The sequence below is a fragment of the Melopsittacus undulatus genome, chromosome 7 (assembly GCF_012275295.1).
Source record: "Melopsittacus undulatus isolate bMelUnd1 chromosome 7, bMelUnd1.mat.Z, whole genome shotgun sequence".
Taxonomy (NCBI): Eukaryota; Metazoa; Chordata; class Aves; order Psittaciformes; family Psittaculidae; genus Melopsittacus; species Melopsittacus undulatus.
Window position 1 is genome coordinate 53,774,956 of NC_047533.1, and position 62,295 is coordinate 53,837,250.

The following is a 62,295-nucleotide window of genomic DNA, read 5'->3' on the forward strand; positions in this document are numbered from 1 at the left end:
TACTAGCAGTGATTTACAGATGGGTTTCTTAAGGACTAACTTCTACAATACACAGTAGTGGATTCCTCAACACAAGGCACTTTTTGAGATGACACCGGACAGGGTGCTGCTAGGGTGCTAGTCTAGGTGATGCTTTGTTATACTTTGGACCATATGATCCATGAGGTCCCTTCCAAACTGATGTTCTATGATTCTATGATGCAATAGGTAGGGCAGTGCTTTTGAACTGTGATCCTTAGGGAGTAGTAATGGGAAAACTTGTCTCAGATTTATTTTTTTTTTGTACTGTCTTTTCATCTACTTGATCAGTTGCCAAAAAAATAGTGATGTTGATGGCACTAAAATCATTAGCTGGAGGCATAAAATTTATATAATCACTGGAATGCATCTAATTTCAAAATGGTGACACTTATTGTTGTTGGGTGGTGTTAAGCATTTAGTAAATGTATGCTGATGAAGAATCTCCTGTGAATTGATGTTCTGTGTACATTTGGCTGATCTCCTGTTTCTCCTTTGCAATAATTTATTCTTTCATAATTGGATGGAAAGAGTAAATCATTCTGGAGTTACTCCATTAGTTTCAAGGTAGGAGTATCAACTAGCACCTTCTTAGATATAATAAGGCTGCTGTGAGAACCAGTATACAGAATTTAGTGTTAGGCCTGTATAGTGGTGGGTTGCAAGATTACCCTGATTGATACCCTACTTGAAGAAAAAGTAACGAAGAACTGTGCAGGATTATACTTATGGGGAAGTATGGGACACTTAAGTATAAAATACCAATGTATGTTTTCGTCTGCCCTTAACACAGCTGTAATAGGGGCTACAAAGATATGTGAGCTCATTAGAACATGTGTGCTTATACAGTTCATTAGTTCTGAAACTACTTAAGCTGAGCACAGATACATGGTTCTTCCCTATCAGATTTCTGCATAGATGTCTGCTATGGCTTGACAAGCCATAAAAGCACAAGTAGGCTTTTTCTGTACTACTGTTTACTCTGTCTATAAACTGTAAAGTCAGCCTGAACTAGAAACTGCCATATGGTTCTTGCTTTCTCTTCTCCCCCTGCCAAACCTCATCTTGCAGCTTCAGTTCTGTCCCATGGCAGAACTAAGCAGGATTCTGGTGGTAGCTGCCTTTGAAAACTGCTTTGGTATCTCTTTGGAAATAGTCAGAATTTTAATGCACAGGCTGGCTGTGTGTGTTTATAGAATTACTGTTTCCAGTAATATCCCAGCTGATCTCATGAAAAGAGGAAAAAATAAACAGTAATGAAGAAGATGCTGGGTTTATTCCAGCTGAAAGCAACAGTACTTTTTTCCTCTCAAAACTTTTTTCCTCCCTCCCTTCTGTCTGCCTCCCTGGGAGGTGAGAATGTGATTTGTGTGTTAGTCTCACCATGGAATTTTGTACGTGTGTGAGAGTTTTATTTTTTCTCATAAAGTAACTAATTATTGTGCAAGTCTTAAGTTCTTTCTCTCATAATTCCTGTCTGAAAAGGACCTTGTGAAGTTAATCTAGTTTAGTGCTCAAAATAGGTGCTGCGAATTACAGGACCTCACAAATATACCACTTGCTCTCAAAAGTTTGTTGCTATGCAAGACTTTTAAACATTAGTTACCAAATTAGTTACAGACCATCTCCCGCAAGCTGCTTTTCACAGATGCACCTCTGAGGTCAACTGGAGCTTTGTGCCCAAGTTCTACACTTCAGCAGGTCATCTGTGAGGATGGGCTTGTGGGGTTGGATGTCAAGTCCAGCCTTGAACAGAGTAAGCTAGTGGACTGTTATTCTTTGCTCCCTCAAATGCAGTGGCTTCAAAGAATAATATTTAAAAACAGTGTTTAAGGTGACTGTTGAATCTAAATAATTTAGGAGAATGCCAGTAAATTTTCCCTTCTTTCATTTTAACCTTCTTTCATTTTTTTTTTCTTCATTAAAAAGGAGTGTCTCTATTTATCTTTTGGTATATGTGTGTTTACATGTAGATACTGGGGTTTTTTTTCCACTCTCTTCACTATTTCTACCATTGCACTGTCACTGTCAGCCATTATCTTCCCTGTATAGCATCCTCAAGTAAATCCCACATAACTTGCACGTAACTAAGTGTATGCAATTGAGTATGTGCATGGGTCTCTGCAATCAGTTAAAGGCAAACACCCTGCCCATGGACCCTCTGTTTTTTTTTTGTGGGTTTTTTTTTCATTACTTTTGAAGCATTATCTGGTTATAGGAATTGGGGGCAGGTGGTGAGGAGTGCTGTGAGATTCCAACAGACTCCTTTGATTCAGCACTCCAGGTGTGTGAGCTGCTCCTGCTGCTCCCAGAGCAGCAGGAGCAGCAATGCTCTGGCCGAGTTGTATATCTAGTTATAAAACGCTGTTGGTGTTAAGCCTGCAGGAGGGAAAACCTGACATCCTGTGTATACCGGCTGCCTGCCCGTCCAGTGTTGGATCGGGCAGAGCTTCCCCATCCCACAGACCTCTGAGAGTGCAGAAAATGTTTCCACCCTGTGCTGGAATAGAGCAGATTTACCCTTCCCTTCCCCCAAGCTTTTGTGGGCAGAAACAAAGTGTGAGCAACCGCAGCAGAATAGCCAATAGCGGGGCGAAGGGGGTTTTCCAGGGACGTGACAACCACCGGTCAGGCGCTGCCGTGCCGGCAGGGCCGTGACGCCGTGCGGGGGGACAGGTGCGGGCCGGCAGGGCCGGCTCCGAGCCTTCGCTCTGTGTGCGGGAGCACAGACACCCCCCCCCCCCCCCCCCCCCCCCCCCCCCCCCCCCCGCTGATCACGTGCTTGTTACGCTGGAAGACTCCCAACACAATCTGGTTGCTACGTGATGATGGGGAACTTCTAACTAGAGAGGGAGGAAAACCCTTCCCTTATACTCCCAAAGCCCGATGCAAACAGCAGAGGTTTCGGTGGCTAATCCTACATTTGAGGACAAGGCTCGGGAACTTCAATCCCCCTGCCAAACAGGGAAGCATTCCCATGCTCGGGGCTGGCTGCGGCCCCGGACACCTCCTCCGCTGCAGGAACGGTGTTTCTGACGCCGAGCTGGCCCTAGGAGGGCAGCTGTTATCTCTTCACCAGTGCTTTACGGGCGCAGTATTCGTGTCGGTATCCCGTTTGGCGAGCTGGCTTAACCCTTTCCCCGCGGCAGAGGGGACCAGCCGCCCCCAAGAGGCAAACATCTGTGGTTGAGGAGGAGGAGGGGGCGGCGGCTGTAGGCTCGGCAGAGGGGATCCGGGCAGGGAGGGGAGGCAGTGAAGGGGCACCAGCATCTCGGCATCTGCCAAGACCTCGCGTTCCCCGGAGGCGGTGCCGTTCCCGGCGCGGTTCGGGCTGCTCGGCAGCGCCGGGAGGAGGCTGGCGGTGGGCAGAGCGCGCGCGCAGAGCGGGCGGGCCCGCGCCTCGTCGGCAGCCGGCACCTCTCCCGTCGGGCGGGCGGGGCCTGGGTCCCGGTGCGGGCCCCGGCCCCGGTGCCGCCGGTTTCTCTAGCCCTGCCCGTGACTGGCAGCAGCGCCGGGGTGAGTCACGGCTTGGAAATGGAGTGGGCGGGTGCGCGTACAGGAGAATGAATGATGTCAGGGCGGAGAGCGGCTCGCGCCGCCAGCATGAGGCGGTAAACACGGCAGCGCCGAGCGAGCGGGGGCCCCCGCGACCCCCGCTCCGGAGCGCCGCTGTTGAGGGACACCTCTGCGGGGAGTGTCGCCGCCACTGACGCCCTTAACGCCAGTCCCCTTCGCCAGGAAGGAGAAGAGTCAGAGCCGAGCCAGCACAGGGCAGGGGAAGGTAGAGATTGTGGCAAACTTTCTAGCTGCTTCTGCGTGCTGCTACCTCAGCGGTGGGAGTGTCTGGCCATAAGGAACTGCAAAGCCCAAACCTAAGAGCCCCGAGGCTCCAGAAACGATTTCCAGCTGCCTTTAGAGGAGGAACTGCCAGCAGTACAAGTTTGTGTGTACAGCTGAGAAGGTAAGTTGGGAAGGGCACAGGTGGATTAAACGACACGGCGTACCACAGGTGCTTACGTAGAGAACCTCCTTCACAGAAGACCTCTACGTGAGAACCGGGCAGAGACTGGGAAGAGTAGTCCTACATTTGCGTTCTCTTCCGTTTCTGAAGTGTGTATGTTTTACCTGTGAAATAGTCTTAATTCTACTCCTGAAGAGCCCCCTTTAACTGAGGAGGGCACCTGCTGTTTTGATTTCCCTTGCAAATATGTAATGTATGGAATATACTTAGCTTACGTGTGATATTGTATGCTCGTGAAGTGGGCAGTGTGTGCATAGATAGCACTTAGAGCAATACAGCGTGCTTAGTTGAACAGGAGGGGACTTCAAAATGCCTTATTTTTAGCTTAGGAAGTTAAAGGGTTACTGTAAGGGTTATAATGGTGTGTAAAGGTGCGTTGCTATACGGTTTGTTTGGGGTTTATTTTGTTGCTGTATGTCTGCTCTGTTAAAGAAACTTTTAAACTTCCTGAAGTGCAGCTGAACTAAACTTACTGACTTAGTGACAGTGTTTTTCTATTAACATTTCATGGTTTCTGGTACAGTTTTAGCTCAAAATCCTTGTGAAAAGTAGTTAATGATTAATTTTCTGTCAAGATAATAAAACTCCTGGCATATAGTGTAGAGTATTTGTTGTTTAGTTTAATATATTTCTAATATTTTTATTTGATTTTTTTTCTTAAGGCCTTAGAAAATCAAATACCTATCTATCCTCTAACCACTTAACAGCTATTAATTTATACTCAGTTTATACAGGCAAATGGTCCCATAGTGGTATTAGCGAAACTTAAGCAGGTGCATGATATTTTCTGTGACAGTGGGCCTTACAAGAGTTTGGCAAGCTTCAGTTGCATTTATTAAATGGTTTGTTTAAAACCAAACTGCTTTAAAATTATATTTATTGTAGTTGTTTATATATATCTTTATTTGACAGGCCAGGTTTTTGGAGACTGTATAACCTTATATACTTCTTCCCTGTGAAAACAGTAACTTCCTTATTTTAACCTAACTTGAGTGACCTAGGATTTAATTTACTGGAAAGGTCAATGTGTTTACTTCCATTGTTATTTTTCGTTTTTCTTTTGGGTAGAATTTACAGTGCTTTTCAGTAAAAATTTATAATTAATGTCTGATTTTAGAGAAGCATACCCTTTTGTCCTTCAGGCAAATATTCAAGTGTACCCTATGTAGTAAGTGCAGTCACAAGGGGTGTTTGGACAAATCAAAATGGTGGTGGGGAAAGTTCAGGTAAAATTGTAAGATGATGACAATATTATGTTGATAAAGGCCCAAAAGAAGATTGATTTCTGAACTCTCCTTGAAGTGAACTTATATAATGGAGAAATGAGAACTTGAAGAGAGCAAAAGTGGTATTATTTATTTATTTATTTATTACTCTACTGTTAAGTTGGTTATCTGAATCTAGAATGACTTGTATGTGCCCCTAAATTTTAAATACTGAGTCATGGTTGACATGTTGGTTAGTGTCTGTTTTCCTGGATCATAAAAGCATCTTTTGAATCTAATACTGTAAGACACATAAATGCTAGGGCTTAACAGCCTTGTTTTAATGAAGTTGTTTTCTTCTGAACTCAAAACTTAATGTTCCATGTAGTTATCAAAAGTAGTATATCATGGAAGCAGTATTGTGAAAAACTTAATGTTTCCTTTTCAATAGAAAGGTAAAAACAAGTCCCCACCCTCATATACTTCCCTGTCTCTGGGAGAGCTGAATAAGAAACTTAGGTATTTTTTTATTCTGAAAATCAGAATTCTTTATTTACAATGTACTAGCGTACCAGATACGAATATGAAATCTGGAAAATGGTGTATTGATTTTTAAGGATTAACAAAATTAAAAAATAATATCAAAACAAGTGATGGATTTTAAAAAAATAGTTTTTCTTAAGGATCAAGGAATGTGAAAGAAGGTTTTTGAGGAAATGTCTCATCACATGTAAGTTTCTTAGTATAAAAATGAACTTTGAAGATGCAGATACTTGTAACAAAACAGCATACATCATCTTCTGTTTGATTTTTTTTTTTTTCTAATTTTGATGGGCTGTTGGCTTGCAATGCTCTTTGATACTATTTGTGGGGAGTGGACAATACAGATGCTGTTACGTTTTATTTGGTATGGATATGGTATTGCAGTAGTCTGAACAGATGCTGGGAACATTAATGTAACACTAGGTCCACTGTCTTCAGAGATCTCTGTCTGCTGGGAGAATTGTTTGTACCATGGACACCACTGTCCCCAAAGATGCTGTGGACACTAAGAATGTCAGGCATTCAGGCACAACTGTCCCAACAGATGCTGAAGACTTTAAGAGCTGCTGATGGGGAAAGTTTTATGGAACAGAGATAGCTCTGTCTTGTCCGTTCTGCACCAGTTTGAAAGATGTTTCTTAACTATACTGAATCTGATTGTGCTGGTGTGGCTGTAGAGCTTTAATAGCTGCAAGTGTCTTCTGTATGAGGAGACTTGCTTATCACTGTCTACTCAGAATAGCTCTTGCATGGAGATACGTCTATGTACAAAGTACTTCTTACAATATAATTCGTTATTAAACCGAAACTGTGTACTAGAATTATGCTTCAGGAAGACCTGTTACTTTAGCTAACGTATATGTAGTATCTGTAATAGAAGGGGCCTACTGTGCCTTGAGGTCATGCTTGTGGCTGCTGAGTACAACTTCTGCCTTGAAGTGTGTTAAGTCCTTTTCAAAATGTGTGGTGTCAAGTATGGGGGGTCTTGTTCTTTGTAGTCTGGCATTAGAAAATATTGAAGTCTAGTCTGTTAAATGAGTGGAGAAACTAAAATAGTTTGCCAGAGAATCTGAAGCTGTTAATTGTTGCAAGTAGAATGGTCCTTAACAAAACAATTTTCAGGTCAGAATCCTCAAAGAAAATAATTCTTGCACTCAGGAAAACTTCACTGCATTCACTCTGACAAGACAGTTTTATAGTAACAAGCACATATTCAATTCAGCTTTAATTTTCCAGATAAAATACTTTTTTCTCAGATGTGTAACCCTAGAAAAGGAGAACATCTTGTTCATTTGAAGGTACCTGACCAAAACAGCAGGTGTCTTGCTTTCACTTACCTTTTTCAGTTTATGTAGGTTAACTTGCAACTGCCATATTTAAGTTTCAAGGACATCACACTTGTGGGTTTTTTGTTTTGTTTTGTTTTTATAAGCTTCATAAACCAAAACAAACTTGCTGGTGTCAGTGGAGCTGTGAGGCTTTCAAAAGATAGGGCTTTGCTTCACAAAGCAGTATCTTCCTATACCTGGTTTTTAGAGCTAATGTATTGCTGCTCCCTTCTGTAGTCCTCTGTTTCTTTGTATATTCATATTTCCTTAGACTGAATTTTACTAGAATCCTTTGCAGTGCTGTAAGCTTCACGCTAAGATTTGCAGTGGTTTTGTGCATCTGGGGTTACTGATGGAAAGCAGACAAGGGTTGTACACCTGCTTTTTCTTCAGGAAAGATGCTGAGTCTTTCGGGTGCAGCGCTGAATGTTTTGGAAAGTTGCATGAGGTTAATCCGGGTGATTTAAGCTGAACTGGTGGAGAGCATTTATGGACACTTTTTGCTAACTTTAAAAGGTTAATTCAGGGTTATTTTTGATATAGCAGTAATCTGGAATCTTAAATTGAGTGTGTAGAGTTGTATTCAGTTTCTTAGATAAGATGTAGGCATGTCATGGCTCAAACTTAATAGTTCGGAGTACAAATAATGATTGATTGTCTGCAATTACAGTAATGTTACTTTAATGGTGAAAGACATGGGCATCCTGAAAGAAATTGAATAAACTGAACAAAACAAAGCAGCTAAATATATTTAAGCTGTTCATTCTGATTCCCCACCTGAGAGTTTACAAACTGCTTGCAGTGTTTTTTGATCACTGATTTTCAGAAGCTACTACTATGAAGTCAAATGGTCACAGATGAAGTTTTAGGTATTAAGATGGATTAAATCATACTAGTATTCAGTTTTTGTCTTCATGCAAGTTCTTATGGCAGAGTGTCACTGTGAACTAGCAAAAGTTACTGGATTTTACATTTCTAAAAGTGCAACAACATGGGGTGTTTTTGTTCTTGTTTAATCATAGATCTTTGGTGTTCATGCTTCTAATACTGGAACTTTAATTTGGTTAGTTTGTTTTTCTTTTTAAAATACTGGTTAACTGTAAAATAAGTGGGAGTCTGTAACTCTATCGGCGTGCAGGAATCTGTCCATCCTCAAAAGAACAAATCTCTGGCAGCACCTGTCTAGAATCTGGATCCTTTAAGACCTAGGTTAAAGCCTTAAGGGAGAGATAAAGGTTTTCTGTTCTTGAAGTGTTATTGCAAGTGTTTTGGCATATGTTATCTCCCCAGTATATCTCTAATAGAACACTTGTATCTGTCGTAGTCCTTTATTAAGAGGTCACTTGCTCTGATTTTTTTTCCTGATGAAATGTTTGCATTTCTTAATTTTTCCTTTTTTTTTTTTATTAGAGCTTTTATTGTGTATCACCTCCTAAGTTTTTTAAACTGTTGAGTGATGCCTGAATTCTCACAATTAGTTTATGTGAAATGTATGTGACACTGACAAAATGCTTACTTATGCATACATCCAAGTTCCTGCTTATGTTTGCTCTAGTGCTAGATGGCTAGTGGAGCAGCCTGAAATACGGAGGCAGTCTCCTTATTTAGGTGACATAATTTTCACAGGGAAACAGCAGTAGAGAAAGTCATGCCTCATAGTTGTTAATACTGTTCTTCATATGGAAGGCATGATGTAATCCTATAGCTTGAGAGCTCTAATACATTTCTACAGTAAATACAGCTCATCTCTTTTTATTTTTATTTTTTTTTTACTTCCCAACATCAACCAGTGGAACTTGCTATCTGTAGAAGCTTTATAAGGGTGCCAAATACCACTGCTCAGGTCTTGGTATGTAACTGAACACAGACTGTATTGAAGTGGACTAGTCCCAAGAAGACATTATATAAACTGCAATGCTGTGTTACTGTCTTAAGAGTGCTAAAACCACACTTAGTATAGAATTTGTTGTTTTATCTTCTGCCAGTTATTCCTGATCAAATTTGTGTATTACAATTTCAATATAAAACCAGAAGCATTTATCCTGAAATTTTGAAGGCAGTTTTTAATTTCATGTTTGTTTGCATAATGCTGGGAGAAATGAATTGCTTTATGAATATACTTTGGATTAGTTTGTACTTAACAGTTTCTCTGATGACTTGATTTCTGTGCTCTCCTGAAATAGTTATCAATATATTGTAGCTTAAAAAGTTAACTTACTTTACTTTAAGTTCCTTTGTATTAGGAGCCTGACAAAGTTCCTGATAAAGCTTGTGGTTTTCCCTTTTTTTATAATACTGCACTAATCTATGAGGATGTTACCTAAGAATTCCTCACTATGCAGTTCTCAGAAGCATGATCTTGTCTTTATCTGGTTTCATTCTGATTTTTATATACCATTTTGATTGTGTCACTTGACAAGCGTTCATTCCTTCTGGCATTCTGCCTTGGTCTTGTAGATGCCCATGAACACAAAACTTGGCTCTACTTAGTAAGTAACAAGGACAACTTAAGACACTTGTTCCTCTGCAGTTACAGAAATTCAGATGCTTAGTTTGCTGTTTTGGGGTAATTGTTTTCTTTAACTGCGTATGTGTATTTTGCACACAGCTATAGGGGGCTGTTTTGGAATTTTTTGAGAAAAACGAATGGTACTTGATCTGGAAAACATGTCTGAAAGCTAAAGGTAGTCCTCCAAAATGAAGTTGTATTTCTTTCCATTCTGTGAAAAAGAGGATTAACATACAGTTTAAATCTTCTATTGACTATTAAAAATTATCATGCATTAAAATAGAAAAACAGCTATTTTCAGTGGTTTTGTTTTCCTAGAAATATGTTAACTTGCATGATGGACTTAGTCTTGGGAGGAAGGGTTGTGGTATCCTGTTTGGCTCTGAAGCAAGAAGTATTAAATGCTTAGCTCCTTCTAAGGTGCCATAGCAAATTTGGAAGTTAATATGAACACAATTTTCTGAGGATTTGAGTGTTACAGATTTAAACTTCTGTCTGCTGCAGTGACTGTGTCCTGAATTTGCAGATACAATTTAAAACTCTTCATTTTAGTAGTATTTACCACCATGAAACTGAATCTGCGTGTGCTGTATAGCTAAATCATAAGCTCACTTCACCCTTCCACTGAGGATAGCTTAGGTGATTTTTCTTTTTTGTGGTAACCATGGTTATTAGCTTCCTCTGTGCAGTTCTTAAAATTGTCTAAGCTATTTTCATTTATACAAGCAGGCATGAGTATTACAGTGAGGAGTTATTTCTTCTGTCTAGAACAACTACTATATGTAAAATAGGGTGTAATAATGTGTATGCATGCTGTAGAAGTCAGTAGCTTGTACTGACTTTTAAAAGCTGAAAGATGGATGACATACATCTGGGCTGACTGACCATAGGGCAAGGCACAATGCCTGTTAAATATCAAAGTAGTTGAGCTAAAGAAATTTTCACCTCTAACAAAAATCTGAGTAACTGCACTTCTTGCTCTGAAAGTATTTTTATTTTATTACTTCATATCAATGAAAAGTGTTTTTCATTTATATGTAGAATAACTTTTTTTTGGAGAGCATATTTCTGCAGATTGCAGGCAGTTTACGCTTTCCTGCTTTCTAATCACTGGACAATCTGAATAAGATAAGTAGCTGCCTGGCTTAGTTCTAGTCTGCAGGATGAAGGATTAATGTTCTCATAAACATTTTCTGTTTGTGTTTTTGTGTGGATTTTTTTTTTTTTTACTGAGAGAAAGCTTAAAATAGCCTTTTAAATATCATAGGGTTTGAAGTGAACTATTTAGCTCTCTTACATTTGAGGAGCTCAGTGCTGAAGCTATAATGGAATGCAGTTCCCACTTAAAGGCCTGGAATGCAGAGAAGAGTTGCAGGAAGGAATCCGTCCTACTGTGATGCATAAAGTGCAAGCACTAGAACTATGTTCTTTTACCTTACCTACCTTAAGAGTGTGCATGCATATGTGTTTTCTTCGTATTCTCCCTTTGCATCCTGTTGTAGTAAAGTCAAACACAAAAATCAGAACACAAAATTTCCTAACACTGCGAGCCTCTCTAGAATGTGTGTTTAAGGCAGCACAGTTTAGTCAGATTTGACTGTGATGCATGTAATATGCAGAAGAGGTTGTTGTTTATCAAAGTCTGTGTTGCACTTACAAGGACAACTACAAGAGGATTACTGTACTTAGGTCTCACATAATTTGATCGAAGAACTGCTATACTGATAAATCTAGTGTAATACTTACTATTGTGAAAATACTCAAATTTTAATGCTTTGTTTTACTCAGCAGGTGTTAGACTGGTATTATATAGTGTATGATATGGTCACCCATAGCTGATAATGGAACATGAAAAATCTACTTGTACATTTTTAGCAATATTTTAGCTTTTTTTTTTTCAGTCAGAAACTAGTTACAAGTCTTTCTCTTTCTTCAAAAAGCTATTTACTGCAGGACACTTTATTTTTTGTTGTTGCGTACTTGTAACTGTGATTCAATGGAGTGAAAAAACATTCTTAGAAAATGTGTTGTTACTTGGGATTACTTTATTGACTTGTTATTGTGACTATTGAAGAAAAATGTTTCTATACCTCTCCTGCTCTCTTTTCATGAGTCCTCTAGGTCTAGGGCACTTCATAGATCGAGTTAAAGAGCAAAGACAGCCTCTGCTTCCTTTCTCTCTCCCCTTCTCAGTGCTGTGTCACTTCATAATTTCAGATATGTGAATTGGAAGTATGTGTACATCTAGAAAATGTCTTCACTTTCGTAGTTTAGAATTTCCTGGGCATTATTTGAACTATGAAGTGGCTGTCGCTTGTTTCTCTGCTAAATGTTGCCCTCTTTGACATAAACTCATTAAGAACAAAAGTGAGACTTGTTCTGAGGGAACAGTTTGAAATGCTTCACCTGAAGCAAGTCTTTTTGGGGTGTTGAAGGCATGTAGGCCAGAAGTACTCAAGAGCTGACATATACCTTAGCTCAACAGGAACTTATTCCTGAGGACATCTTAGGAACTATTGCAACTGGTTAATCCATTTTGGCCTAATGTTTAATGTACAGCCTGATATAATCTTAAGTCTAGCCTTGTCTAAGAAGACCTTTTTGTCTGTGTTTACCTCTTAGGCAGCACATATAGAGTGAATGCCCTTGAGGCATGTTACCACATAGATAAGCGGTATTTCAAATAGATCTTCACACTGGTACTTCAGACAACGTGCAGCCTCTTACCTAACAGTTACTACTTTAGAGAAAGTATGTAGGTGTGTGAGCACCCTTGTGCCTGGTGTTTTTCTGCCTCCTGTATGTGTGGTAAAAGTGGTTCATATAGTTAAACTGAATAGTAACTGTTACCTAGGTTTTTTTTTTTTTGCTTGTTTTGTTGTGGTTTTTGGTGGGTTTTTTTTGGTGGTTGCTTTTTTTTGGGGTGGGGGGGAAGGGTTGGTTTTTTTTTTTTTTGGTGGTGTGCTTTGATTTTTACTTTTTTTGTTTTGCTTTGTGGTTGGGTGTATTTTTGTACTTTGCCTGCTGCGAAGTCTGGACTTCATCTCAAATGCTGAGAGTTAGTGGAAACTTTCCCTTTCTGAAAGGTGGCTCTATGTGTGTGGGAATATTCAGTGTTCTGGTGTCTGAACATGCTTAAGAAATTTTGTGACAAATTCTAATCCTGGGCATGTCAGATGACTGCCCTGTTTCCTTGCAGAGGAAGAGATCACACCTTGTGCCATCACAGGTCTTGTACTGTTGCCCTGTAGAAGCAGAGTTTAATAGGTTTCAGTTCGTTTGAATAAGTTTCATAAATCTTGCTGTCGACTGGTGGAAGCTTTGGGAAGCTGAGAGCTTTCTCTGAATAGTCCTTTTAAGACTGGGGTAGTTAATTAATCTGGTGGAATTGTATCATTTTCAACTTTGAAATAGTTCAACTTTCTTAAGTATATGCTTTAGTATAGCTGTCATAGTAATGTAGGAAGAAGCATTTTTGGCCTTGGAAGATGTCTCTACTCAAAAGATGTGGCACTGGCTTATGACCCATATATTTGAGCATTCAGTGTATAAGGCAGTTTTATAATGTGCATTATCTTAAACAAAAGGAAATTGGGTTTGCTCAGAGGCTGGACGTGATTTTTGAGCTTGTTTCCCAGTCTCTGCTGAAACGCCAGCACTACTACTGTGTAGAAAACCTGTTTCTTGTGTGTTGTCTTGAGTGAGATTTTGAATGATGGGAAGTCTTAGGAAGGGATAATACATCTGCTGTAGGGCAATGATCCTGCTTTCTGAAACACTTAGACTATGAAATTCTAACTCAATTTTTATTAACCTGTAATAGGAGGTAAAATTGCATGGCCTGTACTGTTTGCATGAACTAACTCTACTGCTGCACTGAGGGGAGGGAGGAGCTTAACACAGGGTGAAATTTGCCAGTGTCCCAGCTTGTGACTTTTGCTTCCAGCTAAATATTAGATGCTCCACTGGGTGGCAACTAATATGGCAAGTTTGAAACCAGCCCCATCTTTGTATCTTGTCTTGATTAATCAGTTTGAAGAAATTTCATGAGCTGGCATTAGTGACAAATGTTTTGGGTTATCTTCTTGAGCTGTTCCAGCTGTCATTAGCATCTTAGCATGACTCAGATGTTAGGGTTGTGGTCTAATGTACACACATCTTCTGTTTTCTTCCTAATGGGTTTACATTAGTCTAGTGGGCTTTTGTGTGTTTCTGCAGTCCTGAAATTGCTGCTATGGAGGTGTTTCTTATTCTACAATGTCTGTCATGCAAGACATGGTTAAAGTAGTGACTATCAAGTGAAACTGGCATGGTTGGCCTTCTAGATTAAGTCCCTATGAGACTTCCCTTCATGCCCTTTGCTGTTTCTCTAGAATAGGTGTGATCTTAGGGTGGTATTGGGGCCACTGATATTTGGATGGACTGTCCTGCTCCTGGCAAGATGATACTTTTCCTGAGTAGTTAAGAGCAGAGGCATGTGCAACAGCTCTAGCTGTGAAATGGCTGTGCCACAGCAATTCCTGGAACAGGTGATTCTAGCAGAGTTCAGGTTCTGCAAGCCCTTGTGCTGGCCTGTGTTTAGCACTGTAGGTACTTTAACAAGTGGGCTGGATTGCTGTAGTGTGGCGTTAATGAAAGCTCTTGATGTCTAAGCTGCTATAGTGCATAGCTTCCAAGTTCTGCTCTGGAGAATAGTTCTATTACAGCAGAAACAGGAAAATGTAATCAAAAGTCCTTCATGAGAAGACACCAATTGGTACACTGGAATAATGGTTTTTACTGTGCCCTAATTTTGCTGAGTTCTGAGTTGTTTTATAACTGATTATGCTATTTCCAGTTGAACACTTAGTTCTTTCCTTAAGACCTTGGTAGCTGATCACATGGAATGAGTTGATTCACCACTTATTTACTGTATGACATGGTTACTTAGCACATTTTCACAACATTGCTGAGCTTGGTGAGTCTAGAAACGAGTGAAACTGACTTTATTTTCTTAAACAGCTTTGTTGGCTGCAGTTCTGGCTGCTGCAGTGTGTTTTGGGGAAACAGTTTATGGTATCTGTTTTTCACCTCACAGTTAGTCTTTCCACATTTCAGTTACTCTGTGTAACACCTCTATATCCTCCCTTTCCTTTTCCAAATCAGTGTGTATATATAGGTGTCTGGCTGGACATGGGCTAAGAATGCTTTCAAATGCTTTCTGAATCATTTTTATAAAATGTTTTATTTAGAAATCAGTATTAGAGCTCTAGGACTTCTCATGAAAATGTAACCAAGAACTGTGACATATATTTGGAAATAATTTTTTTTTCCCCAGTGTTTTTCTGAAATGTTTGATCACATGCTCATCCCCCCCCCCGATTTCTCATAGATTTTTCTCATGAGCGGCAAGATAAATGGCAGAACTGGACATGGGTTCCAGCTTGTTGGGTTTTTTTTTTCTGTGGAAATAGTATTATCACTCAAAATTTAAAGTGATGATAATGTTGCTGTTCAGGTCTTTAAACAAAGAAATGGAAAATAAACAATATTCAGGTGCAGCACACTGTGCAACTGGTAAGAATACTATTTAGCAGGCAGTTTGATTGGCTTGCTTGTGTTGGTTTGCGTTTCCACTTCACATTCACTCTCGATTAGTTTGAGTGATCATTTGCTTTCCTATACATCTAAAGATAACAAGTTCAATGATGTCTAGAAGCCTCCCTTGGGCATAACAGGTAGCTTATAGAGTGAAAGTTGCTACCTGAGGTATGTGATACAGTATATTATAAAAGCATTCTATATAGATTCAGAGTAACCTCAGTGCTTTCACACCAGATTTTACCAACTGGTAGGATAAGATCAATATAACTGGTGATTAGGTTGTTAACTTCATTTATACCTTTTTAGTTGAGCTATGTGTGCATGGAGTAGGTGTACATGTTCCAAAGCAGTTGTCTAATTCTCCAGTAAGAGATGCTAATGATGGCTTTTCTGCGAGCAATGCTGAAGATTGTACTTGGCTGTTGGCTTGCAGGAATAGCTTTATTATTATTATTTTTAGTGAATATGAATTTAGGATGAGCATCACTAACTTTGTTCTTCAAATTCTTTCTGACTAACTTATTGCTTTTAAAATGCTTTAAAAGAACTACACTCCTCAAACTATTGGGTGAGGAGGAAAATAAATGAAAGGGTTGTTGTGAATGGTAAAAGCCTCATGAGAGGCTAGGCATAAAAAAATTTTGTTATTGTGGTGGTGTTCAGTGCAGGGTTGTTAAATGCTAAAGGATTGGAAATCCTTACCAAAGGCTGCTGTTTGAATTATTTTGGGGATGCTTAGGTACAGAATTAAACAGTAGCTTTGTGAGGGGCAGTAAAAACATGTTAGTAGTGTCCTCAGCCTCTTGTGACCTGTAGGGTGAGGCTCAAACAAAAACTGCAGAATGTCTGGGAAAGATTTTTACATAAAGAATCTGGATGATATTTATAATTTTCTAGCGCTGTCCCATGGTTACCGTCCTCTTGAAATTTTCTTTAACAATGATACCCAGTATTGTGAGGAGATAGCGTGCCAGGCCAGAGAAGAGATAATACTGAGGAAATATGTTCTGTTTGTCAGTTTGTGGCAGAAACAAAATGAAGAAGGAAGTGTTGAAGTGCATAGTACTTAAATGCTTACAATTTAAAGCTAAACAATGCCATTTTCCCTGACTAATTAAATAATAAAAATAGGAAATGTTTTTTCTTGTCAGCATAATGTGGAAAGTATTTTCTTCTATTAATAGAAAAATCTTGAGCTAATGGAACACTTGAACAAGTTTGAGGAAGACCTTGGGACTGCACTGGAAGCTTAGATTGTGATGACTTCTTTTAAACTGTTTTAACTATGTAGTGCTTAAATTTGATGGGTAAAATTTAAGTGGAAAAACCCAGTTACATATAGGAAACTTGATATCATTTTGGTTATTGCAAACTGGAAACTCTAATATATTATGAAGGGATTCTGTGCTGCCATCCTAATCCCCTACATAAACATGTATGTGTTGATCGTGGTAGTTGCTGAAATTGCCTCAGTCTTAACTTCCTGGTGTTAGAGCTTATCTGGTTTTGCTTCTGAAAGTGTGGCATGAAAAGTGGGGTTTATGGGGAGAAATGTGGGAGGGAAACAAACCTTTAGTGTGTGAGCTGGATATAGATTTGAGAGCCTGTAAACGCAGGGCTTGAGAGAGCTGTGTAGTGGGGGTGTTAGTGGGGGTGTTGGTTATGATAGTAGAGTCTTACAGTGTTGCTGCTTAGTGGTAGGTGGGGTTAGGAACTGGTGGTTGTGACAGAAAGCTATAGTGGAGGTTCAAAATATGGAGCAGATCATGTTTCAGGATCAGTTCCAGTCAATCTGTGTGTTTACTGTCAATGACAGAGGATGTGTTATGCCTGCATCATCCCTCTTAACTAGTATTCATAAAGCTTTCCAGGCAGCTACATGAGAGTTGAGCAAACTGAAAGCTATCTAGGAGTTTTTAGGGGAAAAGAGAGGAGAAGGTATTCAGTGATTCTTTCTGGATTTGTTTGACAGTGTGTTGTGCACTAGATTTTTGGTGTTGGCATAGGGGGTAAAACATTGATAAGGGGTGGGGAGAAATACTGGTGTTTCTGAAAAGGGATGTTTTCATTGCTTGAGCCTTTGAACACAGCAAGTAGCTCCTCTGTGGAGATCCGTAATTTGTAATGTGTTAATCAAACTGTGGGATATGCGATACTAGCTGATAGTATACTACTCAGTTTAAGTAAGCCCTGTCATAAGAATTCACTTGGTGTGTTTCTGCTCTCACTAGGTGATTACAGTTAATGGTTGTCTCTGTAATGTCACGTGCCTTGCAAGGACTAATGTCTGTACTAGACTTTAAATGTGAGTTATGAGGTATGGACTTCCGTGTATACTTCAGTGCTAAAATGGCTTTTATCTGTGTTGTGCAGCTTGTGCATGTATTCCTTACTACTTGCTAATGTTATAAAATATTCTGCAGCTTTAAGCTCACATTAAACTTTTAGGAAGGGGTTCTTACTGCTATGGAAAATATTTAGTAACGTCAAAAATGTAACCCCTTATTTTTGCGTTGGCACTGCTGCTTTTCAGAAGTAGTGCAGGAAAAAAAGATAGATGTTATATTCTTAATCACCCAAATATTTTTAGGGTGTATCACTGATATATTTACCCTGTGTGATTTCCTCTTCTGATGGCTGATAAGCTGCAGAAGAGTCATTTTAAAGTACACATTAGTCACTGTGATTCCTCACCACCCTGTACTGAAAGTGATGACTAATCTTTGGGTCTGACTTTCCATTATGAAGTGCAACCTTTACCCTCAGTAACTAGGTGGAGATCTTACAAAACAGTCTAAAACATTCCTGCCTTCTGTGCTGGCCCTCTCTTCCTGCAGCCAATGATGTGCAACATTTGTGTGAACTAGGAAGGATATGTGGGGCATCAGATGTGTTGCTAGGCTCTTAAGAAATCTTCTGATGTTGCTGGCTCCTTGAGAAACATCTTGCTTTGGCTCATGGTTCAGCAGCATCAGCAATGCTATAGCAGAATGAAAGCAATTGGCAGTGGGAAGCCTGATATGCTCACACAGCAAACTGTATAAAAGCCTGATGATCCAAAGGTTTCTTCTGGCACTCTTCCAGAATTATTTTGCCTGATGAGACTGAGGTAGTACACTGACTTCCACTCTTTATGGAGTGTTTGTAACAGTCACTCTTAATGAATGGGGAAAAGGTCATAAGACCAACATTTCTTTGCAATGCTAGAAAATATGTAGTAATAAAAGCACCTTTTTTTAGCTGTCATTCAAAAGCAGCTGATTCAGTGCTTAAGTATCAGTTCCAGTTAGCAGGCTTGTTTTGTCCAGATGTGAAATACTGAAACAGACTCATTTTGGAGTGAATGGATTAAGTAAGATGAAGACTTAATATCATCTTTCTGGAGTGAAGAAGTTGTGAGGGAGTCTTTAGCCTATTGGGAAAATGTCAGTATTTCTTTCAGCTTTGTTGAAAAGGGATTTAGCAATGTGGATTGGCAGTGAAGGCAGCCAACACTGTCCTGAGCTGTATTTAACAGGAACATAGCCAGGATTCATAGGGAAGTGATTATTCCTCTCTGTGCAGCACTTAGCTGTATCTAGAATACTATGTCTCATTTTGGTTCCTTGTTCCAGGAAAAATGTAAGCTGGAAGTAAGCCCAGCAGAGGAATGCCCAGAGTGGTCAGGAGCACAGGTCCTATGAAGGGAGGGGGGAACAGCTGGATTGCTTCATCCTGAAGGAAGGGCTCAGGGGGACCTAAGGGCAGCTTCTTCATACCTGCAAGGAGGTCATCAGGAACATCAGGGCCAGGCTCTTCACAGTGGGGAGAGGATGAGACATTAGGCATATAATTTGTAATGAAAAGTAGGTACAAAAAAAGTAAATAAGAAAAAGGAAAAAAACCAAACAAAGCCAACCCAAACCTCAAACTAACAAACCACCAAAACCCTCCTCACACACAACAAACAAGAACCCCACCACCAACAGTAAAAGCCCTGAAACATTTCCATTGTGGGAAGCACCATGCAGTGGAGCAGGAGAGGATGCACATCTCCGAAGGTGTAAAAGCTACCACTGGATAAAGCACTGAGCAGTCTAATCAGATGTCATAGCTGATCCTGGCCAGAGGCCCAGACACCTCCTGAGGTTTCTTCTAGCCTGAATTAGCCTGTGCTTCAGATTCTGATATGACTCTGATCATTATCAAAATCTTTGCTTTAGGAGAGACTGTTAACCTGTAAATAAAGTGTCGTTGTTTTTGCCTATACATGTGGATTATTGCTAGAATGGGTTATTTTAGCACTAAAAGATAACAAATAATTGCCATGTAACAGATACTGTGACTTTGGTCCTTAAAAGATAAGGGTAAATAATGGAGAGGGAAGTAAGGCTGTGATAATGTCACAGTGCCTTAAAGGTGTCAGACTCTTAGTTACCACACATGATCCTTTGGAGTCTGGGGACCAAACAGCTTAAATAGTTTGAAGATGCCTTCACACCATTAAGGCACACGTATTCATCAGTGTTCAGAATAATATCCACTCCCTTCTCCTTGCTTGGGTAATCACTGGGGCCAGGTTGGACAGGACTTCAAGCAACCTGGTCTAGTGGAAGGTGTCCCTGCCCATGGCAGGGGTTTGGAGCCAGATGATCTTTAAGGTCCCTTTCAACCCAAACAGCTCTCTGATTCTATGAGTATTTTTTGTGCATTTTGGGACTTACTGTTTAAAAAACTTGATGCTGCTGTGGAACACAGTGAATATTAAATTATAGGAAAAAGGAAACTAATATCCTTTGTAATAGTAAGAGATCTAAAGAAACAGAATTCCACAATACTGGTAAAACTTTTATTGTACAAATAGTTAACCAGTAACCTTGAAACTTTTCCCCTCTATCTAGGTGAGTGTAGAGATTTAGTCCTTAAGACAGCTTCTTTTGGTACATTAGTAATCCTAAATGAGAGAATTGCAAAATCCCTCTCTCTAGAAGTAGAGAGAGTATCTGCTTGATTTCTACTACTGAAAATAATTTTATGTAGGGCAAGTAGTTAATGGTTTTTATAAAAGATGGAGTTATTGCAAGTGACAGTAGGATCATGATCTCAGTTCTGAGAGCATTTCAGTGACAGTTCTGTAATACAGCTCTACCTTACTTGCAGTTCTTTAGTGTCATATGAGTTAGAAATGTGTTGCCAGCCCATTAATATAGGTAAACATAACTTTAGATAAACTGCTTTTCACTTTGTACATGTATTTGTATATTGTAAGTGTAAATATTGTATAGCTGAATGATGAACACAACTCTGATAATAATTATACTATAGGGAAATAGAAACAATAAGTAGACCTGTTAAACTCAGTCCTGTTTCTGCATACCTGAATGTACTTTGCCCAGATCTTGCTTAGCAGTTATGTTTTGGGGGTATTTTGTTTGTTTTTTCCCTAGTGGCCTGAATGCTGTGGAACATACATACAGCATGGAAGGAGGGATGCTATTAAAACAGAGACCTCAAATGCTTAGGAAAAAATAATTAAAGAAACCCTACTAACTTAGTTTTTATTCATTGCTGTCAAGGTAGTAGAGGCTACCTAGCTTCTTTTCTAGTTCTGGTCCCATACATAGTCCTAAAAGTGTGACTGAAGAAAATATAAACTAGCCAGCAATTGTTTCCTGCTAATTGTGATATAGAGAACAGCAATATGGTACTATAATTTTCCCTCATATTACCTCTGTGTCATATTTTTCTTTAGTACTTTATTTACAGACCCTTTTTCTGCAACTACCATGTATAGGAATATGTTACAGCTGCCTCAAATACTTGAGCCAACTTTAACAAAAGTAAATGAGGTTTAAAAATAATTACTGTTTAGAAGCCTTTTCCACCTTATATATGAATATGTAGCTTTCCTTAATGTCAGAGTCGATCAGTCCTACTGTTATGGAAGTTCTTGGTTCAATAGTACTGTTCGTATATGGCACAGCAGGTTAAGAATTGCCTATTTGGAAAGCCTGTCCGAAATGTGACTATTCAGGCCATAATAAGTTAGGAAAGTTAAAATAGTTTGAGAAACGTTACAGAAATTCCAATTATGGCAAGAGAAACACCTATTGTGAGCTAACTTTATGTGAAAATGACCTTTATGTGAAAATCGGATGACTAACAAGCTAAAGAAAGCTGTTTGTTGTTCTTCAGTTCTAGCATAAAGAGTCAAACGTAGACTTGCTTTCTTAACACTTGTCTCAAAGCTTTACCTCCAGTCAACTATTTTCTTTAGAATGACAGACAAATGGGGATGTGAAGAAATAAATGAGCTATTTGCATGGGACCAAGTAGAAACTCAGAATAAATAGTTGGGATCTCTGCTGCTCTTTCATATTTTTCACTGCTAAGATTTTCCTTTAAATACATTGTTCCTTGTGGCAATTACAACTTCTGTTGTAGTACTGCTGGTTAAGAAGCTCTGTTCCTTGAAGAGGGTATCTATTTTTAGATGGTATTGATGTTTTTTCCAAAAAGAAAACTTGTTCCTAAAACCTGGCTGTATTTATCCTTTTGGGTTACTTTGCTTATTTTGTGTGAGTCTTTGAGACTCACCCAGTGGATGTTCCATAGTTGAGAGCAATTGGGTTTGATTTTCAGACCCTAGGTGTTGGCAAGATGGCCAAGTCTGAGCATTGCTGCCTGGTTACTGAAGAAGTCTAAGGCCTACTACTAGGCAGTTTATGGGCATCTAGTGGTTTGGATATGGGGGCATTCCAGGTTTGACAAAAGAAGCAATAGGATGTTTAACTTAAATTAACATGCTACAGCCTGGAGCAGAGAATGATTAGACTGTGCTTTTATCTGTCACTTGTCCAGCCAGTCAGATTGGCAGCAAGGGACTGAAAGCTTCATGCAGAGTTTGTCTTTCATCAATAGTTTCTGCTTTCCTTTAGAGTATGGGAGAAATAGGTCGGAAAGGTGCTGTAAAGTAAAGCCTTTATGTTCTTGTAGATCACTGATCAGATAATATATAGCACCTTGAACTATCAATGTAAACAAAGTTTTGACCACAGTATGCATTCTGCTTGGAATAATCTTGATGAGCCATCAGAAACAGTAGATCAATATGCCTTATGATCCATTTAAAAGGACCAAGAAGGAACACAACTTTTTCCTGCAAGCTGTAGGTATAATCGCTTTAATGAGTTAATGTAAAAATTTGACTGCCACTGTACTTTTAGGTTGTGAGGTTATTGTTCATCTGTAGTTCAGATGCTCTTTAAGCTCTTTAAGGCTTACTTATATATGTCATTAAGTATCTGAAAATCTTCCTTTTAGTTATGTTACTAGGTTTGAGGTATTTTTGGGGAAGAGAAGGAAATAAAGGCTACTGTTAACTCTGCTGCTGTTTTTCAGAAAGTGCATAGTTCTGAAAATGTTCAACTATGCAGGATATAAAATATATAAAGTTTTGCTGATCCCTACATCAGTGACTGCTGTGTGTAACACCGTTGAGAAAAAGGGTCTTGACTTCAGTGAATGCTAGGTAGATTGGTGTTCCAAAACTTAAGCAATTGGACAGGTTAAGATTTTTTTTCTATATTGTCATTTAAGCATTCTGTCACATGTTTATCTTTACAAATAATACTCAAATAGTCATGTTTGGGATCTGAACCTTTACTCTTTCTCCCTTTCAGCAGTAAAAGCAGCAGCTAGGAAATCAGTGGGATTTACATGCTGACCATGTTCGATGTCTTCTCTAGTTGGGGGTGGGGGGATGAGGGAAGAGGACCAAAACACAAACACCTGACTTTCCAGGCTGTTTTGGTTTTAGATTGGCCTTGCTATCAAGAGATCAGTTACTGAACAGGTTTTTACTAAGCAGGATTTTTTTTTTCCTAAGCCATGTTTTGTGATGTACTTTTGCAGAGAAACTCTAGTTTCCATCATGATGACTTCATGGTACATATAGCATGGCAAACTGTGGCAGCCTGTGTTGGCATGCTGAGACTTGAGGTGATGATAGCGTTGAACTTCTCCTAGAGAAATAATAAAAACTATAATTGCTGGTAGATAGTGAACACCTTTATACAGTAATACTCCTTTTGCCATAGGAGCTAACAGTAATAAAAATAGGTACATCATAAGTGGTTTCATAGAACTTTAAAGACAGTGGAGGTCTGGAATAGCCTTTGTTCCTTATAGGGAGCAATGTCAGCTCTGTGGAGGTGAACTGCATTCAATTCTTTGTAGAAAATGCTGTTATAAAAAGTATGCTTATCTGATTTAATTTATTTTTTTAATCTAATGTGATTTTACTGAATTGGCAAATGCAGCCTGAAATAAATCCTGTGTGATAATGAATCTTGCTATTTGTTCCTGTTTAAAAAAAATATCTATGTAGATGTATTTTAAAGTAACTAAAGGACAAACACAGATCCATTTTTGGTCTGTTCTGCACAGAGGTTACCATAACAAAGAATCTAATCCAGAAGTGTATTTCTCAGTTCTCTGAAATTTCAGACATTATTTAGTGGGTACTGCAGTAGCTATCTAGATTTTTTTTTGTATGTAAATTTCTTTTGTGCTTGGGGTTGGTTTTGGTGGTGTTGTAGGGTTTTTTTGTCTTGTGGGGGGGTTGTGGGTTTTAGTGTTGAAAGACTCATTTGCATCCAAGAAAATGTAATAGACCTATCTACACATGGAATAGATTTTTTTTCTAGGTGAATCTAAATTACTTTATGCCTTACCAAATCAAATCCTGAAGTTTCATTTTGTTTTCTGTCATCAGAACTAACACGATTGTCTGATCTATATGGCCAAACCATGTGAATATCTGTAGCAACCCTAGGGTTAAAAAGGAGATATTTTGTATGCAGTGCCCCATAGCAATAAACTTCAGTATTGCTGCAGACGTGGGTTAGTCTTAATTTTGACAACTGATAAAAACAAGTGCTGTCAGCATCATTAAAGTCTGTGGATCTTGTCCTTAAAAAAATTAGAAAAAGTTGAAATTGGTACTAGTTCCTAAACGGATTAGAGATAAAGTTTTTCTGTAACCATATGTCTCTAGTTCGTCTTCTGACTCCATGTGTAAGTAGACTTGGCTGGAACTTAGAACAGCATTTTGTTGTGTCACATTACTAGTTCTGAAGGTACTCAGGATCTCTTTGGATTTTATTTTTTCTTATTTTTCAGATGATACGGCTCTAGAGGAAAGACTGACCTTCATGACTTGCTCGACAGGGTCTGAGTAGTGAAAGCACAATAGACACCTTTTAGAGTTTAACAGAAATAAAAATACATCCAGGAACAAGAGCATTGGACTTGAAGAAATAAGACTTCAGAGCTCAGAAGTTGGTCACTGATAAACCCTATTTGGGAATACAGCGTGGGAATGAATACTATTGAGACAGCAAAGCTTGAAGAGCATATGGAGAGTCAAAACAATGACACTTCGAACAGCTACTCACGACCTACTCTCTCAGTCACTGAAGAGAGCAAAAATGGCACTAACAAACCAAAGGGCTTGTCTAATGGCTTGCGAAAAACAACAAAGAAATATCCTGATTACATCCAGATTGCTATGCCTGCTGAGTCTAGGAATAAATTTCCTCTGGAATGGTGGAAAACAGGCATTGCCTTTGTCTATGCTCTCTTCAACTTGATTCTAACAACTGTCATGATCACTGTGGTCCATGAGAGAGTACCTCCAAAGGAGTTAAGCCCTCCCTTGCCTGACAAATTTTTTCGATTACATTGATCGTGTGCAGTGGGCTTTTTCTGTATCAGAAATAAATGGAATGATACTACTTGGATTATGGATATTCCAGTGGTTGTTTCTTAGATACAAGTAAGCAACTATGTGTTTTTTTTCCCTCTGCTGTATGTTTTCAGAACACTTGTTTCCCGTTTTAGCTTTGGGTGCAATAAATATTATGGTAGAATCTGTAGCAATATTATAGAATGGGGTTGGCAGGAAAATGCCAATGGGATGACTGCTTTAGAAAGTGTTCCATTGTCTAGGCTGGATACAGAAACACAGGCTTCTCCTGATTATTGCATAATGTTTCTAAAATCTGAATTTGACACCCATGTTGTACAAGTCAAATTTATTGTGTTTGGGCTTTTCAGCATGTATTTACTGATGTGACAACGTTTAAACGGGAAATTATGCTGATGTAAAAAAATGGCTTCTGAATCTGATGAAGAACCTACTGTCTTCTACAGCTAGATTGGAAGCTTTTTCCTTTGTCTTTGACTTAAACTATACATAGAATCATAGACTAGTTAGGGTTGGAAAGGACCTTGAGATCATCTAGTTCCAACCCCCCTGCCATGAGCAGGAACACCTCACACTAAACCATGTCACCCAAGGCTCTGTCCAACCTGGCCTTGAACGTTGCCAGGGATGGAGCATTCACAACCTCCCTGGGCAACCCATTCCAGTGCTTCACCACTCTCACTGGAAATAACTTTTTCCTTATATCCAGTCTAAACTTCCCTTGTTTAAGTTTTAACCTGTTACCCCTTGTCCTATCACTACAGTCCCTAATGAATAGTCCCTCCCCGCATCCCTGTAGGCCCCCTTCAGATACTGGAAGGCTGCTATGAGGTCTCCACGCAGCCTTCTCTTCTCCAGGCTGAACAGCCCCAGCTTTCTCAGCCTGTCTTCATACGGGAGGTGCTGCAGTCCCCTGATCATCCTCATGGCCCTCCTCTGGACTTGTTCCAACAGTTCCGTGTCTTTTTTTTGTGGAGGACACCAGAACTGTATGCAATATCCTAAGTAAGGTCTCACGACATTTAAGTCAAGTATGTGCTTACAATATGGGACTAAAAAGAGAAGGACACAGAGTCAAAGGAAAACTGCACCTGACTGCATGCCCAAGTTAGACTGAGGCCATGTTAATACTGGTGCAAGCTTTGTGGTAGCTCTGTAATATTATGAGCTGGCACTGAAGAAACCTTCGGTTTACAGAAGTGCTTGGTGAAGAGCTGGGGATGGAGCTACCCTTTAATTCTAGGGTTTTAGAGGTCTAATAAAGCTAGAACTCTATAATGGTTGTATGTGTATCCTGCATGTGAACTTTATATTAATTCTTCCCCTCCACCCTTCTGCTTTCAGATCAATAGTGGGACGCAGGTTCTTTTTTATAATGGGAACTTTGTATCTGTACCGCTGTATTACTATGTATGTTACCACCTTACCTGTGCCTGGAATGCATTTTCAGTGTGCACCAAAGGTAAGATTCTTTGCTCCCCAGTTCTTGATTTAGTCTGCCTGAGCCCTTATGGCTGAGGCTGTAAGAACAAATAGAAGCTAATGTTCTGGGTGTTGTTAAATAACACAAACTACTTTCAGAAACATAGATTGTGCTAAACCAAAAATTGTGAGACATGCAAAGAGCCTCAAGTTGTTGCTGAAGTTGAGATGCTTTAAAGGAGAGTACCTGTCTTAAAATAGTGCTGCTACAAAGTTAGTAAACTTGTTCCCGAGGATTGAGCTGCTCTTAGTACTGCAGCAATACTTATTACATAGAAGGTGGGGTACCTGTTTGTTCAGTCTTGTTTTTTCACATTGGGACAATTCAGGAGCATAGTGGATGAACTACTTACGAACTGAGATCTATTTAAAAAAATCTTTATTTGCATATTGCTATTGTAAAGACCCAACTGTTTTGTTTTAATAGCTTGCAGAATGACTTTGTGTGTTGTAGATTGAGAATTAGGAGGAGGTAAGCAAAGGAAAACTTAATTGTCTCTGCCAGAAGTATGTATTGCTAGGATTAAACCAGGATTAATTACTTGAACTCTGAAAAGACAAGATAGCTCTTCTGGATTTGTTTTTGCCCCATGTGAATATCTTTCTGATTACGGTAAACTTAGTTATCCTCTTAACTTGTGTGTGTTGGCTTTTTTTTTTCCCCAGCGTTAATCTTGAAATAACGAGGTGAAACTGAGTGTTTGCCTCGTGTCTATGAGAAGGCAAAAGCTGATCCACATGTATGTTTCAAAAAAAAAAAAATCCTCTAAATCTGAGCAAGTCTTGACTGAGCTTGTAACCAAATCTAAAATTTAGTTTGAGGGTTTTTTTTCCCTGTAGAAGAATTGCTCAGCTCTGAACAGAATGACAAGCAGTATGCAAGGTTGTACAATATTGAAACTAGTTTTGAACAATTTTACCCATTCCATCAATTGCTATTGTGAGATACCTGACCTTATGAATGTGGCCTTATAAAATAACCTCATATGACCTTATGACCTCTTTTGAATGTGCTGACTGAAACAAAAATAAGACTAACCAGCATTAGTTCAGTGCCTTCCTCTTATGAAGGAATGTTTACCTTTCCAGTATACTGTGCATCACGTTCTCATACAGTGCATATTTTAAAATAGCCTTGGAAAGCATAGGCAGAATGCTAGTGTTACCAAGCTGATTGTTAGCACCTGACAGCTTTGATAGGCATGCCCATTGGTTAAAGAATATGGGAAAGAAAGTCAAAGAAATGAAAGATGTGTCCTTTCCTCCCTGTCTGCCTGACTCCACATGTGTTTGGGCAAGAAGTTTATTCAAGTCGTTTATGGTGTCCCTTAAACTTTCTGATTTTTTCTTTGTTGTTGTTTTTTTTTTTTGGTGTTGTAGTTGAATGGAGATGCGCAGGCAAAGCTTCAGAGGATCCTGCGACTGATTTCTGGTGGTGGTCTATCCATAACTGGATCTCACATCCTGTGCGGAGACTTCCTGTTTAGTGGTCATACTGTGGTATTAACTCTGGTCTACCTGTTCATCAAAGAGTGTAAGTGATGGTATTTCAATGGTCTTTTCTTGTTCAAATCCACTGTACTGGGAAAACACAGGCTAAAAGTTTTAGTACGTTTTATATTTTTGCACCAAAATAGGAAACTACAGCCCTCAGTGGTCAGCCTTACACAGACTGTACGTGTATGGGTTTGAAATGTAAATCGTGACTCTGAGTGGAAGTGGAACGTGGGTGTAGTGGAAGTGGTGTAGGCTTTAATTGGAGGCTTAATGTGACTAGACATGTATAGTGTGTACTAGTTGATTGAAGCAAGCTAGCTTTTCATTAGTCATTAACAGGTTACTCAAATCTGAGGTAAGACATACTGTAGATAATTAGGTAAACTAGCTCTGTGCCGGTTGGCTGACATACCTTAGATTTTAAAGAACTTATTTTGCGGTGTGAGCATAGCACCATTGCACACCTAAACTACATGCAGAAGCAAAGCTATTTTTTATGAAGTGTGCTATACGTTTGTTACTGCAAACAATGCAAAGTTGATTCATGTTCTTTGGATGTCTTCTGCTAGAGTCTCCTACTTTTTGCTTCTTGAAGCTGATAAAAACTTGGCAACCCCACAAAAAACATAGGGTTATGGTTTCACCCTTTGCTTTACCTTGCAGTGGTGCATGGGGGGAATCAGTGGTTTCACCCTTTGATTTACATTGCAGTGGTGCATGGGGGGGAATCCATGTGTGCTGCACACACAGCATCGATTGAAGCTTTAGAGAGTACAACACCAATTTCTGAATCCGATATATTGTAAGCAATGCTGGTACCCTGGGAACTTGGCTGCTCATGAATGCATAGCAGGGACTTCCCTTTTCAGTTCACATATTTGGAATTGGAATCTTCTCTCCTACTGTTGTGTCCCAAACTATGCAAATGCTAGATTGGCTCATGGGAATGTGCTGACTGAAACAAAAATAAGACTAGCCAGCATTAGTTGAGTGCCTTCCTCTTACAAAAACATTGAGGGAAGAAGGTGTTGCAGTGCTGTGTTCTGCCTTACACAAAACCCACAATATAGAAATGCCCGTTCCACATGACAGACTTGAAATCTTTGGATGCAAGATACTCTTCTTCAAACGGGAATAGAAGATGCTGTTCATAGTCTGCTGATTCTTAGGCCCAGGTCTTTCTTGTAAAGTGAAGATTCTGAAGGGAATGGCATGTGTAACTCATCAGTATTATTAAAATAGCCTAATACTTTTGTTGTTTGCCTTGTTTTGTGTATGTTACTGCAACTTAATGCTGGTCACATACCTTTTTAAGATCTTCAGTACCAGAAAGTTGCAGGTAACCCAATATGTCTGGGGCTTTTATAACTCCTGTACTTCTATCCTAAGAGGTTTGAGGAATTATAATGTACAACTACTTGTAATAAGCCCTTTGCTGCCTAATTGTTTGGCATATGTTTCAGAGGACTTGTGCTCTATAAATGAGAAATGAATAGCTTTCCTTTCTCTGACTCCCATATAATTAGCAAAATATTATCTGAGCAAGGATTTAAGCCCTATAATTGCTCTGAATTAGAGGTTGCTTATGGTACTTTTCCTGCTCTTTTGATGCATCTGCAGTGCAAGATGCATTCTGAGGTTGTTATTTCTGGCTTAGTGGATTTTTTTACTCTGCTCTTTCTTTCATCCTTTGCTGCTTCACTTATTGCCCCACATTCCAGCTTTTTTCCCCCAGAGTAGTTATTTACATTTTTAGCTTTAGTTTGTCTGTCTTGCTTTGAGCTGTTTTCATCAGCTGCTTTAGAGAACTTGGCTCCTTATTTATTTTAAAATCAGTAGATACAGATTTGTCTGCAGTGTTTTTGGGGAGCTAAGAGACTTTACTGTCTTGACGCTTGCACTAAAATTTAAGCTGTCCCACAGTAACCGTTTTGCACAGGCCTCTCAAACTTCTACTGTGTTAGCTTGTTGAGATCAGTAACTTTTCTGCTGGTATTGTGTGAAAGTAAAGGCTGACCATTGCCCCACAAGGCAAGGGGTGCCAAAACCTCCCACTGAGAGTGAAAATGAAGCCCGTTAGCCTGTCAGAAGTTATGAATGGTCATTGTGACACCCAAGGCCTTTTTCAATGGGGACAGAAGGGCAGGGGAACTTTTCCACTGAAGTGGCTTAAATGGGTTTTGAAGAATAGCTTCCCTCCCATTTGTTAATCTTTAATGAAAGGGTATAAATTCACATACTGTACCTCACTGTACAGTGTATTCTGTTGCACAGAACAGAGGTTTCATGCAAAGCAGGTAAAACCTAGAAATTAAAAGTCAAGTATCTTTCCCTATTTAATCTGTGATTCTGCTCAAGTTATATCAATTCTAGATGTTTTACTAGAGTGTAAGTTTACTTGAGCATAGACTGTAAAAAGAGCAGAGTCTCAATACACCCAGGTAAAATAGAGTGTATGTTTTGCCTCACTTCTGTCTCTTGCTCTGCACCCCATATCCTAGAAGTGATTAAACTGGAAAACTTAATCTGACTAGAAAATGGGTTATGGTGTTGTCTGTCTCTGTGAGCTCTTCTTGGATTCATTTTATAAAGTAAGAAAACCTCAGTAAGTTTGTGTAGTTCTTTAGTCTTGTTTTCTGTGTCAAAACAAGGTTCTTGTACTAGTGTCGTATAAATCAGTTATGCTTTAAAATTTAGTAGCCTGAATAATCATAGCATCATAGACTGATATAGGTTGGAAAAGATCTTAGGATCATCTAGTTCCAAACCTCTTTACTATGGGCAGGGGTGCCTCACACTAGACCAGGTTGCTCAGAGCCCTGTCCAACTTGCCCTTAAACACTGCCAGAGACGGGCATTTACAGCTTCTCTGGGCAACATGTTCCAGTGTCTCACCACTCTCACAGTGAAAAATGTCTTCTATCCAACCTAAATCTCTATTTCATCTTTTATGTTTTCCCCTTCCCTTTGTGGATTACTGTAACAGCATACATCTTTTTTTGCGTGGCTCTTTTTTTTCCATCACTTTCCTATTCCACAGATTCACCACGTCATTTCTGGTGGTATCACTTCATCTGCTGGCTAATGAGTGCTGCTGGCATAATTTGTATCCTTGTCGCTCATGAGCACTACACCGTAGATGTCATCATTGCTTACTATATTACCACACGGCTTTTCTGGTGGTACCACTCAATGGCTAATGAAAAGGTGAGTAGCAAATATCTGCAGAGTCAATGTTTAGGCTGCATTTGTTAGTACTGCTCACAGATTCTTAATTTTGAAATAAAAATAGGAGTTCCTTATTGAAGTTTAAACAAATTGGGCAAGAAGTTTCACTTTACTGTGGTTTAAGTAAATATTTAATGAATTAAGATGTGCTTTTTAGATCTGTGGCTGTTAATAAGTTATTACAAAATTTATTTTTACAAAGCTAATTTTTGAAATTGCTTATAAACACTTGAACTTCAAGGTTTTATTGCTGTAGTTGATGTATAGAATAGCCCTTGTTTGTCTAAGCTTACGAATAAACAGTAGTTTAGTAATTTATAACCAACCTAAGCTACCTAGACCATCCTGAAAATGTAGTGGTAGCTCTTCTGTAACTGTCACTAAAAGTACATTGTTCAGAGGGTATTTACTGCAGTTGTTTTAAGAACACCTTTAAGTAGGAGCATAGTTCTCAAACCATTTCAATCTAGTTTTCAACTGTTAGTCGTCAGTGGAAATGTGACATATCTGAAAGGAATCACATTCAAAGACATGAGTGCTTGGTCTCCCTGAATATTGTACAACAATGAAGCATCTTTTTCTGTTAAGGATGCTTAGTGTGTAGTATACATTTGGACTATGATGTATATGCTACCTCAGTACTTTGTTTTTTCTAGGCTAAATGCACCTTGTCTTTACAGAAATGCATGCAAATATATTGAATTTTTGTGGTTGTTGTGACTCAATGTAATTGATTATAATGCTTTAAACTAATTGTCTGTTTCCTTTTCTTCTTTACCTTCTTGTGCCAATACAGGCTTTAAAGGTCTCTTCGCAGACAAATTTTCTCTCTCGAGCCTGGTGGTATCCAATATTCTATTTCTTTGAGAAGAATGTGCAAGGCTCTGTTCCTTGCAGCTTTTCTTGGCCAATATCTTGGCCTCCCAGCTGCTTCAAATCTTCATGCAAAAAGTATTCACGGGTTCAGAAGACGGGAGAGGACAATGAAAAATCTACCTGAAGAAAAGGAAAGCATCTGCTCTGGTTTTTTGTTTGCTTTCTTACCAAAACGTTAATGCTGTAACCAAAGTTCTTAAGAGGACTACACTGTAACTGAAGAAGTGGACCAAGCTTCTGTGCAATTGGTTGGAAAGACAGTTGTAGACACACATATTGCCATTTCATATGTTCTCCTATCATCATGCTGTACAGACCTATTCTGCTCTTCAGTGCTAATAGAATACACCACTCTTGGGACTTTTTTTATTATTAAATGAAAAATGGAGCAGGACTTTGCTTTACTAATGAGATAGAGGTGCCAAAACCCACATTAACACTTCTATTACTATCACTCATCCACAGAAGCACCCAAAAATCTCATCTTCAGAGTCTGGAGTGCATAAGGGCAAAAACCATGCCAAAATGTAAAGGTGTGGTGTCCGCATATTGAGGTATATAAAAAGATAACACAGTTATGGGAAGTGGTTTGTTGCATTATTCTTGCTAATGAAGGTAAGGCCTTTGTGTGTCTGGTACAGCTGGAAGCAAGTCTTGACTTTTTTGCACTCTGGGTATGACTGTCTTGTGACCCTGAAATCTACTTACCACCATTATCTCCCATATATTCTACTATATACAGATTTTTACCTTTTTATGAGTAATTTTATATCTAAACTGTTGTGCTACCTGATGACTTTGCAAATTAGGAATAGCTGCTAACATCAGAGCTCAAGGAGCCTAAAGTTTTATTTTTAAAAAAGGATACAGTTTCAAAGTTAAATCTTAAATTGCAGCTGGCCTTGTCTATATAGCTATACAGTGCCTATCAGTGTATGTATATGCATATACACACAAAAGCACACACTGCTGTGACACCTATTAAACAAAACTGCTTACTGGAAAGAGTGATCATACAGTTCTTCATTCAGGCAAAAGTCCTATAGATCTCACCTCGAGGAATGCAAGGCCAGGTCCAAAATGGGGCTATGGTTAAAATAAACTTTTAAATTTGAGTAGCTGTCTCTTGCTGAAAGTATGTAGCAGGTTTGCTTGGGAGCCATAGTTCTTTTTTTTTTACCTGTTGGCACATGTTTCTGTAACTTATCTTAAAAAAAAAAAAAAAAAAAAAAACAAAAAACAACCCAAAGAAGTGCCAAGGTGAATACCTACAACAGTAGCATTTCTTCAAGTATTACCTAAAACCATTTCATATTAAATGACACTGTGGTAGAACTCACATGCAGATTCCCTTTTTTTCACCCCAGGGTTTCAGTCCAGTTAAAATGGCTGTTAAAACAAGTTAGGTGAGAATGTGGGAAACTACCATGGCATAAACATGTAACAAAACCATAAATTAACAGCTGCCTGGTTCTTGTTGGGTTTTGTTGGTTTGTATTGTTGGGGAAACAAGGTAGAAAATTAGAATGCCACATTTAACCCTTTATGTTCTGTATTTCTGCAGTTATCTCAATTTTATTTTTATGTTTTCAGTAAAACCTGATAGCAAAGATAAAATTGTGTTAAGTGTTGAGGTGGTACTGATATAAAGGAAATGCTGTTTATTTTAAGAATGTCTAGAACTGAGTGACGAGTGTGAATGTGAAAACTTGTTTTTAAAAAGTCCAGTTAAATTTATAAAATGCAATACAGAGTATTCAGATGTCTTTCTTTCAGTCAAGGGGATCAATTGCTGTGAGTTGTACATGAGAATATTAATGTGCATTTCAAATACCTTTGTGCATTATCAAAGTAATACAATAAACAGTGTTCCTTACAATAAGTCCTTGTTAACACTTAGCTAAGAGAAATTCTGCTGATGTTTGGTTTTGTTACTTTAAATTGGCTTCTTAGAATCATTCAACATGCCCCTGGAAGTTGTGTGTGTGTGCGGGGTGGGGTGTGGGGGGGAGGGCATACCCATGTTCTCATTTGCTTACTCCTGGCACACTTAGAAGAACGTTTATATAAAAATCCGTTTTATGTATCATACAAGTGAATCTGTTCAATGTCAGTCTGTAAATCTGCCAGCATACTCATGTCACTACTACTTCATAGAGCATAATACTGTTTTCTGAAGCTGAATTCCAAGCTTTGTGGTATCTTAAATATCATCATGTTAAGCCATTTGTAGTAATACTATCTTTTAGAAATCATGAGTGAATTTCATTAGTAGTAACCATGCCTTGCAAATAACATGATGAAAGGCATTCCAGTAAGGAGCTTAAATGGTGATTCTCCTTTGGTGGCTGAATAATAAATACTTTGATAGTCTAGATAGCTAATTGTCTGCATAACCCCCACCATGTCTCAGTGGGATTTCTCTAATATTTTGTAGAATAATGGAATTTCTTCATGCAGGATGTTTGTTTTCTTTACTCCTATTTTGAAAGGAAAAAATATGAGTGATGAAATAGAACAAAGTAAAACTTATGCCCTTGTTGGGCAGTGGAAGCTTTAGTTCTGCTGCTGAATTTGATACAAACTTCTGCTGTAATACAAACCTAGTTTAAATGGCAGCCTGAGCTCAAAACTTGTTTCCTTTTCTGGCTCAGCAGTCCCTCAGCTGCTTAAATTTTCTCCACCTTATTGAAGCCCTCAAAAGGGGGTGTGCATTTAATTAGAAGGACACCCCAATTCTCTCTCAATAGCTTTAAACTGCTTCTGCAGACTTAGATGGTACAGATGTATTTGAAGACTCTCTGGGCCTACATGCAAGGTGATGAAATGGGGTAACAGTATATGCTGGTGCTTACTGCTATAGTAGTTTATCCAATCTAAATTACAGATGATACATTAAAAAATTTTAATAACTCAATGATTGTATGTATGTACTATGAAGCTGAAAACATGGTTTCTCATAAGGAAAAAGGATTGCAGTGGGTAGAAAGAAAAGGAGGGAAGTAGACTTCACTTAATGTACTGATCACTTGATTGTAGGCTGATTTGGACTATTTATGCTCGATGTTCTGCAGCATGTCCCTGTATTTATTTTTACAATAATAATCTTTCTTACAGCTGTCACATCAGAGGCATCTATTACTGTGACTAAATAAAATGCTCCTTCTGTCTACTGAAGAGCATTTACATGTTGAACTTCCCAAATACTTGAAAGCAAAGGCACTACATTTGTACATCTGGCATATCAGTAGGACTTAGATGCTGTTGGGTGCTTTGCATGTATGAAACAAGCTTTCTTAAATGCCTAACCTAAATTTAAAGCTGGATTTAAAGCTTAACTTGATCATTTAAAGAAATGTGGTGCTCTGTGGTCATGATCTAGATGTGTAATTCCAATGCCTAAAAGATTAACATATATTTGAAACCATTGTCATTTTTATGGTATGTCCTTAGCACTCCCATGTGGACATAAATGGTACTAAACGTTAATCATTCTTCATTGCTGTTTGCTTGGAAAGATAGCTGCAGGTGAAGTGGTAGCAAAAAGAGCTGTGCTAAATTTTGCTGTGAACTCCACTGGATTTGCCTCCCTCCTTAAGGGGGGAGGGGAAGGGAGACTGTGGGGGAGGGGGTAAGAGAAGGAAGGAAAAAAATTGCCAAAACTCTACGTGTTAAAACACACTACATTTGTTTACTAGAGAAATAAAGCTCAGTAGCAGAGACAGAATGGGTAAGTATTTTTAGAGGTACAGAAGAGAATTATCTTAATTGGATTAGTGCAAATCCATTTATCTGTATCTTTAGTCAGAATCTGTTTAAACTCTAGCTTTCTCCCATCATTAGTATGTGGCTAGACAATTTATCCTAAGTTGTTTGGTACTAACCCAAATTCATTTTTTCATTTCAGTAGATACAAAGTATGATTTACAGTTCGAGAGACCAGATCTAAGGTGAAGTCTTTCCATTTACTTTAAGTGAATTTTCCCACAGCTCTTTAACTTACAAAAAGCTACCTTAAAGATCCATGGGGTAATTCTGAAAACAAGTCAAATCTATCAGATGTACTGGAACCATTTTTTTAATTTCCATTATTGACAGACTTAACTGTAAATCTCCACAGTCATCTTAATACTTTTACAACATAAGCGTTTTGGACTTACCTTAGAAGTCTTTTATAGGCACACAAAACTAGAATGATACTGTAAGACTGAACACTTACGAACTTAGGTGTTCCGTACCAGGCATTGTAAAAACCATGTCTTAAATTCAGTTTCTGAAGAAAGGCGGCTTAAAAAGAAAAACTTGTGTTGGACACCACTAAATTAAGTGTTGCTGCTTAAGAGCACTTGAGAAAAATATCCTAGCTTGCCAATGAAGTAACTTTGTTTGTAAAGTCAGCCTTCATATGCTACTTTATGATGCTTCCCAGTATCCAAAAAAACCCAACCCAGTTGTTCTGAGAAACTGAGAATGAAGACAAAGGCTTTTGTTCTGCTGTTTACAAGAAAAAGGAAGATGAAAACACTGAAGTAGATGATGATCATGTATTGCTTTCTACTCAAAGCAAAGCTAAAACTATACCCAAATTCTGAGTAAGATGTAATAAAATTTTATGTGTAATAGTGCTGAAAAAAATATAAGGAAATGGGCAGTATTAAGCATTCAACAGTACTGTTGTACTGTACAGATGTACAGGGGGCCTACAAGGATGCTGGAGAGGGACTCTTCACTATGGACTGTAGTGATGGGACAAGGGGTAATGGGTTAAAGCTTAAACAGGGGAAGTTTAGATTGGATATAAGGAAGAAGCTCTTTACTGTAAGGGTGGTGAGGCACTGGAATGGGTTGTCCAGGGAGGTTGTGAATGCTCCATCCCTTGCAACGTTCAAGGCCAGGTTGGACAGAGCCTTGGGTGACATGGTTTAGTGTGAGGTGTTCCTGCTCATGGCAGGGGGGTTGGAACTAGATGATCTTAAGGTCCTTTCCAACCCTAACTATTCTATGATTCTATGTCTGCCCTGTGGACTATGCTGGTTCTCATCTATAACTTAAACTATAAAAATCCAGCGGGAGATGCTTAAAGACCTTAAAATATTTAAATATGATCAGCAAACTTTCATAAGCTCTCGTTCTAAGCTGTCACTATTTGTTTCTGAAACAAGAATGAAGTGCTGCAGTGCTTAAAACATATTGAAACTTTTTCTAGCTGGCTCAAGTTTCCATTGATTTAACCGTTTGATTAAATCTTCCTAACCTATAAAGCAGCACTAAAGTATTTTAGGCTAGCTACAGGTAACTTAAATATTGTAAGAAAAAGTTCTTGTTCTGGACTAATCTTATCTTTTGGTAGATAATCTTTCCTAACAAAACACTTAAAATACCTGAATGATACTTCTGAGCTGAAGTAATGATATAGTGCTGTCTCTAGTATTTATCTGAAGTACTAATGTTGAAGATTCTTTCCTGATGAATACTAGTTCTTAAAAACTCAGGAAGATTTGACTTGTTTTCATTTGAAATATTTCAGTTCCTAAGGACTTGAAATTTAGCACATACTATGAGAAGTTAGTTTTCTGTGACTCTGCTGTGGGTTAATTTTTAAGTTAAAGATGCAAGCCAGGTAGGAGGAGAGGGTGACTGAGTTCAGATTATACTGGCTGCATGATACTGGCTGTCTTATCCATACCATAGAAAAAAAAAGCTATATTACACCATTCTATTTAGTGTTCACTCTTTTTCAAATGATTGTATTGACCCAGTCAATTCCCTAGATGAGAAGTGTGTTTGTTTGTTTTTTTTTTTGATGGATAGTTTTGTCATAACTACTTCTAGTAAATGTAAATGGAAAAAAATGTAGATCAGTTGTATACAGTGCCTACGGTGTTTTTTTAAATCTCTATGCATGGGTTTCTTCTAGCAGGAATACTCTTCTTTCAGGCTATGCCTATATAATAATAATTATTGTATTTGTTGTCTGCATAATAAGGTCTTTAGGAGGTTAGTATTTGTGAAACTGCAAAGGCATGACACAATCTCCTTTGTGCCAATCGAGATTATTTTCCACAAAATAACTGTTGAATTGTGTCTGAAGGTGACTCCCCCAACCTCCCCCCCCCCCTTTTTTGCCCTTTTTTTTTTTAATTTATTTTTAATTAATATTGTTAAAGGACAAGTGGTCAGAAACCAGTCTGAAGTAAAGGCATTTTGAGTAGCTGGGGACCCAGGCGCCATGCAAGTACGGGTGCATAGGGAGGGCGCTCTCTGGTGTACGCAGTACTGGATGCAGTACACAGAGGCTTCTCTGGGAATATGCACTAGGTTGTACTTGCATAGTAGGCTGTGAACAATCTTTGCTTGTTCTTTTGGGTTCCTTTCAGCCTTTGGGCACAGGACCAAACGTGGCAATAGCTAAAAGGTGTAGTGAAGATCACATACAAACTGGAAAACTATGAAAGGGGCTGAAAAAGCAGACCAATGTAAAACCAGTCACTGGAGAGCTGCATTCTAGTTCAACAGAATATATAGCCTAGTGTTATTTCAAGCACCTGAGTTGCATTTAAAATTAGTGGTTCTGTATGTTTTTTTTAAATTAGTATTACTATTATTGTTATAAAGAGCAGCAGGAGTGCTGAAAGCATCAAAAGGAAATCTATCTCCCTGATTACTTTTATGTTTGCCAGTTAAGTGTTTGCATACAAACCTTAAAGAATATTGCTAAATTCCAACCTCTCTTCCCTTTTTTCAGTAACAAGGTCTCTGTGCTTTGTTGCTTCCATAAAAACTGGGTTTGCATTCCACTTTTTTCAGTTTGTTGTCACTCAAAATGCTGTTTATACTTTAGCCTAGGCTGCTTTGGGCTCCTGTCTTACTTCACCTGCCTCTGTTGACTGCCTTTTCTAAGTGGCTCAATACAGAAGAGTAGCCCCCAAAATTAACATTAAAGCCAAAAGGTGTTCTTGTAAGACATGTTTGCACAATTTGAAACTTGAGATTATTTTCAAGTGCAAAAATCTAACATCCTAGGGCATACTTTTTATCTCAGGAATCAATTCTTGCTTTTGAAATGTTTAATACATTAATTTGTATTTTCCTGATGTAGGAGAGCATGTGTGAGATGTGAAAAAGATAAATTCTAGTGGTTTTGTGAGGTCAGGGTCACACTAGGAAACCTGAAAGTGAAAGAGGAAATAATGTTTTGTGGTTCTGCTTCTCACGTAACTTTGAGGAGAGCTCTAAAGACTTCTGTAAAAACGGTACAGGACATCACTTTTAACTGCAACATGGTTTCATCCTCATTGGCTGATCAGTTTTCTTGCATGATTTCTCCTAGGTTGAATCCATAGTTCTGTACATTAATTGGAGCTATGTATCCAACCCGGAAAAAAAACAAGAAAAGCTGTTGGCTGCTGAGGAATCTTAGCTGGTAATACAGGAATGCTGTAATCCTTGCATGGTAAGGAGTTAACATACCGCCTTTTTTTATAGCTTTAGGGTGCAGTTCTGCAAATGCTTTACAACATATTACTACAGTATCAAATGATACTACTTAGAGATATTTCGTGCTGTAGTTCCAATTCCTACTAATGTTTCAAACGGCACTGTTTTTCTGTAAACTGTTCATAATTAGTAAGAGTTGGCTTTTCTGCTGCAAAACTTTCAGGATGACACTTTCTAGCACATCAGCTATTTTGGTTAAGTGGGTGACTGCTGGATGTTGTGGTTTGCTGTACACCAATCTGTTAACTGTGTTAAGCTCTATTGCACTAGTTGTACTTAAAAAAAAAAAGGCAATAACGTGAGCATCTTGTAGCTTTTCTCTCCAAAGGTGCTATCTTCATGAACATTTGCACTGTTGACCGTGAATTTGGTAAAAACATGTTAAAGAAATTGTCCTATGTGATTTACTCAACATATACAAGAAACTTTCCAGGGTCAGCCTGTGTACTAACAATACTTTGTTGGATTAATTACATAACCAAACACATCTTAAAATTAAACCCCTGTTTCCATTTATGGTGCTAAAATTATCTTAAAAGTTATCAAGAGTTGATCTTCTCTTTTTGCCCATGAACATTATAGAAAGCTGTTGTGATAATAAAGCAAAATTTCTCTACATCTTAAGCCTGTTCCAAATGCTTTTTATATAATTAAGACCCTTTTCTATTTCTGCTTTATATAAAACCTGCAAAACATTTCATATTTCTAGTGCAGGAGAGTGTTAGGAGTGTATGGATTTAGACTACACATGCAAGATAAAATTTTCATACATGCTTAGGATAGCTAATCTTCTGAAACTCAGAAAATCCAAGAATTGTATAGGATCAAGGCATAGGCTAATAGTTTTGCTTGGTGTGGAGATTTTGTGGGGTTTTTTTTGTTGTGTTTTTTTGTTTTTTTGTTTTTTTTTAAGAAAACCAAAATAGTTCTCCAACTTCATCAGTTTGGAGCCTTGGAGAGAGAGAGGATGTGAAATGGAAAACACTGTATTAGGAAAACATGATTCTGCAATGTAGATCCATGATTTGCTGAAACTTCCTTAAAAATCCCCAAATTTGTGACAGAACATGACTAGATAACCATATCGAGGGAACAGAAGTGAAAAATGACATAATTACTAAGGCTGCTCACAGTAGGCCATAAAAACACATGAAAGCACCTTAAACTAGGATTATTTACACCATGAAACAGCAAAGTAATTTTCTAACTTTGTTTACAAGCAACCTTCTCTTAAGATGAAAAACAACTTTAACATGTTCTGGTGCAGAAGATACTCTTGTGCCTCCCCTCAACCCTCCATTTGCTTATGATTTAAATTGTATAGAGTGAAGAACAATGCATTTCCAAATCTTTTCCAAAGGTATCTTTGGGCAGCAGTATCTACACTTTCCGTCCATGGAGAATACAAAGCCTTTAGTTGTTCTACCTTCTAAGCCCCTTACATCTCAGTTTGCAGTTGTAAAATAATCTGCCTGTAATGCATTTTGAAGTGCTACTATAGTCAACTCTCAGTATGATGCTTTTAATTGATGGGGTCATGTGAACATGCAGAGCAGGTGCCATGTCCAGGTAGGCACTGGTGAGCAAGTGAGGTGCATGTACAAGGGTGCACCCTGGAACACTGCAGCACTCCCTGCTTTGAAGTAGTTACACCTTGAGGTTCTGGCTGCTAAACTGTTACCTTTCATATACTGGATTAAGTTCTCTTGAATCACTTGTACCTAGTACTTCAATAAATAAATGGGTTTCTCCAGGATCTATTTTATGGAAATTTTGTGACTGTGCAAAGAATATTCTAGGTCTACAGTAACTTCATTTAAAGCAGAAACAATCACACTGTCCAGATAAAAACAGGGATGGCTGGGTTTTTGTTGAGTGAAGATGGATCATCTAGTAGTGGCAGCTTATATTGTGTCTTGCTGCTTGTCTCGATGCTTGCTTTAACAGTAGGATACTTGGAAGAGCCAAAGATAGAACAAGGTCATCCATAACAGTTCTAAGCCACATTGAAATACAAGTTTTACTATTTTTTCATTACTAGATGCTTTAGACACAAATGGCTGTCTTTTCCTATTTATTTACCAAAGAAGTGCTGTCCTTACAGAAATATTGAGATAGATGCTGTATGTTTAAATGCCCTGAACAAACAAAATGTTTGCGAGCATGCGAGATGTACTTGGCTGAAAGCAGATTTTTAGCATTAGCATCTGATGTAAATAATAGAAACATGTTTGTCACTGCACTGCTCTAACTCAGAACTTTACAATAATTCCAGTGGTTTTTTGAGGAGAGATTTTTATGACAAAAGTGCCTGTGGAAATAAAAATCCAAAAGTTAAGCTTTAAGTAAAGCTTAAAAAATCACAGCCCATACTTGAAGAGAATGGATGATAACAACTGTATAGAATAACTAATCAATACTCAGAAGGGTTGAGAGGATTCAAAGACAGAGATAAATTTTGAGAAAGGAGTATTATGTTGCTTTTGAGAATTTATTGTATGTATTAAACTTCCAATGTTTCTGCTTGGGCCTTAGCTTTGTAACTAAGAAAAAATAGTTAATGGTTAACTTTAAAGGAAAATCAGTTCATTTGACCTATTGTATTTTTTAAAACACTCATTTTAATGACAGTCATTGGTGGGATTTTTTCCTTTGCTTGTTACATGGAGGATTGTTCTGGGTTTGTTCTTTTTTTTTTTTTTTTACCTGTTAAAAGTGGCCACCAAGTGCTTTGATTACTCAGTTTACAGTAAAACAATTTGAGGAATAGATTTTCCTTAAGTGCAGAATTAAATGGGGGTGGTATGTATTATACTGATAAGAAGACTGATGAGTAGTAATTTCCAAGGAAAACATTATAGTGCTAAAACTTGTATATGTAGTTATTTGGGGTATGCAGGAATATTAATAAAGTACTTGGTTATATTTTGCTGTTAATTTTATGCTTTAAAAAGAGGCTGTTCTAGTTTTAATTAGAAAAGCTGATTTTACTGTTTCAACAACTTACCATTTTTAAGTAGAAGCATCCATTTAATGATACTTCAGAGCAACCTTTACAGTTGATCGGTAAATTCACTTAAAACTATGAAAGTAGTTTCATTTTTTTTATCAAACCTAGTGTGAAATTTAATCTCTGGGCAACCCAAGACTGGCCATATGCCACTGAAACCAATCTTTCAGCTGCATATGGAGGCAAAGACACAATTTCCTCATCTAGTCCTACTTCTCAGCTAGACTGCTCTTATATAAAGAAAATAGGCAACCCAGTAATGTATTTCAGTTGTGCTGAATAGCTTAGCTTCTTCCTTTCAGACTGCAGCACTTAAACTTAGAAACTCAGATTTAAAATGTCTTTGGTTCAGATAAATTTTCACCTGTTATTTCTGTATTTTTCTAACAGATACATTTTATTGGTATCCACTATAATTAACTACAGAAAAAGCTGCATTCTGTTCTGCCAATTTAAATCTGTGATCTAGTTTTCCTTACTTTGTTTAATCCATGGCTAGTAAAATGTCCATTTTCTGTTCATGTTAAGACTGAAGAGATGTTACACCCAGTTGCCTTAATTGCTTGGAGGAAAACTGACCTTAACTATTTGAAGCTTTATGTATTTCTAAAATTGCTCTAAGTTCTGTATAATTGCAATAAAACTTTTTTAATACAGACCAGCCACTGTTTAAAGAACCACTTGTCACTATCTTTATTGAATGGTCAAATATTTAAAAACAAAGAAAGAAACACCACCCTTTTTTTAATGGGGTAAATACCACTCGTTCTTTCCCTTTTTACTTTTGGGGGTCACTTTAAAGCTGGTGTACTTGTCATTTGTGCACAATGCTTTTTTCTGTTAGTGAGGGGAATATGAAGATTGCATGATAACCTGGGCATGGAGAGATAAGAACTAAACCCCTCTTTCCTCTACAATTTAGGTTTACCTCAGGGCCCTCTCTTTCTGCTGTTCTGCATTTGTTACTTAACCTAGAGCTGGAATATTGTTCCAGGTTAGCCCCTGATTTTGAAAACAAACTTTTTTGCAGTGCCAGCTTTTGTATTTGGGAAGGGGAGGAAGTGTTTATCTGTATTTCCTTTCCTTCTACACCCCAATAAAAATAAGTGTTTGGCTAAGGTGGATTTTGAGGTGAGGCCCTATGAGGCTGTGAAGGGCAGTCACCTTTTATCTTGCTAGCTGAACATGGGTGTTTATGTTCAGTGAGATCTTTGCCCTTAGGCTTAGTCCAAGGTCAAGAGTCACTCAAAAATGAAACCCAAATGCCCTAACTAAACAAAAATACACCCCCCTGCAAGCACTAATTTTCCATTTCACCGTGCTTGACACAGCCCCCTTACGCTTAAGCCTGCTCCTGCCGTTGTGCCAGGGGTGTTGTTGCCGCCCCTGCCCGGGGCGGGTGCAAGTTACCCGCACCTCCCGCCGCTCTTCCCCCGCTCACCTTGAGGAGCCGCCGCTATCTAACGGGCGCGGCGGGAGCGGAGCCCGGCCCCAGGGCGGACCGTTACCCGCCCACAGCCCCGGCGGGGACGGGGTCAGGGCGCTGACTGGCCGCGCCGCCCGCCCCCGCCATCTTAGGCCGCTGAGCAGCGGGAGGGGGCGGTGGGCCCGCGGCGGGGTGCCTCTCCGCCCGAGGGGATGGCGGCGGCGGGCATGGCGGCTTGGACGTGGCTCCTGCGGGCCCCCACCGCCACCGAGCTGCTGCTGGCGGCCCTGTGCTGGCTGAGCTGCTACTGGCTGCTGCGGCGGCCCCGGGCGCCACCGGGACTGCCGCCGGGCCCGGAGCCCTGGCCGCTGGTGGGTAACTTCGGCTTCGCACTGCTGCCGCCGCCGCTGCTGCGGAGGTGGGCAGTGGAGGTGAGGGGCGGTAGCCGGGGCTGCCCCGCCTTCTCCCCCCACGTCTTCCTCACCGGCCTCACCAAGCTGTACGGCGGCGTCTTCCGGCTGTTCGTGGGCAGCCGGCCCTTCATCGTCCTCAACACCTTCGAGGCGGTGCGGGAGGCGCTGGTGCAGAAGGCGGAGGTGTTCAGCGACCGGCCCTCCGTCCCCATTGTCCTCATCATCACCCGCAAGAAGGGTAAGCGGGAGCCGGCGTGCTGCTGGTGGGGGCTGGCCGGGGAGGGTTGATGGACTGCCAGGGCCGTACTTGTCAAGAGCCCGGAGCGGAACCTGTTCGGTTTTGCGACTTCTCTACTTTTCGCTAATGATGCATGTGCCTTGCTTGCTGGTGACAGCCTGCAGGGAGAAACGCGCCCTCCGTGCCTTTAGGTGAACGTCCAGCATCCGTGCGAGCTTCGCCGCGCTGCGCTGTGGTGAGCGCCGCGGGCGACAGCGCGACACTGAAACGCCAAACCCCTTTACCTCTGGTTGCTGTGGAGGGGATGGCGTTTGTGCTGGCACTCGGGGGAGCTGGTCTGTCACCTTGGGGATTTCTGATTGTCGCTGTGTCAGCAGGAGACATTTCGAATGCTTTGGCAGCGGTATGAAACTGTGCGGTTCCCCAGTGCTTGCCGAGGTAACGGTGGCTAAGATTGGGCTTCTCGGAGTCCTGTGGCTGTGCAGTCTGCACTGCCTGCATGCAGGCTACCGAGATGTTTGCAGGTGTGTTATTCTGCTTGCCAAAACTTACTGAGCGTGTTTGTTTTGTTGGGTTTTTTTTAATAGGTCAAAGGAGAGTTCACTAGGTTTCGCAAAACAGGGGCATGAGGAGTTCAAGCACATGATGGCAAATTCAGGGTTAGCGCTTCTGCATGTTTGGCTTTTAGGGTCATCACAGAGTCTCAGTGTTTGTGGAAAACTGCCTTCTATTGTCCGTTTAGGAGATAGAGAGCCCAGGAGGCTTGTTAATGTGCTGCACTATGTTGTGAAACTTGTTTACCTTTGCTTCTCAAGGCCTGATGAACCTATTGGTTAAGTGCCTGAAACTTTTATCTTCTATTTTTTACTGTACCAGCATTACCCAAGTAAGGATAAAAGGAAAGGGAGGGACCTAGATCATGTGTATTAAGCGCAGTCAGGCACCATTGCTGTAATTGGCTTAAAGGATAAAAAAAATTATTAATGGTATTGGTTTAATTATATTGGTCGGGGACATCTTACTGGCATGTTGTAATAGTGTGTGAATATTTTTAGGTGCAGTGCATTCAGCAAAGACTGGGAGGAAACTTAAACTTGGGGTTCAGACTTTAAAAGGGTAGATTTAGGTTAGATGTAAGGAAGAAATTCTTTACTGTGAAGGTGATGAGACCCTGGCACAGATTGCCCAGAGAATCTGTGGCTGCCCCATCCCTGGCAGTGTTCAGAGCCAGGCTGGATGGGGCATGGAGCAGCTTGGTCTAGTGGAAGGTGTTTCTGCCTGTGACAGAGGGGTTGGAACTGGGTGAGCTTAAGGTCCCCTCCAACCCAAACCACTCTTTGATTTGATGAGCAGTTAGATGTTAGATCACTTTTAGCAGTGCTGTAAAATTGCATGTTGAGGCTTGTGGTGTATTTCTTTCTTCTGGAAAGCTGTGAATTTTGTGTGTTTCTTGTTTTGTGCAAACAGGTCTCAGGCTTTTCTGAGCATGGTGACACAAGAGGAGACAGGGCATTGAGCAGTTTCTGCAGTTGGTGGATGCTCCAGGGGAGCTGAAAGTGTCAGTAGCCTGTTGTCTGGAGCGTTCTGCAGCCAAGTGCTGGGACTGTACCTGTCTGTGTTGCACTGTGTGGTGGCAGGGACATTACATTGCCTTACATTTAGTTGTATCTGGGAGGTCACCATAGGAACAAGGACTGTTACATTGCCCAGTTGTCTATAAAACCTACTGAGCTGTTAGGTATTGCTTATGTTAGCTGGTGCAACCAGATGAATTGCTGCAGGTGTGACTACTGTAGAATTAACCACAAATTCCCTTTGCATATTCTGACTACACAAAGGGACAGGTCAGTGAATATGGGCAGTGTGGGCCTGCCTGGCCGCTGTGCAAGGAGGTTCTCTAAAAGCCACTGGAAGTCACAGCTGTTCTCAGTAGCCTGGCTTGGATTTAATGGTAGCATGTAGGAGAGGACCGAACCTCTGCAGTGCTGCATTTGTACTACTGGGAAGACAGTTGCTACAGAACCAGTGGGGTAAGAGGTGAGCAATAGGTTTTCTGAAACTTTGTGTTTTCCTTTTTCTGTGGTATAGGTACAATATACCTCAGTTTTCACATGATGTCCATAAGAACTATGTGCTAGCGAGTCTTTCTTCTTGTGTGTCGTTCATTGTGGATAAGGTGGATTGGTTACAGCACTCAAACTGGAGGCCTCATGTTTGGTCTGTGAACCTCCTGTGCTTAGTTTCATGAGTCCATGGGTGAGACTTTGCTATAGATCAGAGCAGTGACAGTTGTGTTTGTACTAGGAAAAAAAGCCAGAGAAGTGGAATGATTGTGTAACTTTAGATCTGCCCCTCACAACTTGGCTACTACATTGCTGGGATTCAGAAAGTGTCCATTCTGGATTCCCGCATCTTCATTCTGTAAACAAACTGCCTGGTGTAAACTTAGGGGGCTGTTTTCTTCTAAGCTACATTTTCTGTTGTAGTTTTGTCTTTACCCTGAGCTGACATGCTAGGTATGTTACAGAAGAAAGAAGAGCTTATCTCAGCTGTGTGTGGCTGTGTTGTGTGCAAGATGCAGATAAAAAATTGTGCCCATGGGAGAGCAAGTAGGAGTATCAGAAATGGCAAATACTGTATTTCAACAACTGACTAGCTGTCTTAGCTGGATGGAAAGTGCCGTGAAAGCTTTGAGGACGAGGTAGAAGTCAGTTATTAATTGAAGGATTCTGCACATATGCCTGCAGAATTACTACACGGGGAGAAGTAGTTTTTTTGTATTTTTGTTTTAGTAAAGCATTTTTCTATTCTTTATCTGTGAGCGGTGGCAAAGACTCAATTGTAGAGTGGATGGTGGTTGAGTGTTTGTCTGCCTTTATAGTCCTGCCCTCTGTACATCCAGATGTGGACATCAGACAACACAGAAGTTAAATGTTATTAAATGTCATGAATTCTGTGTTTGTAAATGTTTCCAGTATTGCAGCAGCACTAAAGCTAGCAGAAAGAAATTTAGGGGGAGGAAAAGAGGGGAAATAAAACAAATCTTCTATTTTTCTGTGTGTATGTTGCTCTTTTGGTTGTACTGACAGTTTTCATTACCAGTTCATAGAATTAGCCCTGTGTAATAAGCAGGAAATCCTGGTTGTTCTGAGTTCACGGTGCTTCAGAATGTATTATTGTATTCTTTTCAGGTTGGGTTTTTGTTGTTGTTGTGTTAGGGTTTTTTATATATTTTTTGTTGATGTTGTTGTTTTTTTTTTTAAAGAATACAGTTGCCTGTGTTGGGCATGTTGACTTTTCAGAGGTTTTCTTCAAAAACAGTGAACTACCGTTTCATTACTACTGCATGGCAGTGATCCAGTTAGCAGTTGTCTTTCTTACCTCATCTTTTGTTATTCTAACTTTATGCTCTTCTTTCTCCTTAATGTGTCTCTTGTTTATTCTTTCCTAGTTTGCAAATCAGTTATTAGTATTCTGCAATCTGGGGGTTCGGGGATTCTGGGCTTCAGAAGACATCATGCCATGCAGTCATGCCTCGTGCGGGACTGCTGGAGAGCCTGTTTGCGGGGAGGTTTGTTGTTGTCAGCCTTCCCAGGTGGCTGCGTCTTCTTTACATTCAAGACAACAGGATCCCCTGTTTTGATTCTAAAACTAGTTTTCCTAATGACAGAAAGGGGAAGAGATTGTGGATGTATAGTCTGTTCTGTAGATACTTGTTGTGGGATAGAAATAGTGATAATGTTGTTTCAATAAATCCTCAATTTCCCCACCCCAGCCACAAACTCTGAAAACCCAAGTTGAATTCAACCCTAAATAACCCTGTTTTTTCACCTACCTTACTCTCAAGTAAGTAGTCCTCAGACACCAGTGCTATCATGAAACATCACTTGAGAAAGGGAATCTAAAAGGATTTTAGTTCTGTTTTTTGAAGTGCCAGGGAGTAGACATTTCAGTAGGTTTCCAAAAGATTGTCTTCAGCAGAGAAGATTAAGTTCAGCTGATTCTCAGCTTATTCTGACTCATAATGTTCTGCTTATTTTGTTTAGGACTTTTGAACCTAGGTCATGTGTTTATATTCTTCGGTCTGTTGTTATTGCTATGAGTAGTTAATGTAATCAGGAAAGCTGGCTGGAAAGTTTACCAGATTTATGTTATGATGAACTATTTATACTTTAGGGATTGCAGACCTTTGTGAGTATGGTCATCTCATTTACATATCTATAGATTTATGTTGCTAGTCATAGATATCTTATTTGTTTATTCTGCTTTTTGCATTAGGGGCTATGAACATTAAGTTGTAATAGAAATGTAGGTGATGTTAAGTATTGAAAAACATGGTTCATCTTTCTGTTGCTAATTTCTTGTGGCCATTTCTCTTTCTTTTGAATTTAACAGTAAGATTTGCAGTTGACAGAAGAATTGATGTTGCTTTTATAAAGTAACTTTTTATTTCAAAAAAAAAACATACATGGCACCGCTTTACCAGAAGAATAAGATCAGAACTACCCGGTAGTCTGATGACTAAACTTCCTCAGGTTAATCATGAAGCCTGGGAACAGCACTGATAGAACTGACGTTTTTAATTGTTGCTAAGTAATGTTGTCTGAGCAAGGGCTTTCTGAGTCTAATGCTCTGCCAGGGAGGAGGGGAAGCCAGGAGGAAACAGAGACAGGACACCTGACCCAAACTAACTAAAGAGGTATTCCATACCACAGCACATCATGCCCAGTATATAAACTGGGAGCAGTTAACCCAGAAGGGCTAGATTGCTGCTCGGGTCAGGCTGGGTATCGGTCTGCGGGTGGTGAGCTGTTGTATTCTCTTCCCTTGTTATTTCCCTTATCATTATTATTATTGGTGGTAGCAGCAGTGATTTGTGTTATACCTTAGTTACTGGACTGTTCTTAGCTCAACCAGTGGGAGTTAAATTCTTTTAATTCTCCTCCCCATCGCCCTGGGAGCCGGGGGAGGAAGAGAGGGGAGGGGAGTGAGAGAGCAGCTGCGCGGTTGTGAGTTACCGGCTGAGCTTAAACCACAACTTGTTAGAAATAACAAGTTGTGTATTTTGTTATGCTGTGGTATCTTTGGTGTTGTCTGTTAATTCAACGAAAGAAAAGTGTTTATACTTGAAGCTAAGAGATTTAACTTTAATGGGGTTTCATAATAACACAATCATGCAGAACAGGTGCCTAGAGGCATCAAAAGTGTCAAGATGCAAATCAAGCAGGTTTTTGCCAAGTGGCTGTAAACCTGTCTTCATCTTCCTATGTTGTCTGCAGCATGTATATCCTGTATTTTGTTTATCACAAAATCACAGAATGGTTGGATTGGAAGGGACCTTAAAGATCATTCAGTTCTAACCTCTCTGCCATGGGCAGGGACACCTTCCATTAGATCAGGTTGCTCAAAGCCTCACCCAACCTGCTCTTGAACATTTGAACACATTGTAAGCTAAAGAAAAACCTTGCTTGTAATTGAAATAGGTACATAGGCAAAAAGTATTGAGAATTTTGCATAACGTGAAGGGGAAATTAAATGGAAACCAGTTTCTATTTCAGTATCATCTGCCTTGCTGAAGGAATTTGTGTTTCAGGACATTGAGGGGAAAAGGCTGTAGCTAGCATATGTCCCAGAGTGCCAGTTCCTACAAAATTGGCATAATTTGTAATAATGATGTAATAAATTGTGATAAATTTGTAATAAAGCATTTACAGTGGCTTTTCACTGTGTCTTGCAAAGACTAGTAAAAATATTGATGTAACTGTTACATTAATTTCATTTGTTGGGAAAAAGAGAGGCAGGATTTCCCAGAGTCATTATAAAGAACCTTGTGGTCTTCCTTTAGCTCCCAGCTTGGGATAGATTTTCTGTGTATTGCTTCCCTCTGTTCTGGCGCTTGGGTTGCAGGCTTGTCTAACTAATTCTTGGAAATAGAACATTTTGGTTTTAGACTCTCCCTTTGTCTTCCAGGTATTATTTTTGCACCTTACGGCCCTGTCTGGAAGCAACAGAGGAAATTCTCTCTTTCAACACTGCGTCATTTTGGAGTAGGAAGACTCAGCTTAGAGCCAAAAATCATTGAGGAGCTGAAGTTTATAAAGGAAGAAATGCTGAAGCATGGAAAGGATTCATTTAATCCCTTTCCAATAATTCGTAATGCAGTATCCAATGTTATCTGTTCCATGGCCTTTGGCAGGCGTTTTAACTATGAAGATACTGAGTTCAAGACAATGCTAAAGAACATGGCCCGTGCCCTAGAGCTAAGCGTGAACCGTTATATGATCTTGGTCAATATCTGCCCTTGGCTATACTATCTTCCATTTGGGCCTTTCTGGGAACTTAGGAAAACAGAATTAGATATTACTGCTTTTCTAAAGAAAATAATTGCACAGCACAGGGATACACTGGATGCAGCAAATCCCAGGGACTTCATTGATATGTACTTCATCCATGCAGAAGAAGAAAAAAACAAGGAGAGCAGTTTTAATGAAGACTACCTGTTTTTTATCATTGGTGACCTCTTCATTGCAGGCACAGACACTACTTCCAACACATTACTGTGGTGCCTGCTCTACATGTCTCTCTACCCAGAAGTACAAGGTAAGACTTAGTGTTCTGGGTGTTTTATTCCAAACTGTAAAGCTCTAGGTGGATGTTCAGAAACAGAAGCAAACAGCAGCAGTAGAGAAGTCATTTGGAGTGCAAATAGTGTATGTGTAATGTGAAAGGTTGGTATGTAGTCAGACATCTTCTATCCTGCTCTGCTATGATCATCTCTAGCGTAGTGCTATTTATTAACTAACCAGATGGCACTATAGTCTATTAATTGCTTCTGGTCTGGGACAATTTTTCACAAGCAATTCCAGGGAGCCTTAGCATATTTCAAAAGCTTTGTCAGTTGTGGCATTCCAGGCCTATAATAGTGATATATGAGAGATATATAGTGGTTAAAGTCTGCTTTTATGCCTCTGTGATCAGGGAGGTTCTTGAGCTTAGTGACAGAGTCTGGAGAAGTGAAACACGACCCACTGTAAAGGAAGATCAGATTAGAGACAGCTTAAGTAAATTGGACTAACACAAGTCCATGGCGACAGCTGGTCAATGTCATTGCAAGGTCTCTCCCATCAGTCTTGAACAGTCTTGGCATTTGGGTAGGATGCTCTTGACAGCAGGGGAAGACACATGGAGCAGGTGACCCCAGAGGAGAAGCAGAGGCATCTGTGCTTGTTCAGTGTTAAGGAAAGATGACTGAGGGAGACCTTATGCTGCCTACAGCTACCTGATTGGAAGATGCTAGGAGATGGTGGCAGTCTTCTCTGAAGTGTGAAGGGAAGAGAAGCAGCAGAAACAGTCTAGAATAAGGAAATTTTTATCAGATACTTGGAAAAAAAACCCAACTCTGCCCTGTGAAGAGGGCCAGAAGTAGAACAGGTTGCCCTGATGCTTAACAGAATCCCCAGCTTTGGAAGTGTTGAAAACTCACTGGGGTATGGCCCTGGGTAGTCTGATCTACCCCTCAGAGTCAAATCTAATTTGGAAGATGACTGTTTTGAGTATTAGTTTAGATCAGATGACTTCCAGAGGTTCCTTGCAAAACAGATATTTGATGGCAATGATCTGGTTACTGATTGTAACAGAGTTCTAGAAATTAACTTTAAATTTTTGTGGATATAAAAAAAATAACAGTGGTATTGGAGATGTTGCAGTATTAAAATAGTAGTTGCTAGCGTTGTGTTTGGGACTTCTTAGGATAAATTTCCATTGCCAAAGACTTACAATTCATTTTGGTTAAATATTTTACTATATTGAGTCTTGTTACAGTACATGTGGTTGCAATGCCAGTGTTGTGGGACTTTTTAGTACTGTTTAGCAAATTTAGATGGTTGAATTTAAGAAAAATAAAGCAATTTGATTTATTAATGTATTATCAGCTTTTCCTGAAGTGCTACATAGCAACTGATTTCCACTAGAAAGATTGATGGGTATATGCTGACTAGAAACCTTGAGCAGATTCTACTTAGGCAATTCTACCTCAGTTTATAGTAGTTAAACATTTCCCCAAGAGACCACCGCTTTACCCAGGCTTGTTGCTAACCTGGAGTGGAGAAGGGTAATCCTCAAGTTATCCAACAACACTATAAACCTGGAATACTTCTATCAAGTATTTCACATTTTGAGGTTTCACATGCTGTGGCTGCTTTGCAAATAGGTAAACAAGTATCTATTTGCTTATCTGTCTGGAATAATCTCTTTAAGTAGGTCAAGATCATCATTTATTGCACAAAGCCAACCAAATTGTTAGCAAAGGTTGCAAAATAGGGCATCGGTTTAGTATGCGGGAGAGTCCGCTGGGGACAAATGTAAAATTAAGTTTTATTGCGTAGGCTTATTCTTCTGTTTTTAATGGTTGTGTATTATCACTGCTTGACTTGATATGCAGATGCATGGATTAGATATATTCTGAATGACGCAAATGAGATCAGAAGAGTTTGGGGCTGGGAGGGTTTAACTCCTGTCTCTACTGCCTGGTACTGTACATGTATGTATTCGTCAGCTTTTGCTCTTGTGCTGATCTCTAAGTTTTATCGCTTCTCTCTAATTTCACTTTTCCTTACGCTGTGGCTATTGTTGAGCAACATAAAAATAGGCTCAGTGGTCCAGATAATATTACTTAGCTATGTAATGTGATTCTCTTACATCTAGTATCCCATTCTGTATGTATCCTGATTGCTTGGAGGTCATGTATGGGCCTCTTTTTCTATTTTTTCTTTTATCCTGTAAAGGAAATACCTGAATTGCATAGCTCTTAGCATAGCAAATGTTGCAGACATGGAAGGGCAAATGAAGGGCTATCAGGTGAAAAAATGGAAAGGATATATTTGTCTGTGGAAGCCAGTTTTTCTTTTTACATGGAAAAGGGGAGGGGTATGTGTGCACATGGGTGCATATAGGGAGGCAGTGGGGAGCATTTGGTTTGGTCTGTTCTCTGACTTCGTTTTGGTCTGTGACTTCTGAAGATCAATGTGGTTTTTAAATACCTTAAAGGCAGTGGAGCATTTCAATTAACACACTGTTAGCAGAGAACTCTCGAAGTCTACGTTTCTGCAGTTGGTAATGTGAGCAGCGGTTTGACTGCTTTCTTTATAGTTCCACCTATCTTTAGAAACTCCAAAGAAATATTGTTCAGGATAAAATGCTGGTGTGACATTTGGGGTGAGACAGTCTCCTTTATTTTTATTTTATTTTTTTAACATTGAAAACTTTACTCGTTTAATTTACTGTGGCCATGCGTACTTGAAGACAGGGCCATAATGTGGCCTTTTAAAAAGTAGTGAAATCTCACAGAGAAGGTCCTCAAGAGCCACCCCACTGGCAAGGTACTTTTTTCACTCTGTTCCTGTATGAAGACCTGTTTTCTTAGCAAACCCAGCAGGTGGCAGCAACTGTTCATTGAACACAGTTTGTACACTGCAGAATCATATACTAGTTTGGGTTGGAAGGGACCTTCAAAGATCATCTAGTCCAACCCCCCTGCAATGAGCAGGGACATCTTCAACTAGATCAGGTTGCCCAAAACCACATGCAGCCTGGACTTGACAGTGTTTCTGAATGTTTCTCTGAAACAGACTCTTCTTTTTTTTTTTTGCGTTGAGCTTTTATTTAATCTTGAATCGCTGCTAAGGAGAGAAAATAGCAAAAAAAAACCTCAAGAGTATCAGCAGTCTGGATCTTGGAAAAGGCAAACAGGACAATCACAAAATACTCATGATATCAAGGGTGAAAAATGAAAACTTTTGACTAAAGGTTAAGTTTGAGGTCTCCTCTTTCAAAATTGTCTTGCTGTGTAACCAGATTCCAAGTTACCTGGAAGAAAAGGCGCATCATCCTGTATATGGGTGAAGCAAATGTTGCATCTTGGAAACTTCTGTGAAGAAAATTACGTGTATGCTGAGCCTTGGGTGAGATGAAAGGGGCAAACACATCTTCTGACACTTTGTGCCTCACATGAAGGAGAGGGGATTGAAGCTCATTAACTTCTGTTTCTTCTACAGAAGGGCTGTGTGGGGGAAAGGGCATCAGCTGCTGCACTTTGGGGGAACTGGGTAATGGCTGTTCTGTGTGTTTAGAGTTTCGGTTCTGTGAATAGAAAGTAGGAAACAGCAAGAACAAGTCAAATGTTAGTGTAAGCTTCAATGCTTGCAGTAACAGCATCAGAATTCCTGCTTCAGAACGAAGTATCTAAAGCAGTTGCAAGGAAAACTTTCCCATCTCTATACCCCCTTTCCGGGTTCTAAGAACTGGATCTCCCCAGGGACAACCCAGGCATGCACTGCATGCAGTCTGGTTTTGTTTATTTTTTCAATGCAGGCTACAAGCTCGATGTTTTCACCTTTCAAAGTACTGTGTAGTTGAACTAAGGTTATTAATACCTTTGGAACTAGAACAGAACTTCTCCTGTACTTTTCCAATACAGAGATGCTAGCAATGTCTGTCATCTCAGTGGCTTTACTCTTGACAGTTGTCAAGATTGTTCTTGGTTGTTTTGTTTTTTGCTGACTCTATTCCTAAGGCTTATGTCAGTGTAGTTATTTCAGCCAGGGATCATGTGTCTTGTAGTCATAGGTAAATGAAATTGAGATGATGTCTTCTCACATGTTGTGTGTATTTGTTATACTTTTTTTTATTTTCTCACTCCCTTTGAATAGAGAAGGTTCATGCAGAAATTGAAGCAGTTCTAGGACGTGACAAAGTTCCCTCTCTTACCCACAAGGCTCAAATGCCCTTCACAGAGGCAACCATTATGGAAGTGCAGAGGATGACTGCGGTTGTTCCCCTTTCTATTCCTCGAATGGCCTCAGAAACTGCTGGTAAGCGTTTCTAGAGACTTATTAATGCCATGTTTCTTTGGTGGTCTTTGGTCTGATGGACCTCTACTGAGAATTTACAAAGACCTCGTTTATGTATTAGACATGTAACCCATGTATGTAAAATGCCATTTATAGAGCTTAGGTGGGCTTGAGATACTCCTCTATTTTAGCAGCATGTCTGATCTAACATCCAGAAGCATTCTAATTTAGAGCAATTTCTTTTCTGGGGGTCAGCTTGTGTTGGTTGTTGTGCTTAGTGGTCGTTGGCATCTGAGACTTTACTTCTGGGCCTGAAACAGCAGAGTTGGTTTTGGCCATCTGATGCATCAAGGTCTGAAAATGTCAATTCGAAGCAGCTGATTTGCTAAAGCTTGAAATGATTATACCATTGAGCTCCACATCTACAGGAAACAATAATAAATACCCTTTACCAAGTCATCTTGTTGGCAATATGTTTTCATTAAATGACTCAGGCTTAAGCGAGTGAGAGGTAGCAACACTTGGCTTTCAAACCCAGTACTGCATTGATCTGCTTTTAAAATGTTTTGGCTTGCAGGACAGTGAGGTGCAACAAGCTGAAATGAGATGAGTCACTTCAAAACACTTTTGCAATAAGAGTTCAAAACCCATTCTTCTTTATTTCTGCCTTTACTGTGGTGGGGTTCTGTGACAGCACAGGAACAGGAGGAAGCTGCTTCACAGTACTTTGATGCAGCAGCTAATTTCTAATGATCACTGCTGCCTCTTCCCCACACCTTTTCCCCACAGGGAGGTGCTCGTGTTAACAAAATGTCTGTCCAGCTGCTCTGACCTGCATGATTTTGACTCAAGCAGGCTAGCATAGATCAACTTTGCTTCAAGCTCCTGCTACATCTGCAGCCCACAGTTAGGGATCAGTATTGGTTTCTGTGACACCTTAAAGTCATCTATTTGGTAGTATAAGTCTCCCATGTTTACTTCTAGCATCTTGTCAGATCCTCTGTCTCTGTGCTTTTGTTTAAAGTGCTGCAGGGATATACTATTCCTAAGGGCAGTGTGATCGTGCCCAACTTGTGGTCAGTACACAGAGATCCTAACATTTGGGAGAAACCAGATGAATTTCAACCATCAAGATTTCTGGATGAAAATGGCCAACTAATTAAGAAAGAGACTTTCATTCCTTTTGGAATGGGTAAGATATCCACATCCAGTCAGTAGTTGTTTGGGGAGGTGGTGGTGTTTCAAGTGTAGGGCCTTGGAGGCGTGAGATATAGAAGTTGTGCATAGGATCAGTTGCAGAACTTGTTTTACTATTACAGTTAGTGGCTTGCAGGATGGGTTGGGTTCCTCAAGTCTCCAGTTGCCAGGCAGAAATGAGAAATTATGAATTCTCTCTTGATAATACTTTTGCTGCTAATATGAAGCAGTACAGCCGAGCAAGGCTTATATTCAAATATGGGAGACCAAAGCTTCAGACTTCACAGCTTGATAGTTGCTTGCGCTTTTTTGTGTTTAGACTATGCTAGCATAGGAATTGCATGCATGTTAACAAATGGGTCAACAGTATAAGACCAGTAATATGTCTCTTCTAACTGTTCTTTAGGTAAACGTGTGTGCATGGGAGAGCAGTTGGCAAAAATGGAGCTGTTCTTAATTTTTGCAAGTCTAATGCAAAGCTTTACATTTTTGTACCCTGAAAATGCTGCAAAGCCATCTATGGATGGAAGGTTTGGTCTAACTTTAGCTCCATGCCCATTCAACATAATAGCTTTGAAGAGATGATACATCAGAAAAGATGACACAAAGAAATACTGCACTTTTAAAATCCAGCTTTGTTTCCAGTGTTTTGTTACTTTCTTCCCAGAAAAACACCAATTGCATAGGCTTTCATAGTCAATAAGAATGATCCATTTGCACTTCTGGAAAGAGAACATTTTTTTGGCTGCTGTTGCATTCCACAAACAAACAACGGCATCATTTGCAATTTGATATTAAAACTAGCTGGGCTTAACCCCTCTGTCTATAAGCTCTTACTGTCAGTTTCTCAAATGTTAATTATGGGAGAATGGTCCAAAACACGTGTTGATGTTTTAGCAAATAGCAATTTTTATTTTTGTAAAAACAGTACGTAAACATTTCTTTTACCAAATGAGTGAAGGACATCATCGGATACCAAAAGGATTAACAAGTGAGAGGGTATTAGCATTTTCTGTGTAAAGAAACATTGTAACTGAGCTTAATTAATAGCAGATTGTTTTTGGAAATTACTAAATGACAGTTCTTCTAACTTTGGAGGTTACTTCTTGCAAGTAACTCACAGATTTAGATTGGATCTAATCAGTGTGGATTCCTGGTTCCAAACATTCTTGGCTATCAGTGCTCACTGTAAACAAGCAAGTACCAACTCTGAAAACTCAGGCTTGGAGGCCTAATGAATCCTTGAATATACCGTGTTCTTAACTTGAAAGCAGCGTGCAGCATCTGGATGCAGATGTTCTCTCTCAGAATATAAATGAGAGCAGATTTCTCTAACAAGAAACAGCAGAAGTCTGTACTCTCTGGTGCCAAGCAGGTATTCCAGACATCTGTGCTGCCACTTCATATTTGTGGTTTTCCCCACATCAGCAGTAGTTGCAGGGTGGATGAGACCAATGCTTGCTCATTGGGGAAAACTCTGTGTGAATAATCCTGACACTGGGGCTTGCACTTGGTTGTTTCCACTTACAGGCAGTGTGGACAGTGCTGTCACAACCTGTTTGGCTTTGGGAACTGGAGTTTTACTTCAAATATGGCATAAATATGGCACTGCACATGTGAGTCTTGCACTTTTAGGCATGGAACAGGAGGAATCTGACAAACTTGACATTTGAGTATAAAGATTTTATCTTTCGTATGGAGTAGAAATATCTGTAGTTCATACAGTATTATTGTATCAGCACCTTACTCTTTTCACATGCAAAATTCTAGTTCTGTTCACCACTGTCAAACCGATTATCAAGGAAACCTATTGTTAGGTGTTTCACAAGGGGGCACTCAGTCTTTTATTTGAAAGGTCTTACAAACATTGAAAGCAATCTTTTGAGGGACATGTGACAAATAACCTTTAAATAATTGTTCTTAATCATCTTTAAGTCACTTTATATGCACCTTTTGATCTAGCAGTACTTCATATGACATGAAGTAAGTACGTAAGTATTCTTTTAAGGAGATAACATATTTTTTCCAACCCTCATTGAAGATCTAGAAAATATCTTCAGTCCTCCTAATGTCAAGTTTACAAGACTGGAATGTAAAGTGGAATTGGGAATTGCATAGCAGAAATAAAGCCTAAATTGTAAAGGAAGAATCGACTCTTCAGCTTTAAATTAACCTCTGGTTTTGTCACTTTTTAACTTGGAAGTTTTAAAAGCCATCTAGTGCCTAGCAAAAAACTGTGATGTAGTTATTTTGGATTTAAATTAAGGTTTTCTCTTATGTGTTTTGAATAACGTAGTGTCTTAATTTCTGAATAATGTGTTTGGTTGATTGGGTACCCCACTATTTGTGTGACAACTTCCAGTTCATATATAGGCTAACTTCTGACTTTAGAGGTTAGCCCTTGCTCATGTTAAAACCTTTTCTTTGGGGTTTTCAAAAATGTCATATGTAGCATGGTAAAAGTTGAGGTTTGTGCCAATGCTAGTAAACTTGCACTAAGCACTGACAATATTGGAGTAAGAAGCACTTACTTCTTTAACTTTCTATTTTTCAATGAATAAATAGATTTTGTACAGTTGGGATTTTTGTCTGGAACTCCTTGAAATGGTGTATGCTTAATTGCAAAGCTAAAGTAAGTGCTAATAATATTTATCTTTCTGTTGAAATGCCTCTTTCAGCAACATGATGATGTGTGCAACTGATTGCTTATGTAAATACGTGTCCTTTAAATCAATGAAGATGCATCTGAAAAGCACTTTAGTTTTTTTTTTTTTACAAATTCCAAAGAAGGCACAATGCCCATGATCCCCTAGGTGTGGAACTGTACATGACTGTGCTCGTTTTGCCTGCTGGATTTCGTTTATAATGTTACCTTTGAAAACTATCCTCTCAAAATTAATCCTTCTACAAGTAGCACTTTGAGACTGTGGGTACCTATCATCAAAATGCTGCACAGTGCCATGAGCTCAAACTACCGATGTGAAGGAGCAACCGTGTCGATGTCTGCCAGAATGCAGGATGCTGTTGGGAGTGACAATAAATACCAGCCTTTCATGCCTTCCAGATGCACTGAAACTTTCACAGGATGCCATGAGAGTAGCTAAACAACAGCATAAAAGCAGTGAAATGTTTGTTGTTGTAAAAGTGTGTTACCATCTTTGGTAAGCTGTAAGTAAATGTGGTAGCAGATCTGGGTTGTGTTTGTAAATGTATCCTTCCCCTCCCTTTTTTTGGCAGAGGAAGCATCTCAAATGCCTTGTTGAAAAAAATGTATGTTTATATAAGTGAATGGCTATTTCTGAATGCTGAAAATGTCTTTATTTCTAAAAGTGACTTCAGACTTTGCTTCAGTGTAATTTTATTTTTAATAAAGTAATTTCCAAATAAGTTGTTTTAATGAATTCTGCTTGTTGTTTGAGCTTGTGCTGTTTGGTATTTTGCATCTTACAAAGAAAGCTTTTGAGTAAGAGGATGTTATAAAATGTTTTGGATGAGCAGTGGAGAAGGTGGGGAATAAAGTGGAACTGGGATAATACAATGCCAGGCATGTTATATTCAAATGCTAGAAAGAGTATGTTTAAAAAACTACTCAGAATAAAAGGAGAGGGGAGAGTAGAGGTGAGGAAGATAGAAGGGCAAATGAGCTGTCACCAGGAGGAGATGCACAGTCTGAGGAACGATGTGGGAAAGAGTTTAAGTGTGATTTTGTTGGACTCCTGGTGTAGAGTGGGTCAGAGGAGGAAGGGGATGCTCAGGGAGAGCTTGGGGTGGGGAGCAGATTGCCTCTGGCCTCGAGGGAGCCCAGGGAGAGGCAGAAGATGCTTGTATGCAGGGAGGGAGGAAGGGCTGAACTGGAGGTGACTGAAGTGCTGTAGCAAGAACTGTGTGTAGCAAGAACTGAGCGCTTGGAGCCACAGCTGTGTGTGGAAATCCTGTGTCTTACACCCTGGAGTAGGTTGCAGGTAACTTGGCACAGTACCATATATTTCTTTTAGGTAATTACGTTATTTATTCACTTGGCTGTCATTTATACACACGGAAAGGCAACTGAGTCCTTGCGTAAAGGTGGTTCCAGAGGCCACTTGCTGCTCCTGACTAATGTGCTGTCAGATGAGAGTGATTGAGGAAAGGGGGGCTTTTTTCATCGCACTCTTGGTACGACGTGTAGAGATACGGGAAGACTTCACTTCGTTTGTCTGAAGAAAGCAAATTGCTTAATGTTTACCCCGATGCTGACTCAAATAGAATATGCTGCAATTGCTGGATTACCAAGTATGCCTACGCTGACTGGAAGTGCTGGTCCTTCTGGTAATTAGATGGAAAATTACGGTGGTGGTCTGCACCTGGTGTGCTTCAGCCATTGGTGTTTATAAAGAAAGGATTATAATTTTTAATTTTACTGTATAGTTTGTGCTAGGCTGAAAGTAAAATTTCCTCCTAGTCTGACAACACTCATTTTATGGAGCACTTCTAATGCTGAGAAAACGAGCAGTGACCGTTTGCAGGCTGTGCAGTGACCTCTGCTGCAAGGACACACTGGAGCAGACTGCCCCAGCCCTGCCGCTGCCCAAGCACCAGCCCAGCACTCGCAGGGACTTCAGCTGCGATGCTCACCTCCGCGCTGCTACTCGGTTCCTCTTCAGCAACCACTAGCAGCGGAGGCGAAGGCCTCCAGCCGGGCTCGGGACGGCCGCCTGCACCGCTCCCCGGGGCGGAGCGCCCCGCTCGCCCCTCCCGCCCCGGCCTCTCGCCCAGTGATCCGAGCTGCGCGCCGTCGCCATGGCCTTCGCCACCCGCCACTTCGTGCGCGCCGCTTCCTCCGCCGCCGCCACGGCGGCCGCCAAGAAGCTGATCGTCAAGCATGTGACGGTCATCGGCGGCGGCCTCATGGGCGCCGGCATCGCCCAGGTGAGTGCGGCCCGGCCCGGCGGCGGGACAGCGGTGAGGGGAGGCGGCGGCTGCGCCATGGCGGCTGCAGGGCGGCCGTTACTCGGCGGGTGCAGCGGGAGGGACCCTCACGGTTCGCTGGGGGCTGGCCGGGGGAGGCGGGGACGGCTCTGCCGCTGTCTCTGCTGCCAGCGGGGACCCTTTTCCGGGCAGGGAGAGCCCCGGCTCCAGCCGCGCAGTGCTCCTGCTCCCGCGTCCCCTTCGCTTCGTGGTTTCTAGTGAGGGAGCCGAGCCGAGCCGGGCCGGGCGGGGTGTGTGGCTGTAGCCGGCCGCGGACGGGAGCGGGGTGCCCGGCAGGCAGAGCAGCAGCTCGAGGCCGCGGGGCGTCACGTGCCGGGGCCAGCTGCCTGCCCGGCCTTGCCGACGACCTACACGGGTCGAGGCGCCGCTCCGAGTTGTGAGGAGAGAGCCGTGTTTAGGATGAAACAACGACAACAAAATAGCGCTTCCCCGAGTTTATTACAGTTCGTGCGAAAGTCATTTCATGCGTCCGTCCCTGGCAGTGTGCAGGGCCAGCCTGGACCGAGCTTTGAGCAACCTGGTCTAGTGGAAGGTGTCCCTGCCCGTAGCAGGGGGTAGGAACTCGGTGATCTTAAGGTCCCTTCCAGCCGAAATCATTCTGTGATTCTGTGCTGTGTTTGTGTGAGAAATGGTGGCTGCTCTTGCACTAGAGAGCTGTACG

At 40.1% G+C, this 62,295-nt stretch overlaps 3 protein-coding genes across 3 annotated transcripts in view; all 3 read left to right on the top strand.

Annotated features, from left to right (window-relative positions):
* Positions 1-3,458: 3,458 nt before the first annotated feature.
* SGMS2 (sphingomyelin synthase 2) lies at positions 3,459-33,245 on the top strand. Its single transcript, XM_005148634.3, is given in 7 exon segments — positions 3,459-3,979; positions 24,370-24,916; positions 24,918-25,024; positions 26,300-26,417; positions 27,818-27,971; positions 30,975-31,141; positions 31,959-33,245. Coding segments are annotated over 6 exon segments (1,098 nt in total). The 5' UTR covers positions 3,459-3,979; positions 24,370-24,568; the 3' UTR covers positions 32,163-33,245.
* A 10,953-nt stretch (positions 33,246-44,198) lies between these two features.
* Positions 44,199-59,966, top strand: CYP2U1 (cytochrome P450 family 2 subfamily U member 1). Its single transcript, XM_005148694.3, has 5 exons — positions 44,199-44,622; positions 50,593-51,222; positions 55,329-55,490; positions 56,494-56,661; positions 57,073-59,966. Exons 1-5 carry the CDS (start codon positions 44,199-44,201, stop codon positions 57,249-57,251), a joined length of 1,563 nt encoding a protein of 520 aa, XP_005148751.2. The 3' UTR covers positions 57,252-59,966.
* A 1,476-nt stretch (positions 59,967-61,442) lies between these two features.
* The window catches only part of HADH (hydroxyacyl-CoA dehydrogenase), an 18,618-nt gene continuing 17,765 nt past the window's right edge, over positions 61,443-62,295 (top strand). Inside the window, exon 1 of the mRNA XM_034064738.1 lies at positions 61,443-61,574. Coding sequence (XP_033920629.1) covers positions 61,446-61,574 — 129 coding nt within the window. The 5' untranslated portion in view covers positions 61,443-61,445. The remainder of the gene's footprint in view (positions 61,575-62,295) is intronic.

Coding starts and splice junctions, on each gene's coding strand:
- CYP2U1 (XM_005148694.3), top strand. CDS start 44,199: ATGGCGGCTTGGACGTGGCTCCTGCGGGCCCCCACCGCCACCGAGCTG. Junction 44,623..50,592: donor CATCATCACCCGCAAGAAGG/GTAAGCGGGAGC, acceptor TTTGTCTTCCAG/GTATTATTTTTGCACCTTAC. Junction 56,662..57,072: donor TTTCATTCCTTTTGGAATGG/GTAAGATATCCA, acceptor ACTGTTCTTTAG/GTAAACGTGTGTGCATGGGA.